Source organism: Sceloporus occidentalis, unplaced genomic scaffold, assembly GCF_023333645.1.
Source record: "Sceloporus occidentalis isolate IW3139 unplaced genomic scaffold, rSceOcc1.0.p SCAF_6, whole genome shotgun sequence".
Lineage (NCBI taxonomy): Eukaryota > Metazoa > Chordata > Lepidosauria > Squamata > Phrynosomatidae > Sceloporus > Sceloporus occidentalis.
The window spans coordinates 33723059-33792806 of NW_028316986.1; the positions used below are offsets into that span (position 1 = coordinate 33723059).

General features: G+C 41.0%; 1 protein-coding gene and 1 long non-coding RNA gene across 3 annotated transcripts; one reads left to right on the forward strand and one right to left on the reverse strand.

Moving 5' to 3' along the window:
* Positions 1-9396: 9396 nt before the first annotated feature.
* LOC149310595 (uncharacterized) lies at positions 9397-17724 on the reverse strand. The gene is made up of 3 exons (XR_016281688.1): positions 17630-17724; positions 17320-17386; positions 9397-9538 (listed from the first exon to the last, which is right to left on the reverse strand). It is a non-coding gene; the product is annotated as an uncharacterized LOC149310595 (long non-coding RNA).
* Positions 13563-58770, forward strand: ATF3 (activating transcription factor 3). 2 transcript variants are annotated; one of them, XM_089529270.1, is made up of 4 exons: positions 13563-13637; positions 48309-48552; positions 51237-51344; positions 52609-58770. In XM_089529270.1, exons 1-4 carry the CDS (start codon positions 13603-13605, stop codon positions 52804-52806), a joined length of 585 nt encoding a protein of 194 aa, XP_089385396.1. In that variant the 5' UTR covers positions 13563-13602; the 3' UTR covers positions 52807-58770. The 2 variants fall into 2 exon arrangements, with proteins under 2 accessions (XP_089385396.1, XP_089385395.1); XM_089529269.1 differs by lacking the exon at positions 13563-13637 and adding an exon at positions 38432-38662.
* The last annotated feature ends 10978 nt before the right edge of the window (positions 58771-69748 follow it).

Sequence of the window (69748 nt, forward strand, 5' to 3'; positions counted from 1 at the left end):
TTTTTTGTTTAAATGTAGCTAAAAAAGAAAATGGCCTATAATTCTGGAGAGAAATCTCAAAACATTCCAAGAAGCCAGCACTTAACAACCTTTGCTAGTAAAATGGGGCTCCCACATTCGCTGGGGTTAGGGGCACAAGACCCCCATGAATGTGGAACTATATTTCTATTAACTGTCTTCTATGAGTCCATATTGGGAGCTGAGCATATGCCTTGATTTTTGCGTAAAGTGAATGTGGTACATGTATATTGAATCAGCTGGGTTATGCCCTGCCAAATGTACACAGAGAATATAGTCGTCACCATTACTCAGCTTTCAAATTAAAAAAACAATTTGCTAGAAATCTCTAGGTCCTCCAATGCAACTCCATGGTCAACATCTGCCAGAAGTTGACCATAGAATCACACTGGAGGACCTGTCCTCCGGAGCAAATATGTGATCAATTTCCAGCAGAGTTGCATTGGAGGACCTAGAGATTCCTAGAACAGGTCAATCAAATCCACAAATAATCAAATCCTCAAAGGTCAAACCACAAATGTGGAGAGCTGACTGTAACTGCCAGTATCTCATCTACTTTTAGAATCATAGAGTTGGAAGGGACCTCAAGGGTCATAAAGTCCAACCCTCTGCCATGCAGGTTATTTTTCAAATCATAGATCAAGGCCAGGGAATCTGTAGTTCTCCAGGTATTGTTGGACTTTTGCACCTCCTTCAGTCCTAGCCAGCTTGGCCAAGGGTCAAGCCTGATGCGAACTGGGAGTTCAGCAAGTGCTATGGGGCTTCAGGTTGTTCACATTTGGCATAAATGTAGGAGATCACCATTTAGTTAGCTCATGAATTCATCCTGCCAAGGACAGAACTATATTAAAATCACACAATGTGTGCTTTTTTACAGGAAAAAGAAAGCATCTTCTGTGGCTATTTTTTGAAAGTGTGTTCTCAGAAAAGGTTCTGTGTTAATGCTTGTAAGCTCTTTATTACAGTTCTGGTTTTGATAACTAAGAAGAAGCAGAACACAAATCACTAAATGCCACTTTCGGACAAAAGCTGAGTCACTGCTTCTTTTCACTATCTCACAGATGGCTCTTTGTGTTTTGCTACCTATCAGAAGCAGGAACCATCAGTAGTCAGCAAGTCAACAGTCATGCTCAAAAGACAGACCATTAAATGACCTAAACATCTGTCTTATAATAAAGTCACATGGATTTGTGGTCATGATTGGAGGCAAAGTTCTAAGTGGAAAAAACACTGTTTCTCTCTCTACCAATCATCTTGAGATGAAGGCAGTCTTTGTTCTTTACTGTAAATAGATGCAGTTCCATAAAATAAAAAAGAAAATAGTAACTAAGGAAAGAAGGTTTGCTGAAAGCTGAGTAATGGTGACAACTATGCTCTCTGTGTACATTTGGCAGGGCATAACCCAGCTGATGCAATAGAGTATACATATACCACATTTACTTAACTGAAAAATCAGGGCATATGCTCAGCTCCCAAGATGGACCCATAGAAGACATTAAGTTAATAGAAATATAGTTTCCTACAGTCTCCTACCCCTCAACCCAATTGCCACCAGTTTCTCCCAAAAGCTTCTCCAGAGGCCTCAGGAGGTCTTTTTAAGAGAGATTTCTGCCTGATTTTAAGGTTATTCTTCCATAACCAACACACAAACGGACACAAACAACTCTCTGCTTTCCTTTCCCGATGTTATATAATTTTCTGAGGAAGCAACCTTGAATACACGGTGACTGGAAGTTATGGTTGGGTGTAGAAAGCAGTGATTCAAAAATCCAATGTAAACCAGCAGATTTTGCAAGCCACAGTTTAGAGAAGCCAGACAACCTCCAGTCCTTGAACTATGGCTCCATCATCCCCAACCGACACAACAATTCGCTGTGCTGGCAGGGCTAATGGGGGTTGTAATCAAAAACATATTTTGATGACAAAACCTGCCTTGAATCCCACTGTGGGAGAAAGGTGGGCTATAAATCCTTGAAAGAAAATAAAAATATAAAGTTCACATGGCTGAATAAAACTCCGCAGGACTCCTTCAAGTTACTTTTAATGCTGACCGTGGAATTATTATTTACTATTATTTCATTTATTTATATCACACCTTCCTCCCAGTACAGGGACTCAAGGCGGCTCTTCCATCTTCCACTGTAGCAGATTATCCCCTTCCACAAGCTATGCTTTTTCTGCTTTAAAAATCATCACACTATTGCAAATGGTGTGGTAATTAGATCCCAGCTCACTTATCGATCCTGGATGCTTATCCATACTGCCTTGTGACTGTACTCTGAATGATGAAGTCCTATCATGACATGGCCAGCAATAATGTGACAGTATATCCTCCCCTTTTGGTAGTAAATGTCTGTCCTCACCCTGCCTTTGATTAAATTGATTAAGTTGGGGAGGAGTCAATTTTATCAGCTCTGTATCAGTTTCATCAGTATCTTTATCAGTGGCTTTTTTAACCTGGTAGTATTATGAAGAGCCACACTACTGATGCCTCTTTGAAAGAAAAATATCATACTGGTAACACTGAGCCAGCGTGGTGTAGTGGTTTGAGCATTGGACTAGGACTCTAGAGCCCAGGGTTTGAATCCTGGCTCAGCCATGTAAACCAACTGGGTGACCTGGGCAAGTCAGACTCTCTCAGCCTCAGAGGAAGGCAAAGGCAAACCTCCTCTGATCAAATCTTGCAAGAAAACCCCATTATAGGGGCCTTATGGTTCCCTATAAGTTGGAAATGACTTGAAAGCACACAACAAGAAAGCTAACATCCTTTTCTTTTCAGATGGCAGTGTTGAAGGAAATAGCGACCATGCAGAGTCATGAGAAAGATGTGGTAAGAAACCATATTTCTTAAGAGTCCGCAAGGGAAAACTCCTGTACAAGAGGAAGTTCAAATGTAACAAGACAATTGCCAGAGGATAAAATACTGTACCTAAATTTACAGGTACAATAAAATGCAAAAAGACTTGAAATGTGATTTACTTCTTTCCTTCCTGTTATGTACCTTCAAGTCAACTATGACTTACTGCTACTGTATCCTAGGGTATTCTTGACAAATTTATTCAGAGGGGGTTTGCCATTGCCTTCTTGGGGCTGGGAGACTGTGACTTGCCTAAAGTGACCGAGGGGATTTCCATGGCTGAGTAGGTATTCAAACCCTGATCTTCTAGTCCAGCCCTCAGTTTATATCTGGCATTGTTTGACAGGCTTTACAGTTAACAGCTGTTTTTAAAAACTTTTTTATACCAGGAGTAGAAATTGTGTAACGATCTGCATGTTGAAATGCAACTCCCACAATTCCTCAACACTGGCACTGCTGGTTAGGGCTGCTGGGAGTTGCAGTTCAGTAACATCTGGGGGATCACAATTTCCATCTCTGATGTAGAAAGAAAAGCTGGATGTAACCTAAAGATGTGGCATTTGCTGTCCCTCTCAAGATTTTTTAAACCACTGTTCTTCCTGTAGTGGTAAAATTTGCCCTGGATGGCTAAACACAGTATTTTACATAGCAAATAACAAAAAACAGAAATAGGCATGTGGTTCCTGAGTAAAAACCGTTCATTTTCCTACAATTTACATACAATTCAGGAAATCTCAAAAAAGAAGAGGCCATTAATTCATAAAAAAAGAAAAAGTTCTTTTTACATACCAGAAGCATGCCTTCTGTTTGTTTACATAAAAGCAGTATGTAATTACAGTATCTTTACTTAGAAATTGCATCACAGTTGGTGGAGATATGATTTTATGAAGGCATCACAACACATCTGATTTTTAAAGAAAGCTTTTCCAACAGCAGCTCTAGTAGTTTCATTTCAGCAATAAAATTCAAGGGATTATTTAAGGATTGCTTCATACTATAACTGAATTTCCCCCCCTAGGATGATTCCTGCCATTGGGATGGTTGTAGTGCCATCCTTGGCCTTAAATCATATGGGGAGCTCCTGCAAGAACCAAGTTATTGATCAAAATTAATACTTGATCATTGAGCATGTGGAATTTCAATCCTCTAATCCAGTGGTCCCCAAACTGTACCCTTTAATTGTTTTTGGACTTCAGCTCCCAAAAGCCTCAACCATGTTGGCCAATAGTCTGGGATTCTGGGAGCTGAAGTCCAAAACCCCTTAAAGGGCATAGTTTGGGGACCACAGCTCTAATCTTTGAAAATAAGAAATGACAGACTCATGTGAAAAGCCTCAGAGCACTCTTATCAATTCTGACTTTTGCCAGATAATTGAGAAACCAGACTAAAATTAGAAGTGTCATGGGTGCTCCAAATGTTCAGCTCTATTTATGTAACCAGGAACAGGAAAAAGGCAATTACACCAATAGAACTGTTAGGCAATTCAAGAATACTAAATGTGGACAGAGGTCTGTCCTTGTCCTCTTCCTCACCCATATTCAGGCCAGGCACATTAAGGAAATGAAGGGAAAGTACAGTAACATTTTTCCTTCAGGAAAAATCAAGCCTTATTTTAATTCTTGAAAACAGAAGAGAGTGAATCCAGTAAGTCAAAAAGTTTAATTCAAGGGACTATTTAAGGACTGCTACATACTAGCATTGAATTTTTTCCTGCTAGGATGGCTCCTGCCATTGGGATTTATACGGAACATATCTAATTGACAGAAATAATGGGCAAAAAACAAAACAAAAACATTGAGCATCTTACCTGGAGTTAGGTGAGAAAGAGCAGGATCAACTGGAGAGTTCACACCATAAAAGAAGGGGACTTCTGTTCTTTAGGCTACTTGAACTTGAATGACCATCCCTGCTGAGAGCCACTGTGAAGTACTTACTGTTCATGGAAAATATTTGTTATCCTTTGCCTAAATCAAAATAACTGAATCCACATATATATATTTGTATAGTATGGCAGTATAAATATATATATAGTTGTGGATTCAGTTATTTTGATTTAGGCAAAGGATAACAAATATGCTATGCTTGTGATATACAGTTAATACTCCCGATTTCAAAACATGTCCACAAACAACAGGCTATCAGAGGGCAATACATGAAGCAAAATTTAACTATTGACAGCTAACAGGGAAACTGGGAAAAGTAGAAGTGCAAAGGGCTTTTCTATTACAATGTTTGTACCCATCTTTTCAGAACAGTTGGAAATACAATGTTTGTATCTATACTGGTCCATAGTGAGAATGAAAAAAAGAAATTGGGGTTGCAAATGGTTTACACAGCTAATTATCAGTCTTCTACTGAAGGATGCAGTTGGCATTAGCAGAGAATAGGCTACTAGAATAAAAACTTTCCTCTTTACATACTGAGATAACCTTTTTGTCTTCCATATAAGCAACAAAAATGGATCTCTACTCTTAGAAGCACTTATGCACACATTTCATATTATATGCTCTGCCCACTCCCTAAGGAAAGTGGTTTGTGAATTTCTCCTAATTCACTTATTTCATAATCAAATTGTCAATATAGCTGGCAGGAGCAGTCCCTGGACCCAGTGATGGTCCAAAACCGTTGACTGCTGGTCCCTGAAGTTTCCAAGAAACAGCTGTAGTGAATGGACACAAATATGGTGCTGATCTGTGGCACACTGGGAAAATGGCTGGTCCCTCGCATCAGGCAGCCTGAGGAGCACTAAGCAAGAGATGCCAGGTTCACTTGCCTCAGATTCCAGGCCCTTTTCTAGGGTCAGTTTTTTCTCCTTTTACGTTGGCCACTCTTCCACTTGGCCAGACAACTCATTATATCCCTATGCCCCGTATTTCTAAAGCATAATGTAATAAACATATTTAAAACAAACAAACGTAAGCCTTTGTTTTTAGACAAGAAAAACCAGCAGTAGATTGTGTCAAGGCAACATTTTAAAAATGAACTCACTTCATAAAAGTACCTTGAAAAATTCAAACATTGAAATAATCTGAACACAACTATATGCCTCCTGAAAACACACACACTTCTATGAACTATCTCTAGGCATACACACAGAACAACATTTGACCATCCGCATCCATAGCAACTCCCCCAAGATTAGTGGCCAGTCAGTACTTTTAAAGAGGCATGGCTTCTGCCTCTGAAAGCAAACAAGGCTCTTCTACCTTTATTTAGGTTTCTTGTTGTGTGAGTTCAAGCTGTTTCAATTTATGGTGACCCTAACATGAACCTATCAAGTTGAACATGAGTCAACAATGCGATGCAGCAGCTAAAAAGGCCAATGCGATTTTAGGCTGCATCAATAGAAGTATAGTGTCTAGATCAAGGGAAGTAATAGTGCCACTGTATTCTGCTTTGGTCAGGCCCCACCTGGAATATTGTGTCCAGTTCTGGGCACCACAATTCAAAAAGGACATTGAGAAACTGGAACGTGTCCAGAGGAGGGCGACTAAAATGGTGAAAGGTCTGGAAACCTTGCCCTATGAGGAACGACTTAGGGATCTGGGGATGTTTAGCCTGGAGAAAAGAAGGTTAAGAGGTGACATGATAGCCCTGTCTAAATATTTGAAAGGAAGTCATGTTGAGGAGGGAGCAAGCTTGTTTTCTGCTGCTCCAGAGAACAGGACCCAGAACAATGGATGCAAGCTCCAGGAAAAGAGATTCCACCTGAACATTAGGAGGAACTTCCTGACAGTAAGGGCTGTTCGACAGTGGAACACACTCCTTCCTCGGAGTGTAGTGGAGTCTCCTTCCTTGGAGGTCAGAGGCCGGATGGCCATCTGATGGGGATGCTCTGATCTGGATTTCCTGCATGGCAGAATGGGGTTGGACTGGATGGCCGTGTGGTCTCTTCCAACTCTATGATTCTATGGTTTTTTCTTGGCATGTTTCTTCAGAGGCGGTTTGAAATTGCCATCCACAGTCAGCCAGTGAGTTTCCATGGCTGAGAGGGATTCGAACCCTGGGCTCCAGAGTTATTGTTTTTAATATTGTAACAATTTAATTCTACTTCAATGTACCACTTTTGTACGTTTTTAATTGCCAAACCCCTGCCAGCTCTTCTGATTTCACTTTAGGGAGACATATTGAGAGTTCTCTCAGAGAGCTCTAGTGCCTCCCCAAACTACAAATCCCAGGATTCCATAAGAAGCAGTTAAACTGGAGCCAAATAAAAGCCACCCTTTTCTTTTCAGCCGCCTTACGAAGCTTACTTCCGTTGCTAGGCAACCCTTTCCCTCGCCTCCCCCCTCGGTAAACACAACTGGGTTGCTAGGCAACCGCGCGCGCCACGCTCCGAATGTCGGTCAGGGTCCAGGACCAACTGCCACCCGCATGACATCATGCCCCCTCCTTGGCCAGCCTATAAATAGAGTGGGATTAGAGTGCGCGTGCGTGGAGGGTTTCCGCGGTCAGCGGTGAGTCATAGAAAACAGGCTTTGGTCGCCCCGCCCCTTTATGAGTCATCCTTCAAGGCTTCACCCGCCGAAACCCCCCGAAGCCGGAAGAAATGAGGCGCTCTTGTGGCTTTCCGTACCGCCCGCATAGAAAGTACTCGGCCCGACCGACCGCATCGAGGCGAAGTTTCAAATCCTCCTTTTCCACGATGCTGTTCTTAAATTTCCCCCTTTGTTTCGAGTCGCCGCCCACCCGCTCTCAAGGACTGCAGGGCGCTGGGCTGAGGACACCGGCTTCCCGGCATACCGATGACGTCACGCGCCTGCGTGGAGGAGGGGCGGGGAAAAGCGTGTAACGGTCACCGGCGTCTCGAGCGCTGTCTTAAAGGGACAGTGGCCCTTTTTACCCACCGACCGTGAATTCTAAGCACAGAAGGGTAGCTACTAGGAGCCCTGGGAACTAAAGCGACTAACAAGGCTGCATTTTGTAGCAGTAATGCAGTTTGACGCCATTTTAAGTGTCATGGCTCCGTCCTACAGAGCCCTGGGATTTATAGTTTTGGTGAGACACCAGCATTCCTTTGACAGTGAAGGCTGTATTTGTGAAACTACACATCCCAGCATTCCATAGGCGCATATATATATATATATATATATGAGAGTGTTTTTTTTTTGTGTGTGTGTGTGTGTATATATATATATATATATAGTGAAACCACATCCCAGCAATAGTGAAACTACACATTCCAGCATATTGTGAAACTACAGATCCCAGCATTCCATAGGCTGTTATATCCCTTAAAATGCTGCAGCTCCCTCCTGGGAATTATAGCACTTCAAGGGCTATACCAGCTTATGGAATGGAATCCTGGGATTTGTAGTTTTGAGGTCTTTAGCCTCCTTTGCCCAAGAGTGCCGGCGGCTCACACAACTACAGATCACAGGATTTTGAAGGGTGGGGCTATTGCAGTTTAAAGTGGTGTACAAAATGCACCCTTATTAGTCTCTTTAATTCATAGGGCTCCTCACTATCTGCCTGGTTCTGTGCTTAAAATTCATTAAAATTCTCTCTGTTTATAGGACCATGGCAATTTAAAGTGGTGTCAATCTGCATTATTTCTACCATGTAGATGCACCCAGGGTTAGTCATTCAAGCCCATGTACAAGTAAGAAGGGTGAGCAGTATCTAAAAAGAGCTACAGGAGTCAACAGACTAAGCACTGTGTCATGTGGCAAATGCAGTCTTCATTGTGTAACACCCCACACTCTGCAAATATGCACCACTAACCTTTCGATATTGAATCTTATTTGCCCTTATTTCTCATCTCGTTTATTGTGTATTTATTGTTTTAAGAGTTCTGTTTAGGATTCTTCGCACTTCTTGGGATTTCACCATCCTGTTAGTTGATTGCTTATGAAGCTCTGTATGTTGACAGTGCTGTATACAAGACAATAAAAAAGATGAAAGCTGAATCATCATTTTTTCCTTTCCGTGTATCATTTTGGGCATGTTCACATCATGTATTAATTAATGCTATGATCATTTATGATAGGATAGCCCTGTTTAACTATTCGAAGGGATGTCATTGAAGATGGAGCAAGCTTGTTTTCTGCTACTCCAGAGAACAGGACCCAGAGCAATGGATTCAAACTACAGGAAAAGAGATTCCACCTCAACATTAGGAAGAACCTCCTGACAGTAAGAGCTGTTCAACAGAGGAACACACTCCCTCAAAGAGTGGTTGAGTCTCCTTCTTTGGAGGTCTTTAAACAGAGGCTGGATGGCCACCTGACAGGGATTCTTTAATTGTGAGTTTTGTGAGACATTTAGCCTTCTCTATTAAAGAGCTCTGGTGCCACAACAAACTACAATCCCCAGGACTCCCTAGCACTGAGCCAGGGCAGTTAAAGTAGTCTCAAACGATTATTTCTGCAGTGTCCTAAAACTCTACTCTGATGAAGAATTCTGCGGAACGTGGAAATTTGTATATTTTGGATGCCTTACTAAACCCTAGTAAGCATTTTGTTGCTTCTGTTTGTGGCCTTAAAACAGAAGTGGTTCAAATGTTACCTTTCTGTGGTTGTTGGACTACAGCTTCCATTTTAGCTGGACACTGACAAGGTTCATGTGGGTTGGTGGCCAACACCATCTGGAGCACCACGTTTCCTCTTCCTCTGCTTAAAAGGTGTATACTTTGCTTCTCAGTCTTCTGGTTATTTGTGCACACTGCAAAGTAGATGTGTATGTGTTGGAGAGGGAAATGATAGTCCACCACTGATGAAGCAGAGAACAGCTATCCCATAACTCAAAAACTCCATTTGTTGTTGGGATAATATATTTAAAAAATCCTATTTGTCACATGGAGTTATGTGTGTAACCACACCAAAGCTTTTTTGCATATTATGATTTGATGTCAACTCTCTACACACTGTTCTGTGTAATGAAGAATCAATGAGTCACCTGTATCTATGCTATGACTTACACTTCCCAGACATTTCCATGAGCTCAGTTCTCCTCAAAAACAAAACACTCACATGTTTTGTTTACAGCTTTGAAAAGTAGAGCTTTTGCCACCATCCTGGAAGCAGCGGGATAGTAGGGACTCAATTTGGGATTGCAAAAATGCCTGTTGGGGGATAGTATCACAAGTGGGCCATGTGTTGCATATTGCCCACCTCTTGGTCACAGTGTTGGATTAAGACTGCGAAGACATTGAGTCAAATCCCCATCCAGCTATGATGTTTGACATGTTATCTTGAGCCAGTTCCTCCTTAACTCACAGCCTATTTTACGTCACAGATTTGTTAGACGGAAGAAGGTCAAGGGAAAGTACCACTTATCTTTCCATCAGTTTCTTGTAAGAAAGCCAAGATGGCAATATCTTTAATAACCAAACAAACTTTTCGTTTACTATATTCAAGTAGAAATCCTACAAGGAACTATGGATCAACATAAAAGAGTGTTTTTTGTTTTGTTTATTTGCAACTATTAAAAAAGACCAACCTATTCACAGTGTGGCATCCTTTGCCACATGCCATTGTACAGGCCACTAACTTAAAGAGCTTTTTTAAAGGGTCAGAAAATGAAGTCAGGAAAAATCTATAGACAGCTACTAATCATGTTAAAGTAACTGCTATGTTATTTTGTCATTTATAATAAAATATGATACAACGATATAATGGAGATATAATAAAATATGATACAATGATATAATGCAGATGCAAAAAGAAGCTCCTAAGGGGTGTCATAAGTGCCGGGATGCGGAGTTATGACAGCCGTTCCACGCAGTGCTGTTTGGTGGCCGGGTGGCATGGTAATGGCTCACCACGCATACAGGTCGGCACAAAGTGCTGGGTTGTACAGCGCCTATGTTTCTGGACTGCACCTCTCAGAATGCCCTACCAAGCATGGTGAGTCACCATCTTTACCTGGAAAAATTTGGAAGTTCAAGAAAAGCAACATTTACAAGCTCTGAAGAAAACTTCCTAGAAAAGAAAAAAGCTGCCTTGCACTACAATCAGAGCTTCAGGGCTGGGCAACTTCCATTGGTCTAAGACCAATTTTCTGTCCCATTTGTTTTTGGGTCAATAAGGGACTATATAGATCATAACAATGGCATGGGACAATAAAACCAGAAGTGGCTGGAAGTCAATTCTGGTTTTGTAAAACAGACACTTTTGGTGTTAAGTACAGTAATATAAGAAAGGGATGCCACCTGTTTAAAAGTTTAACATGCTCCTGAAAGCTTCTGCGAATAACAGGTTCATCTGTTTTAGGCATTTGTATTCTGTAATTTTAATTTTTTTGATAAGATTAATAGCTGCCCTGAGCATTAATGAAGAACTCGGTATAAAACAACAGCAGCAACTGTTACTACTGCTGCTACTTCTCCTACTATTAGATTATTCCATATAGTAGTAATAGAAGTACTATTACTACTATCAAGAATGGGATAAAGATATAATAAATTATTCAATCCTGACTTCAATAATATATTCCATCGTTATACCATTCTTTCTTCAAGGGGTTCTGAGGATCATACCTGGTTCTTTCTTCCTTTATAATCACAACCATGTAAGGCAGATGTGTGATACTGATTTGTTTTGTAACAAATAGGACTTTACAACGTAAGTCCTGTTCTTGCAGCAATTGTATTAGTTTTTAAAAAATGTAAATGCACTGGATTCAGCACAACTATTATCACACTTCTTTGGAATCACTTGACTGGGGTTGCTCTTGCCATTGCACTCCTTACTGACAATCCCTTAACCCCCATCTCCCTGCCCTATGCCCTACCCAGCACGGTTTTCATTTACTGTATATACTCATGTATAAGTCTAGAAATTTTAGTCAAAAAATTGTCCCCAAAAACCTGAGTCACTTATCCGTGGGTCAATATAGGTACTGTAAGTACCGTACGTTAACACTTATTTTAAAAAAGGGAACCATCCCCTGACCCCAAACTTACCCACGACTTATACATTAGGTCGACTTATTGTTGAGTATATGTGGTATTTTATTTTATTTTTTATTTTAACTTTTTCATGCAATTCTGGAGTTCTGCTATTGCAAATGCAGTTAAAAAAGAAAGAAACAGATTAAAAATAGCAACAATCAGCCTTCTTGGAATAGCAAGGGGGAGGGAGGATATCATGTGACTGCCAATATCACAATTGCCCCAGGAATATGTTTCTTACCTGAGACTAGTGTGATTGAGATGTCATTGATAGGGTTCCCCCATCAGTAAAAAGCCTTAGCACAGCAGCTATGGGCTGGACGTGTTGTCGTGCAATTAGTATTGCCAAAGCCTCTTTCTTCTGGGTCTAATCATGGTTTAAAAGCTGTGTGTAGTAATCTCCATAAAGTGTTCTGGCTATGACGATCTGACCCCCCATCTCACTGTTTTCAGCCCAACACTCTTATTGTACCACTTTGACTCTTACAACCCACATTTATAAATAACTATGGGGGCTACAGATGGGCGGCTCCATGCTGTCCATTTTTGCCCCTCGTGAGTGCTGCGCCAGCTGCACAGCGCAGCACTGACGCGCTCCCTAAAAAGGAGCTGCTCTAGGCGGCTTCTTTTTAAGGGCGTCATAATGACGCTTGTTCACCATGACAATGCCACTTCCGGCATGCACTATTTGGGCGCTCGGATACCCGTGTGTCATTGTTGTGCACCCCATGTGGATGGAGGTGCAGCAAGATGGCACAAGGGCGCCGAAAGTAGGGCTGGGCGCGTATGGACACTTAGCCCTACGGAGCCTTAAAATCGCCCCCAGGCTGGCACAAAACACCAGTCTGTACTGGGCCTGAGTCCCAAAACAGAAGGTCCAAAAGGACCGTGGCAGGACTGCACTGGTGACTGCAAACATCTGGCCCCAATCCAGCCCGCTGATGCGATTCTGAACTGGGCCGCCAAAAAGGAGCAGATTTTCCAGTCCTTTTTGACCCGGTTCTTTTGGGAAGACGAGGCGTCGGCACAGTTTCCTGGCATGTTCAGGACATGTGTTATTTAAACGCTACACCTTGAATGCGGCTGGAAACCACATAATTTGGTTCCTCTGTTTTGGGACTATGATATTGTAATCAGTATATAAAGCGTCTGAGGAAATGGACTTAAATCTATGAAAGCTCATGCTGCTAACTTCTTTCTTTCAATTAGTCTCACAGGTGCTACAAAATCTTTTAACATATTATGTGATTATAATTTATATTATAATTTATAAGTTATAATATTATTATAACTAATTGTATGATTGGATATTCAAATCCCTTTTCTTTTTTAAAACAAGCCATTTAAAAAGGTTCAAAATGCCTTTGAGTTAGGAGGATCCACGTGTAGTAAATTTCCACACAATAAAAAGCAGAAAGTAACTCAAGTAGGTATAGAAGGATCACAAAAAATATTTATAACCCTGTCAGTCTAACTGGTTTCAAACTGCAAATGTTGTCCCTCGTAAGTTATCTTTGGATCCAGAGGAATCAGTATGAAATACAGCCCTTCATTCACTTTAAGGTCGAGATGATGCTATTATTTCATATTTAGATCATGGCTAGTGAAGAATTATAGGGCGCATATTAGTCACCTCTGATATGACTTCGTATTCCCACCTAATTTAGTAACAGCAGTTGGTTTCTTGCTCTGGGGGGCAATGGAGAATGAGGTTATTAACAGAGGTTCTGGGGTAAGTGAACAGATGAGGAGGTCTTGAACTGAGAGGAGAAGTCAGAAGTAAAAGGAATGATGCTTTCAAAGAGAAGGAGATTTATTTCAGGTCAGGTCTTGAATGCAGATGGATGGCTCATCTCACTACTTGATCAGGTAGACTGCATACAATGATGTAAACTGTGTTTTTGTCTGTTACAATGAATGTCAATTACAGTATTTAAAAACTGAAGATAAATTTTGTTAATGGCTAAAACAAAGAGACACTCTCCCCCTTTTCCAGAAAGATGCAACCAACGCAAGTAAAAAATTATATTAAAGTATCACCATCATGTGAATATAAGTAGTATTAATCAGTCTATCCTCTCAGTTTTGGGGATATTTTACAATTTTCACCAGGACTTGTCACCAGTTTGATTATCTACATTTAGGATTGGATAGGCATCTATTTTAGTATAATTATTAGAGGTTTCTTGATTATTTTAAAAATTGTTTCATAGTGTTTTGCATCATGCTGTAAAATTTCATTGAGGATTTTATGCTTTTCAGGGGTGCTTTCAAAACTAGTGATGGGAGGGCTAGCATGCTGCTATAGGCTGCTGAATATAAGCATGGAAATCTTTTACAAAAAAAATGCAAGAGCATCAGCGGAAGCAGTTGGTTCAGAGTTGAGATTTCTAATATGTCACTGAGGAAATCCGTGAAAAGTTTAATACACGATGTCAAACTGATTTCTGTAGCAGAAAGTTGAGCACCTTTTTCCTTCTATCTCAGAAAAACAGAGGCTTAAAAATGCTTCACTTTGGCAGGATTGTGCTTCATGACTATAAGTCTTTAACTTATCATAGTTCTTCTAGTTGTCTTTGCTTAACAGAAGAGAACAGTTATCCCTCTTGAATTTGTCACTGGGGAAGAATTTCCCCTCATCTGTTTGCATATATGTGCCTTCAGGTCAGCTACTGACTTGTGGGGACCCCATGGATTTACTAGGGTTTTCTTAGGCAAGGAATACTCAGCAATGGTTTTGCCAGTTCCTTCCTCTGAAATATAACAGCACCTGGTTTTTGCTGGCAGTCTCATGTCCAAATACTAACTGGGACTGACCCTTTGCCTTTAGGGTATTTAAAGCACTTTCCCCTCATTTTGTTGCTGTATGCTTACAAGATGTTTCCGATTTATGGCAACCCTAGGGTGGACCTATCATGGGGCTTTCTTGGCAAGTTTTGTTCAGAGGGGTTTGCCTTTGCTTTCCTCTGAGACTGAGAGCGTGTGACTTGGCCAAGGTCACCCAGTGGCAGTGCCATCACTAGGTTTGGCGTCACCCAATGCGGTAAATAATGGTACCCACCCCACATAGACCTCCTCCCATTACCTAAGTAAAGAATCCTTAGTAAGGGTTTTTGTACTAACGTAACTCATAAATCATAATTCCTGTGTATCAATGAATGTAACAGCAATATTTGTGACGTAAACAACTAGCAAAATTAAAATTATACCTTTACATTGAAATATTATATACACAGCATAAATGTATTTTCATGTCTATAGTTGTGTGTGGTCAAAGTGAAAATTTGGTAAGATGTTATGTTTTTAAATAAAATTTTAAAATAATATTTTGTTAAAAAATTAAATTTAAAAAAATCGATACCTCTCCTTTCTCCTCTCACTGAGACTCACCCCACTGATACCATCTCTTCCATTGAGCTCCAGCATTTTAAAGGGACACAGGCAAACGTCACAGCCTGTTTCTGCCAAAAAGCAGATATTTAGGGAGCAGGCGTGTCATTCCCCTCTTTGTGTGTCATCTGGTGTGCCCTGTCCCCCTTGTCCCCAAGACACTCTTGCCCAGTGGGTTTCCATGGCTCAGTGGCAATCTGAACCCTTGTTTCCAGAGTCATAATCAAATGCTTAAACCACTACAATACACTTGTTATCTTTCTAGTGAGTTAAAAATCTTGATTTTAGCCCTTCTGTCTTCACTGAGAGGTGACCTATGTGCTTTACAGGCCTGACTGGCACTGATGTTGTCTTCATTTTTGTGCCATGTTAAAACAAGACTTTTCATGAAAGCTTTTGAGGCCAGATGTTCCTATTCATTTTCTACAGGATTGTGGTTTTAATTGTTAGAACTTGTTTTTAATCATTATATTGTTTAATATGTCTAGATTACAATCGGTAGGGGTTGTTTGTTATTTTTAACAGTTTTACATGTTAAATTATTTAAAACTGTTTGAACCGATCTCATTTAGGCTGAGAGATATAAATATTTTCATAAAATAACTACATGAATAAAAACAAAAATAAAATAAAAGTATTCCCCTCCAGCAGAGTCCTGATAAAAATCTTTGTACTGCTATTGAAGTTTCCAATGAAAGCTTCCTCCCAAATACCAATGGGAGACTTTTAAAGGGGAAAGTATAAACCTTCCTTGCCCTGAAGGCCTAGTCCTAGCTGGGGATCCACAGACTTACTATATACATTTAGAAATCAGGCCTGTTATTTTCATTCACACAATTAATTTCAGGTTTAACTATGCCCTAATATTTAGCTCTACTTCACAGCCATTTTCTCTCACAGGCAGGTGCTCATAACACAGAGGAAAGACAATTGTTTTAAGGGAAATTCACAAAGAAACAACAGCAACAATATATCACAAGCTCTGTGTCCTTGTTGAAAAATGTTGGATATGTATTAAGCTAACCCTTTATTGTTGTTACATGCCTTCAAGTTGGCTCTGACTTGCACAGATGCTATCCTAGTGTTTTCTGGTTAAGATTTATGCAGAAGAGATTTGCCATTGCCTTTCTCCCTAAGGCTGAGAGAGAGTGCAGCTTGTCCAAGGTAACACTGTGGGTTTCTATGGCAGAGCAGGGATTTGAACTCTGGTTTCTGGGAGTCCTAGTCTAACACTCCTACCATTATACCTCCCTCTTCCAAAAAAAGTGGCCTGCTGTGATGTAATGTTTGTATGTGTGTCTCCTGAATAATTGACCAAAGGAACTATTTACCTTGAAGCAACTGATATTGCATCAAGTGAGTGACTAAATGGCTCAAGACAAGGTCAGTATATTGAAGCAACTTAACAGCATGCTTCAAATAACATGTTTTAGTGCTCACTACTTCCCCAAACAGTCATACTCCATGTGAGGAATGAGGAGGGTGGAAGCAATGCCTCTATAATGCCTGTAATAAATGTTCAAGTTGAGCAGGGAGAAAACAAGTAGGTTTTCTAAACAAATGTCTGAAAGAAATGACAGTGTAGCACATGGGTGGAAATTGTCCTGCTTTCCTTCTATTGTTTCACTGCAGCTTCCAGCATTTGTCACCATTGCCTGGAATAATACAAGCAGCTGGGAAATACAGTCCAACAACATCTGGAGTGTCACACAGTTTCCACTGCTGGTCTAACACCCCTGAACATCCACAATTTTCTAATATCAGTGGTTCCCAAACTTTGGTCCTCCAGATGTTTTGGGACTTCATCTCTAAGAATTCCTGACTGTTGGCCAAGATGGCTGGGGCTTCTGGGAGCCGAAGTCCAAAACAGGTAGAGGGATAACGTTTGGGAATCACTGCTCTAACATAGTCCTTCATGGGCTATCTGATGGGGACTAGCAATTATATTTTTCCACTGTGCAAGGAATCAACACCATATATGTGTTCATTGGTTCCAACTGTTTCATTCTTTCCTGGAAACTCAACAGTGACCAGTAGTCAATGGTTTGGGGAAATGGCCCATTGCGATCTTGGGAACCAATCCCATTAAGTAGCATTGCTGGCTCCTGTTTTAAAGCACAAACTCCTTTATCTATTTTGTGAAAAATTTGTTCTGTCTTACCAGAAAGGTTGATGCGGCTACAAATACTTTCCCAAGAGTCCTGCGGTTTGTTAAAACGAGACTCCACCTAAAAAGAGACAGATCTTGTTGCCATAAAATAACAGTAAATAATAATAATAATAATAATAACAATAATGCAATAAAATAATAACTACAGTAAGAAAAAGAAGTTGTTGCTGTTTAAATTCATACATTATATACAAGAGATAATTGACGTCAACAGCAGATTATGAGGCAAAAGGATATACTGTACCCAAAATTAGTCCAGAGTTAAAGCTAAACTACCCATTGGAATTTTTCTTCTTTTTACCTCAGTGGAAGGAATTTTTAAATGTTCTTCATCTATATGTAATGGTCCTGATTCTGACAGGGCCTGTCCATTAACTTTGAAGGGAAAAAAAGTCTCAGCTGCACTCCCCATATTTAATTCAAATGCATTATTAACCCTTAGAAATACTTATATTCACTGAGATGAAGGAATGTAAGCATATTTAACTCCCTGCTGACTTCTGCCAAGATGACCGGGCTAAGTAGAGAAGACACCAAACTGTTCCTATTTTTCAGCTGTACTTTCTCTCATCGAAGTAGACACCTAGCTTACTTTCCAAACAAGAATGCCTGTGAACTTGAACAGTTACATCCAACCTTCCTTCGGAGTGACGGCTAGTAATTTAACATCACTCCCACTACCCAGCAATTTTCCTGCTTACCTCTTACCCCCCCCCACCCAACTCCTCCTGTGTACAGTACACTGTATTCAGAAGCTGACACGAAAGCGAAGCCTGATATACAGAGCTTTCTGTTTCCCTGTGACTCACTTGACATTAACATAATTATGTTACAGGAGTCAAAGTGATTTTCAATCTATGAGTAATGCACAAACGAGAGTGTATGTGTGCGAGAGAGGAGGCATATCAGCTAGCTGAAGTAAGCAGCAGCAGCTGCTGATAGCAGCTGAAGAATGGAGGTCTTGATGTAAAACTATCTAGGTTGGAAACTTACATAAAGAACTGAAACCTCGAGTGCCGTCAGAAGAACAGGAAAGCAGAGGCACTTGGGGTCGCCACAGTTGTCCCATCTGGCATAGCCAGAGGCATCATTATTTATTAATTTTTCAATTCCCTTCTTCAAAGAGATCTCAGAGCGAGTCACAACTTCTACAAAAGTTTTCTTTCTCTTTATCATACACATAACACATACAAGTGACTTTACAGAGTATAAAGGCAAGAGTTCCTGCCCGCAGGAACTTACACAAAGTTCCACAAAGGAGAAACGAAGAGGAAGAAGGGGAAGTGGGACTAATGGAGAATAGGGAAAGAATATGCAATTGTTTCGATTACTCGTGGGAACAAGGAAGATCCCTTATTATTCTTCATTTTTCAGTTCTTAGGTGGGACCAAGGGAGAATACAGTTGGTCTTCCGTATCCACAAATTCTTTATCCACGGATTCAACAATCCCTGGCTTGACAAGATTAAATACACACACACACACACACACACACACACTGTATATGTGTGTACACACACACTGTGTGTGTGTGTGTGTGTGTGTGTGTGTGTGTATTCCAAAAAGCAAGCCTTGATTTTGCTATTTTGTATAAGGGACATCATTTACTATGCCATCATATTTAATTTTGACTTGAGTATCCATGGATTTGGATATCCACGGGGAATCAAATCCCAGCGGATAGCAAAGGCCTAGTGTAATAACTTCCATAACAATGCTTCCTCCATTCATCTCTTCCTCACTTCTCTTCTCACACCCCTAGCTACTTTTAGAGTACAAAAGAACAGGTCTCTGCCTTCAGAAACACACAATCTAAACTCTAGTACAGCAGAGAAAGAAGGGGAAATGGAAGCTGGGTGAATAAGAATGTGCTTATCTCAATAATTTCTGCTTCGTCTTGGTTATAGGCAGTGGCGTTACTAGGGTTGGTATCACCCAGTGCGGTAACCCTCATGGTGTCCCCCCCCCCCAGTGTCTTCCTCCCATGCAACACCATACAGAATCCTTAGTAATGTTTTTTGTGTTAATGTTACTCATAAACTAAAACTCCTGTATATCACTGAATGTTATGGTAACTGTTGTGACATAAACAATGAGCAAAATTAAAAGTATACCTTTAAATTACAATATCATACACACAGCCTAAATGTATTTACATGAACATAGCTACATGTGGTTAAAGTTAAAATTTGGTAAGATGTGATGTTTTTAAAGAAAACTTTAAAGGAATATTTTTTTAAAAACCTTAACATTTAATAAAAAATAAAAAAAAAATTCTGAAGCCCCTCTTTTCTCCTCCCACTGAGCCTCACCCACTCACCCCATCTTTTCCGTGTTTTAAAGGGACGCAGGTGAACACAACCGTCCATTTCTACCAAAAGGCAGATGTTTGGGGAGCAGCAGTGGCACCTGGTGCACCTTGCACCCCTTCCAGCCCCTAGTGATGCTTCTAGTTAGAGGCTTAGTTAAACAGGTCCTAAGATGTGAACTAATTAGACTAACATATGTATCTTCATGTAAATAAAGGAAGAAAGTAATGCCAAGCATAGTACCAATGTTGGGGATGGGATGGGATGGGATAAAGTCTGGAGTTGTTTGAGGGAGTACAGGCCCTTGGAAAGTAAAAGGGAGGGTGGAGAAATCAAAGATTACGGGTGGATATGAAAATTTGGATATAAAAGTAAAGATATAAGGAAGAGCAAGGCTATGGAAGGCTTTGAAGGTAAAAAAATAAGGAACATGCGCTAAGTTTAGGAGCAGATAGGAAGACAGCATATAGCTGTTGTTACTGTTACAAGTGGAATAGCCTCAGATTTTGGACCTTTTTTAAAAAACATGATTTGGAGATCATGGTCAAACCAGTTTTATAGTTTTTCTAAAGCTTCGAGCAGCAGCAACCATAGAGGCTGGAGGAAATAAGCTTCATTCAGAATTGTGTAAAGATGACAATCATGTAATCAAAAAAGTACCAGTATTTGAATATATTTTTAAAAGACGGAAAGTGAAGCAGTCAAAGGTCATATGATAAAGTGGTTCCAAAATTTTGGGCACAATGTCCAAACGGAAGTGTGGGGGAAAATGTGGACTAAAGATATACGTGTAAGATGATGTACAGATGGTATCTAAATTCAAATAAGCTGTTAAAAACGTTTCAGATCAATGTTGGGGTTGTTAAGATAAGGAGGGTACTTTTTCATACTTGGTGTGTACTTATGTAAGAAAGCAAAGAGTAAATATGGATTACTTCTTATATACAGCGGTCCCCTGGTATTCATTGGGGTTTGGTTCCAGATCCCTCTATGGATACCAAAATCTGTGGATATTCAAATCCCATTATATACCTCATTATAAACATACCTCTTCCGGCAAGCATACCCTCCCGATCAGTCTACCTCAGGCTGTGATAAATTTTTATATTGTACTAATTGTTTTTAGATGGGATATGGTTTTATATTGTGATTTTAAATAATTGTTATTAGTATTATTGTGTTTGTATAATTTTGTTGTAATCCCGCCTCGATCCGTCGGGAGAGGCAGGACAATATAAATAAAACCTATTATTATTATTATTATTATTATTATTATTATTATATACAATGTCATAGTACAATGGTGTCCCTTATATAAAATGGTAAACAGCATGGTTTGCTTTTTGGAATTTTTTCCCCAAGCTATAAATAGATGAATCTTTGTATGCAGAATCCATGGATGTGGGGGGCTGGCTTTATATGATAACAGTGACAAGAATATTTTATGTGAAGGCATGGAAACGAATCAAAGCACAGACAACAGAAAAATGGTTGGTTAAGTTTACTGAGGCTGCATCTGCACTGCAGAAATAATACAATTTGACACCACTTCAACTGCCATGGCTCAATGCTGTGAGATCCTAGGATTTGTGGTTTGTTGTGGCTACAGAACTCTCTGACAGAGAAGGCTAAATGTCTCACAAAACTATAAATCTCAGAATTCCATAACATTGAGCCATGGCAATTAAAGCGGTGTCAAATGGCATTAATTCTGTAGTGAGGATTCAGCCTGAGTTAGCCAAAACTGCCAAATTAATGTGGGTTTTAAAGGATAATTTTTTTAAAAGACTGGAAACCATTTACAACCAGGCCTTTGTATCCATAGGTTATGGATCCATGGATTCAACCAACCATGACTTGACTATATATATATATATATATACACACCCAAAAAGCAAACCTTGCTGTTTATTTTATATAAGGGACTCCATTTTACTATGCCAGTATATATAATGGAACTTGAACATCCACAGATTTTGGTTTCCACAGGGGGCCCCCTGGAACCAAACCCCAGTGAATACTAAGAGCCCACTATAGAGACTTTTTGAGCAATAAGAATTCTAATTATGTAATAATTGTGGTTATGATTATTAATAACCTTACTAAATTTATTTAGAGGGATCTGTAATGGTAGAACATTTTACCCCTAACCCCCCCCCCCCCCAGTTTTTGTCTTTCATTACAGTTTGAAATGAGGGATCAGACGCCTTTTGTGTTTTAATTTTATTTAGTTGGTATTCAGAGTAATAATTAGTCTGTGTTTATTGTTTCAGTTTAATGTTTTAGTATAGTGTTTAGCATGGTGTTTTAATCCTAAAATAGTTTTAATATTATTTACACACACACACACACACGTATATGTATATATATTTATCTTTGTTCTATTCTTTTTTCTCCTGTCTGAATGTTTTTATGCTGATTGCGAAATTGATTGTTTGCACCAAAACCTCTCTCTCTCTCTCTCTCTCTCTCTGTGTGTGTGTGTGTGTATATATATATATATATATATATATATGTAGAGAGAGAGAGAGAGAGTCTTTACAAGATATTTAATATTAAACACCCCATGGTTTAGTATATAGGCATAAAATCACAGATTGGATCCAGTGGGCATATTCATAAACTTAATCCTCTGTTCATCCAGTTTCAACTTCCATTTAAGCATTAAAAAAGGCATGACATCCGCTTGCAAATAATGTTAAAAGAACTTGTTACCATTCTTTCCTGTTATTCTCTAATGAATTTGGAAAAGGTAGCTGCATTTTTTAAATTTGCATAGAATTTGTACAACATACCTTTGTTTTGTCCCTCTTGATTTAATTGCTCATGTAGAATAAAAACACAATATAAATGTAATTAAACGAAGCTGGAGATAAGAAAGGTTAAAAAGTTCCCTGTAAATTACTGAAGCCAGACAAAATGACTGATAATTATTATAATTAATGGGAACAGCAAACAAATATATAACAGTGTGGTAGGATGGGAACCAGCTTGCTTTTGAAATAAATAGGGGTCAAAGTGATGTGAATTCTTGCTCGCACAATGGGAATAAGTCCCATTAGGCACAGTAGGAGTTCTATCCAATAAACATGGGTATGGTTCCATTGCTAGACAAGTCAACAGAGTCATGCATGACAAGTGGGATTTTTTACACGGTTTTCCTTTTTTTTAAAAAAAGATACTCTCAGTGCCACTGAGGCAGCACTTTTCTTTTTTACTTTCATTTTTAAAAGGCACTTTTCTCCACATTCTTTTGGGCACATAGAAAAAAGTGCATGGTTCTTTGATTCCTGATAGTAAGTGAAGGTGGGAAATGTGTGGTTCTCTACAAGGCTTGGATGTAACCAGCTACAAATAATAGATTACATCTAATTAATTCCTTCCCACCAAAATAAATGTACTTTATAACCACACTGAGAGCCAGTGTGGTGTAGTGGTTTGAATGTTGGAAAGCTATTCCAGAGACCAGGGTTTCATTCCCCACTCAGCCATGGAAACCCATGGATGACCTTGGGAAAGTCACACACTCTCACCCCCAGAAAAACCCCTGATGGATTTCTATTAGGTTCACTATATACTGGAAGCAACTTAAAGGCACACAACAACAACAACAATATAATCACATTACATTATGAATGTCATTTGATGAGGAATATTATCACCCCTTCCGTGATGTAATGGCAACTTTAAAGTTATTGTTATAATGTTGGGAGCGTGGCCTTACTAAAATAGTGAGGGAGGACTATCACATGATCCAAATGTTGACTCATGCTTTCCCTCACATTTCGTTGTCGGTGTCAAGAAGACAATGAGATGTATGGGAAGAGAGTATATTTTCTATCATAGGTCCATGGCTTGTAACATGTGACTGAGTTTTCTTAAAAGGAAAAGAAAAAACCCCCAACAACCCACAAGTAAAAAACTGGTGGGTAAAGATTAATTTTTATTTAAAATCTTAACCATAACAATTACTATGTACTTCTGGACCTTGGAACTACATGTGTAACAAAAGCTTACAATCTCTGGCTCTCCAGATGTTGATGGTCTAATCCAGGGGTGCCCAATTTAGAAGGCGGTAGGGGCCAAAATTAAGGTCTGCTAGGTTGTTCGGGCCGCCAATAGGTTTAGGACAGGGAAATGTAGGACATTTAGTTGACATGTAGGTCATTCAAGAAAAATGGAGGACGTGACCAAATAGAAGCTGGAAGCATATAAATGTAAATCCATACTTCTTAGCCATGCTGAAAATGGAAGGCATTTTGGAATCCCTCCTCCTGGACAGGAAGGCTGAGATGGGAGACATGTCCAGGAAAAGGAGGGAAAGTCTGGTCATCCCTTCCCTCCCTCCCTCCCTCCTTCCTCCCTCCCTCCCTCCCTCCCTCCTTTCTTTCTTTCTTTCTTTCTTTCTTTCTTTCTTTCTTTCTTTCCTCCCTTCTTTCTTTTCCCGCTTTTTTCTTTCCTCCCTTCCTCCTTTCTTCCTTTCCCTCCCTCCCTCCTTTATTTCCTTGCTTCTCTTTCCTCCCTACCCCCTTTCTTCCTTTCCCTGCCTCCTCCCTCCCTCCCTCCCTCCCTCTCTTCTTTCTTTTTTCTTTCTTTTCTTCCTTTTACCCTCTCCCCTTCTTTATTTCCTTCTTCACTTCTTCACTTCCTTGATTCTTCCTTCCTTCCTTCCTTCCTTCCTTCCTTCCTTCCTTCTAGAGAAGGAGAAGGAGGAGGGGGATGGGGGAAGAGATAAAGACGCCTGCGCACCACATTGTCCTCCTCCTCCTCCTCTGCCAAGTCATTTGCCTTTGAGCAGCCTGGGGGTTTTGCCAGGGGGGCAGCCTTGCTGACTCGGCAGAAGAGGAGGAGGACAACTCACTGGGCAGTGGTCCTTGTCTCTTTCCCCCATTGCTGGGCGGGCAGCCTTGTGAGATGGAAGGAGGAGGGGGGAGGATGGGGGTAAGAGACAAGACAACCCATCCACCGCATTGTCCTCTTCTGCCAAGTCGTTCATCTTTGAGCGACAAGGCTGCCTGCCCAGTAGAAAACCCAGGCCACTCGAATGACACGGCAGAGGACAACCCTTCCCCCCTCCTCCTCTGTCGAGTCGCTCACTTTGAGCGGCCTGGGGGCTTTGCCAGGCAGGCAGCCTTGCAAGGACGAGGATCCCGAATCCCAGGCTGCTCGCCAAAAGTGTGGTGGCCTCCTCCTCCTCCTCCTCCTCCTCCTCCTCCTCCACTCCCATCCACACCCCAGTGAAGACCCTGGGCCCCTTATCTTAATGAGCCAAACCCCTGCCCTCTCTCGCTCTTTTGCTCTCTCACTCCCTGCTGTCTCTCTGCCCTCAGACCCGGCTCTACTCTGCCACTTGCCCTACAAAAAGCTCCTCCCTCTGGGCCTCACTCCCTCTGGGGTGAGAGGAGCTGTAAGCCTGCCCCCAGCAAAAGCTCTCCAGGGAAGTCTGGGGGAAAAGTCCATTGCTCCCATCTTCCAAAGCCCTGTGCGATCAGGGAGGACTCTGGGAGCCGGGACATCCTCCTCCTCCTGATTATTTGGCCCCGGGCCTCCAGAAATCCTTTGGCGGGCCGCATGTGGCCCCCGGGCCGCAAGTTGTGCACCCCTGGTCTAATCAATAAGCTGAATCCTGTATGGCCAATGGTGAGGGATCATGGGAATTACAATCTAAGAAGATCTGTAGGTTTACAGGTTCCCCAACTCTGCTTTAAAGGAAATAAGAAAGAGACATTTTTAAAAAAGTGTTTCAGGGCCAAAAATCTTTTTATACACATTCTTGGCATGAGTAATATTCTGTCCTAGAGTAACTGGATCATGAAGCAAAAGTGTGTATGTGCTTGGGGAGGAGGGTGGAATCAGAAGGAGAAGCGAACAAAGCTCACAGTGTCTCCAAGATTCCCAAGGATAATAACTGACCTCCCATCGTCTCCCTCTTGGGATAATGCAAGGCTGAGCTACGAAGGGGGAAGCCCTTCCCTTAGCAACATCAGTTCTGTCTTGTTAGACCATAGCCAGGGGGAGTAGACTGAAAATTCATTTTATTTATTACATTTATATCCCATCTTTCCTCCAGTGACCTTTCCCCTTCCCTACTTCATCTTTACAACAACCTTGTAAGGGCATCAGGCTGAGAGACTGTGACTGGCCAAAGGGCAGCCCGTGAGCTCTAGATCTCCCTAGTCCCAGTCCAACACCCGGACTCAAGGGTTCCCAACCTGTGCTCCGAGGAGCCCTTAGGGCACCGTGTGCATCCCATGGCCATTCCACCAAAATGAAAGAAATAAAAATTGAAGGAAATTAAAGAATAAGAATATATTATTATTATTATTATTATTATTATTATTATTATTGTCTTATGTACTGCCTTTCTCCCAATATAGGGACTCCTAAATATACAGTGGACTCTTTTTATACGCTGGGGTTTGGTTCCAAGATCCTCCATGGATAACAAAATCTGTGAATGCTCAAGTCCCCTTAAATATAATGACATAGCAAAATGGTGTCCCGCCTTATAAAAAATGGAAAATCAAAGTTTGATATTTGAAATTTATACTTTTTTTGAACATTTTCAAACTGTGGATGCTTGAATCCGTGTATAAAAAATCCATGTATAAGGGCCAACTGTACTCCTAAACACCATTAACTTGTAAGACATGGGAGTTTAGTACACGAGAGGCAAAGTGCCCAAATCCCGTGCATAAATGGGGTTTAAATCCCAGGAAAATCCTGCAAAAGCAGGATTGTTTTCAGACATGTCACACGAATTAAGCATTAATGCAACATTAACCTGTACAAAGAAGTGGTAAAATTGTGCTGCTTTTTGCACAGGTTAATGTTGTGTTAATGCTTAATTCGAGCAATGTTGTCTGAAAACAATCCCGCTCTTGTGGGATTTTCCTGGGTTTAAACCCCATTTATGAACAGGATTTGGCCGCTTCCCTCCCGTCTTATAAATTCCATAGGGTAGGCCTCTTAGCAACTCTGCCATAAAAATAAGGGCTCCATGAGTCAAATAGGTTGGGAACCCCTACCAAATACTAACCCTACCAATCTATTTCTCCTCATTGGAAATGCATGTTCATTGAAAGAAGCAGCCCTCTTTCTTTAAAAAATATCATGAAAACTCAGTGTTTATGCTTTAAAAATGATATCCAGCTCTCTTTGTTTCATTTTTCTCTTTCATTCATCTACATGTCTGAACATGTTGAAAGGCAAACAAACTTAGGAAATGGAAAGTTAAGCTCAGCCCTTTCCTACTTGCAAGCATACAGCTGGGGAAAAGGACTGTTCTTCTAAATGAAACTACGGGGCAGCCTGAACTGGCTTGTGCTTGTTGGGTTGCGGTTGTTACATCTGGGGGAAACACCTCATTGAGAAGTGATTCCAGAGTTTTATTCCCATGGCTGAGATGTTGCAAACCTATAGATACTTTTAGCTATACATATATAGCTTACTTCTCTATACTTATTAGAGCTATCATCTGCCTTAACTCACCATCTGCCCTTTAACTAACTAGTTGTTGTACCAATATATCTAATTTAAATAATTCTATATATTACTAAAATGCAGCAGAGTTTTTTAAATACTCAGCAGAGGAGATGATATTGCACAATTTAATTAGCAAAAGATAACCAGTCAACGAAAGAAAATGTGCTTTTTAATAACTTGCCTTTTATACTGCATTACAATAACACACCAGAATCAAAACAGCTCAAAACATAATTTACTCTTAGTGTATCTCTAACTGCATATTCAAATGCAGTCTCCCCTAGTAGTCTATTAATGCCATGAAACACAACTGTATTTACTACTACTACTACTACTACTAATTTATATTCCGCTTAATCGCAGGGAATCCAAGCGGATTACAGCATTAAAGCATTAAAGTCCCCCCAAGAGCCAAGTTCTTCTCTATTAACTTTAAACATACAGATTTATGAAAATTTATCTGAGACTAAGCCCCACTGAACATAGCTTTAAGGCTGACTGCTGGTTACACTGTTGGTAACCAATCTATAACAAAGGAAGTCCACAATTCTATACTGATTTACCTGGGGAAATTTAGGGGAAATAGGATCTATCTATCTATCTATCTATCTATCTATCTATCTATCTATCGTCTGCAGCATAACTGAATTTAATTGGGTTTACTCCCAGGTAAGTTAGATCTGGTAAACTGAATGCTACAGAAGTTGTCACATCATGGATACTTAATCGGAAATAAATTCCTTTGAATCTATTGTATGGGCATTGCTTCTGCATACCCTCAGATTGTCCTGATTTGACAGGGAGAGACCCATCAATCCTGTAGTCCCAATTTTGTCAGTTGCTTTGAACATCTCCCAGGAATATGCAGCCCTTTAGACATTATTGGACTGCAAGTCCCTGCTTCTTTAGTCAGTATAACCCATGGTGAGGGATCAAGGGCGCTGCAGTTCAACTACATCCGGAGGGACACAAATTCTTCAAACCTGATCTGACACTGATCATTCAACCTTTTTGTAATGGATAGATAGCATTTTAAATGTTTGCCAAGCAGTTCAAAAAGAATTTGAAGTAGTATGCCAATATGACTGTCTCTTATTATGTGACCTCTTTTCTTAACAAATAAAGGTTTGATCCTCTTATAAAATAATACTGTACTATGGATGTCTATTCAAGTTAGTAATTTCCATCTATGTCAAATGAGACTTACTTCCTGGTCAATATTGGTAGCATTGTTGTCCTCCCACACTTTTACTCCCTTGTGTGTGCATGGACACACATATAGAGGCAAACACAGCTTTGCCCAACTTAGTGACATCGAAATATGTTGAACTATAGTCCCCATTATGCGCACTCAGGCTTTGCTGTCTGAGGATGATGGGAGTGGCAGTCCAATGCAACTGGAGGGCTCACAGATTAGAAAAGCCTAATACAGTCCCTTCTTTCATACCACACCCTGAAACTCCCTAGGATTGCATTTGAGCATTTTTTCTGATTGTTGACCAGATAAATGGATAATTCACAACAGCTTGGAAGCTATAATCACAGCCCATTAGACTAATGCTACTGCTTTGTGTATGTACAAAGTCCATGTGATAAAGTCTCTGGAAAGTTTCAGAAGAGTTAGCCTATTCAAACTGCTGTATTCTCTTGAAACCCAGAAAACCTCTTCAGCGAACTCAGAGCCATAATAGGACATTTCCCAGCTTTCTCCCTTTTATTTTCTTGTAATCATTTTTGGTTAAGAATGATCTTATGTGTTTTCACCCAGAAATAACTCACCCAGAAATAAGTCATTCAATGGCTGTTTTATTCCCAGGGGAAGTGCACATGGAACTGCATTCTGGCACACAAAACCATAGCCTCCAACCTTCACAAATGAAAACCAGGACTCATGTGGTCAGGTAACACTGGAGAGTGGCCAGGATGGTTATTAATGAGGAAAAGCGCACAAGCTTGGAGAGGCTGCAGCAGTTTGCTTTTTTGTGAGGTTACTGGGAAGGGCAAGATTCTGCCAGCTTCTGTCCCTCCCCCAAATTAATTGAATGCAAACTACTTTAATACTTTGAATTTAGTTTGCAGCAAATGAAGTAAGTTGAGGGGAAAGTGGGAAGGGGTAAAGTGGGAAAAGAAGGGAGACACTGGGTATCGGGATGTTTAAAAGCAGCTGAAAAGTGGGACAACCAAGAATTAAAAAGGAATGTCCCTGTCAAACTGGGACAGTTGGAGAGTATGCAAAACATGACCAAATAAAAAAAGGAAAGGAATACACAATCTTTTTTTCCTCTCTAACCCTTGACTCCTTTCCTGATCATTACATACAGCCCAATTTTCTTTCTATGAGAGAGTCCCTTTTATTATGGAGTTTCTTTCTCTTGGAGAAATGGGATGATTTTGACTGAGAGCACATTAATTGCTTCCTTGATAGTGGAGGTGACATTTGATAAAAATTGGATAAGGATGTACCTGTACTTAGAAACTTTATGCTGAGACAGACCATTGGTCTCTCTTCAGCCAATATGGGTAACTTTGGAGGGACAGTATCCCTAAGCTACTGGGAGCCACATCCTACATAATTACTGCACCATCAGCATACCCCCCCCCCCCCACTGTCCCCATTTGGCAGGGACAGACACAGTTAATTGTTTGTTGTCCCACTTTCTCAGCTGCTTTTAATATATCCTGGTTTCTAGCTCTTCCTTCTGCTTCCCCCCCCCTTCAGTTTATTTGCAGCCATTGCCACAAACTGGCTTCAAAGAACAAAAGTTGTTTGCACTCAATTAACTCAGCAGGAGGGAAAGGAGAAGTAGTGGAGTATTGTATTTTCTAAATCAATACATAAATGCCTAGATTTCTCTGTTTAAAATAGTTTAGTATGTTCCTCCACATTAATAACTTTTGTCTCTTGCTGTCTGGCCATACCCATTTAACCATACCCTGATATGGTTTGACCACATGTGCCCTGGTTTTCAGCTATTAAATGTAGGCATCAGATTTGCTGATGCAGTAGTATTGGTTGCACTCCTCTGCGCAGTCATTCTTTAAAACAAGATAGATGGGGAATATGCACCTTGCTTGGAAGCCAAATTGCCTTTCCAGGAGATGTCAAGTGTTCAAAAGTGGTTGTGCTTTTTCCGCTACCATGTCTAATTTGGCAGTAACCAAAGTGGGGGTGGAGGTAAAGGCTTCAGAATTAATTTTAGACAATGTGAGTTGTGGTCCGGCACAGCTGCAGGACATCAGATGGGGAAACGCTACACAATATTGGGCTGTATTCAGTGTAAGGAAGTTTCAGGTATTAGCAGGAAAATGTAAACATTCCCTCTATCTTCATTTCAGGGAAGGAAGGAAGGAAGGAAGGAAGGAAGGAAGGGTAGATCTAATAACATTTTCTCTAAGATTTAGAGAAAGGATAATTTTTGGCACACCAACTACTCTTGACATAGTATACCACAAAATTATCAATTTGTTCTCGTGTGTGTTATAATTGGGGTGCTTCCAGACAAGATTTCTATTCTGTAATTGCTCTGCCTCATTTATAGAATTTTACTGGAAATCCATAAGAGAACTTGGAAAAGTTACTTTTTCCAAGCCTTACTGACAGAATTTTCTGGACAGGGTGGTTCAGGGACTGTGGGAGCTGCAGTTCAAAAAAGTAGTTTTCCCAAGATATGGTCTCCATGTCGTTGTCCTTAATTCTCTCCTGCTTTCCTGTTATTTTTAAAGTTTTTTTCCTTGCCAGAAAAAAGGAAAAAAAGAAGAAGAAACATTTAGGAGGAAAAGCCAGTATTAAGACCCTCCATTATTCCATAATGTTCACTTTATATCTACCTAAAATTAGTATTTCTGGATTAATTTGATTTAAGATTTTATTTCTGACTACCTTATAAACTTTGAAAGAGAACTTGATTCTGTATTATGTTCAACAAACATATTTGAGTTTTGTTTCTCTTTTCTTATTAGTCATATAGGAAGTAACATTTAAATTTACGAAGACATAATGTGGTTTTTGTGTAATACTGGTGTTTCATAACAATGTAACTGCAGATCATTGTAGTGTTATATAAGGTTTACAATGCAATTTTCTGCATGCAAGTTACCATCTCTTTAGTCATATTCTCTAGTAAACATATTTAGGGGTATAAATTTTAGAGATCTTTCTGTAATCCTTTCAACAATCTTTTAAAAAGCAACCCTATTATCTTGAAAAAAGAAAATCCAGATTAGATATTTTTTTTCTCTTCAGTGTTTCCCATACACTTCTATTTCATTTCTCTGTATTTCTGTATTTCAATTGCATAACCATCCCAGTTATTTTCAATAATATATTCCAAAAACTTAAACTAAGGATATATTTCCAGTACTTAAGAAACTATGGCTAGACTCTTTGTAGTACCCCCCCCCCCTTGCCATCCATCACATTGCTATTGCTGTAGTTGAGTGACTTCAATTGAAATGTTCAACTAAAAGCTTAATGCGTATCTCTGGAAGGATACATTTTCATCCTTTGCATTTACTTCTGGACAGGTCATCTATTTGTTATGTTTTAATTTGATTTAATCTAGAGCAGGGATGGCCAATTTTCTGCCTTCTCTTGAGTCAAATGTCTTTCCCTATAGAAACTAGCCTAAGACTGGAATAATCTGATCTGCACATGGGGTCAGGAACGGATCTACTAAAGGAATGGCATTGTGGCCCTCTAAGGATTTCCAGCAGCACTTTTCTGGAAATCCAGTTCTTATCAGTCATTTCTACTGATAATACTGACTATAGCTAAAGGGAGCTGCAGTATAGCTCTCTCTGGAAAGCCACATCATTCCCACCTCTGCTCTGCTATAATATACCTGGCATCACCTGTCATTAAGAATTTCACAGGGTATGGAGAACTTTTGTTCACAGGGGAATTTCATGATATGACTGTTGATGCTGTTGTCAACTGCTTTCACGTCGATCTTGACTCATGACAATCCTGCTGATGAGATAACTCCAAGACCTCCTGTCCTCCACTTGCTCTGCCCAGTTCCTGCAAACTCATACTGGTGATCTCTTTAATAGAGTCCATCCATCTAGCATGTGGCCTTCCTCTCTTTCTATTTCCCTCAACCTTTCCTAGCATTATTGTTTTTTCCAACGATTCATGCCTTCTCATGATGTGTCCAAAGTACGCCAGCCTAAGTTTTGTCATCTTGGCTTCCAGGGAGATTTCTGGCTTGATCTGCTCTAGGACCCATTTGTTTGTCTTTTTGGCTGCCCATGGACATGACTTTATATCTGGTCAAATTTCTTTTAGAGATCAAATGGCAAACACCCTTTCTCTGTAGTAGTATTGGCCCAATGGAAAAAGAAGAAAGCAAATCAAAGCCCCGTACATTCCGCCTCGCACCCTCAGGACATCTGGGCAGCAGCTACTGAAGGTGCCTGGGGCTAGATTGTCCTCCACCACAAGGAGGACATTTTCCACTGCTGCCCCAGCCCTTTGGAATACGCTGCCCACTGAGCTCCGCTCGACTACCACCCTGGCCCAATTCAGGAAGGATTTGAAGACCTTCCTGTTCCAACAGGCATTCCCCGATTAAAAATCCTGTGGGCCTCCCTCCTCTTTCGTGGCCAAGAGGAAGGGCTTTGGGGCTTTTTTGCCTGTATTTTTTATTATTGTTTATATGTGATGTATTTTGGATTTTATTGTATGTATTGTTGTTTGAAATTTTATACTGTAAGCCGCCCTGATCGAAGGAAGGTGCGGGATATAAATAAAAACTTTATTTATTATTATTTATTATTTATTTATCATTATTTAGGAATCCATATTCTTTGGGGACGATTACAGCTATAGCTCAGTTGTGTGGGTCATGCTTTGTACTCAAAAGCATACTGTCCAATTCACTTTTGGGGCTTGGACTGTCCCAATTAATCCTCTGTCCTCCCACTTTTCAGATGCTTTTAAAATGTCCCAGACCAGGCTGAATACCTCACCAAACTACAAATTCCAAGGTTTCTCCAGACTGAGCCATGACAGTTATAGCGAGGTCAAACTGCTTTATTTCTCCAGGGAGAATAAATCCTATATCTCTCAGAATCTCCCAGTCCAGAAAGTAACTTTTCTAGGTTCTGGATCTAGTCCAGTGCTATACTGACTAGCAGCAGATATAAAAAGTCTTTCTCAGTCAGTGAGACTAGTTTCTCTCTTTTATTCACTTGAGACAAATCTAACCAGCTCTTGGAATAGTGGCCTGAGAAATACATGGCAGTCATGCTTGTTTTGTTTAATTACTTTTGTCTAAGCACAACTCTCCATCCCCAATACATTTGCTAAGTCCCTCCATGCCACTGAATCTATGATGGTTCAGATAAAGGACGAGACTCCCTTTTGCAGGGTCACCTTAAATACATTTATTCAAATTTCAGTCCCATTTAATTTAGTGGGAATTATTTCTTGGAAAGAATACTTAGCATTATATACTGCAGCTGGGGCAGTATATTTATTTGCATGTCAGTTCTGTGAAAATCGATGAGATGCACTTGCAAATAAATCAAGCTTAGGATGATGATTCTTTTCAGTGGAATAAACAGGTGATGATTCATGTTTCGGATTTTGATCCTAGTCAAGAAGAAATATGGTATCTTTGAATAGCTAACTCTGTTAAGTTAAATGAGTGTGCAGACCGTTTAACTTTCCAGAACTCTTCAGTCACACAAAATAGAAACTTGTTTTCAAGTGCTTCTAATGCAAACACTGGTTATAGATAATATATTTCTTTTACAAATTACATAAGTATTTAACAAAAGTAGTGTGTATTTTTTATAACTTCACAGACAGACAATAAGTAGAAAACTACTGGCTAAAAGAATTAAAAGTGATAGAAGTATAACAACAACCAAAAATAAACCCATACATTTATCTTCCCATTCTGCCTGATGGTGAAAGCTCTCACAACAACAATACAGAATTTGGTGAATAAGATGCCAATGATACTGTTTAATAGAGTTTTCTAATACAGACTTGGCAAGAAATAGTTGTACCAAACTGCTCTTAAATTTCAGTATTCTTGGCTGAAGGAACTTCCAACGCCTTCAAGACTAAAGATGGCACAATTTTATTACTACTACTACCAGTAATAGAATAGCTGCCTTGAGTCCCTATACTGGGAGAAAGGCAAGAGATGAATAAAATAAAATAATAATTGATAAGTGTTATTACAGGGAGCAAAGAACAAGCAATATCAGATTGGCTAAACTTGAGAGGATTCTCTTGTGTCTTTCTATCCCTACCAGAACCCGTTTTATCTAACATATGGTTAACATTGTGGGTACATTTCTGCCATCTCCATGATATTTAATTTTTTTAAAATGGAAACTGCAAACTGAATGTTAATATCATTTATGAAGGTGGCTTAAGATGTGAAGAGTTGGACTACCAGTTATCAAGACAATCCTGTAAATGTTTGGGGGAGTTTGCCCTCTGTGTATGATATGGAAGCTCTTTGGGACCTCTGTCTTCTGTGTTGTGAATGTTGTTTGGAGCATGAAAAGCATCAAGAGGCTCTTCTTGGGAGCGATGGGGAAGGAAAAGGAGAGAAAGAGGAGGCTAACACCTGGGAACATCTGGAGGGGCCACTCCCTCCCTGAGCTCTAGCTTTAATCTATCTATCTATCTATCTATCTATCTATCTTTCTATCTCTTGCCTATTGTAGCAATTTGAGATAGATAGATAGATAGATAGATAGATAGATAGATGGAGTGTATGTGTGTGTATGCATGTATATGCGTGTGTGCATATATGTATGTGTGTATCTATACGTGTGTGTGTGTGTGTGTGTGCAAGCAGAGCCTAGGCTGTGGCTGCAGCTCTGGGCCCAAGCGAAGTCCATGGCCATGGTTGTACTCCAGGGGTCCTCGGGTGGACCCTGGTCCCTTCCCAGCCGCTCTCTTCGGCAGCTTCCTTTGCAAGCGGTCTTAGGAAAGCCCAGAGCGGGGCCGAGGAGTCTTTCGTTTGCAAGGCCTTTCTTTCTCTCCTGGCTGAAGGATGGGCAGCAACGGGCTCTAAAAGGCCCTTCCTTGCCTTACAAAAGGCTGGCAAGCTGGAAGGGAGAGAGAGGCTTCAGCTGCTGATTCCCAGGAGTTTCTGACTGGCAAGTTATTTTTGAGCCCAGAAAGTGATTTGGGGGGACTACAACTCCCAGCGTCCGCAGCCTCTAAGCCCAGGCGCAAAATGCTCGGAGGATGCCGAGAGTCGTGTCCCAGAGAAGTAACTTCTCCAAACGACTTCTGACGCAAGAAAAGCTGGGGAAGGTTTTCCTTAAGCGAGACAAAAGGAAGTAGTCCCAAACCCACTGCAGAAATGACCCAGTTTGAGACCGCTTTAACTGCCCTGGCTCAAGGGCCCAGGAGTCCTCCTTTCCCAGGACCTGTCCTCCCTTTCAAGCTCCTGTCCGGGAGGAATCCCAAAACGTCCTCCTTTCCCAGCAGGACTGAGGGCGACAATCCACAGGGCGCAGTTAGAGCTGCTCTGGCTGCCTCCTCTGGAATCCTGGGATTTGTAGCTTAGAGGGGGCATTTAGAAGACTCACCCATAGAGCTCTTAGGCCTCACCAAACTACAAATCCCAGAATTCCACAGGAGGCATCCACAGCAGTCAAAGAGGAAGAACAGTGCTATAACAGCATAGTGTGATATTGGTCTGAGAAAAATGAATTGCTCTTCTTCCTATGAGGGTTTCTAGCTTTGATTTCAGCACGTCCTACATTTTTTCTCTTGAATGTCCTCCATCTTGACCAGGACTTAGCAGCAAGAGTTTGTCTTTCTATGAATGTTCCTAGCTTTGATTTTGTCATGTCCTACATTATTTCCCCCTCCAATGCAGTGCCTTGTCCTCCCCCTTAAAATGCCCGAGGGAAACTGGCATGATGCTTTTTGGGGGGCACCAGGGAAGGTGTCTGCCCCCTTCCTTCTTTGGGACGTGGCATCACTAGAAGGAGGACCCTGCTCTGGCGAAGAAGGAGGGGGAGGCAGACACCCTCCCTGGCCCTTCCAAAAAAGTCCCCCCAAAAGGCACAGCAGCCCTGGCAGCTCAGTGTTCAAATACCAGTACAGCAGCCGCCACAAGGTTGTGAGTTCGAATCCAGGGGCTTCCAAGGTCGACTCAGCCTTCCATCCTTTGGGAGGTTGGTAAAACGAGTTCCCAGCTTGTTGGGGACAATTAGCTGACACATTTTAAACAGCTTAGAGAGTTGAAAGATATAGCCCTGTTAGTCTGTAGAATTAATACATATAGAGATTTTGTAGCACCTTTGAGATTAACTGGGGGAAAAAGGGAGTTTGTAGCATGATCTTTCATAGACTTCAGATGCTTGCGGTGGAGAGGAAGCCAGTGGCAGACAGGAGCACAGGAGTGTCACTGAGGAAAGCTGAAAAGGCATGTTGGCTCCTGCAGACCCAGTCAGCATGAGGAGGACCCATGAGCCCTACATGAGATGTAGTTTGCAAAGGGCTCCATACATGCAGGTCCTTAGGAGCGATGTCCCGTTATTGCGCTTGTGGAGAAGGAAGATACCTGTCTGTTATCTAGGCAAGTTTCTTGAAGAGGTTGACAGGATTTCCACTTCATGCGGCTAAATTTGTTGCTTTCCAGTTTAAAGATATAGTGCTGAGCTCACCATTAAGCGATATAGAAATGTAAAATGCTATTGCTGTGCCAGTTCCCCCCCCCCGATTTTTATTTTATTTATTACACAGTTGTTATCTAACATTATTTTAATTCGCTGTCCACTGTATTTTGTTATTTGAATGTTAAACATGTATAAATATGCATCATATTTAATTATTTTTGTAGAATGTACACCGCAGGCAGGTTTACTTTATTTTAATTAACTGTATATATAGTGCTGTGTAAATTTAAAGCACATAATAATAATAATAATAATAATAATAATAATAATAATAATAGGATTTATTTATATGCCTCCCAATCACTGGGAATCCGGGCGGCTTACAACAGAGGGGATAATAGACGGTTCCCTGCCCTCAGGCTTACAATCTAAAAAGACACGACACAAAAAGAGAAGGGAATGGTGAGGTCCAGCAGTTCTTCTCTCCCTCTGAGGCCTGGACCAAGGCAGATGGACCAGAGGGAGGGCTCTGCTTCTTCAGGCTAGCCCTGGTGGAACTGGGCCAGCCTATTCTCTCCCTCATAGGCCGAAAGATGAGTTTATTATGAAATAAAGCTTAATAATAATAATGATGATAATAATAAATGATGCACAGATATAGGATGGGGGACATCTGGCTGAATGAAACTATGTGGGAGTCCAAGTAGACCAGAAGTTGAACATGACTCAACAGTGTGATGTGGCAGCTTAAAAGGCCAATGTGATTCTAGGCTGCATCAATAGAAGTATAATGTCTATTAGATCAAGGGAAGTGCCACTATATGCTGCTTTGGTCAGGCCCCACCTCGAATATTGTGTCAAGTTCTGGGCACCACAATTTAAAAAGGATGTTGAGAGGTATAGTGTCTAGATCAAGGGAAGATATAGTGCCCCACTATTCTGTGAATGGTGAAGGGTCTGGAAACCATGTCCTATGAGGAACAACTGAGGGAGCTGGGGATGTTTAGCCTGGAGAAGAGAAGGTTAAGAGGAGATATGATAGCCCTGTTTAAATACTTGAAGGGATGTCATGTTGAGGAGGGAGCAAGCTTGTTTTCTGTTGCTCCAGAAAACAGGACCCAGAGCAATGGATGCAAGCTGCAGGAAAAGAGATTCCACCTCAACATTAGGAGGAACCTCCTGACAGTAAGGGCTGTTTGACAGTGGAACACACTCCTTCCTTGGAGAATGGTGGAGTCTCCTTCCTTGGAGGCCTTTAAGCAGAGGCTGGATGGCCATCTGTCGGGGATGCTTTGATTGAAAGTTCCTGCATGGCGGAATGGGGTTGGACTGGATGGCCCTTGCGGTCTCTTCCAACTCTGCGATTCTATGGAATAATACATACATATACATATATATATATATATATATATAAAAGGGACCCCTGTTAGCATCCCTCCCTGCCTCCTCCTCCTCCTCCTCCTTCTGCTGCTGCTGCTGCTCCGGATGCCAGGGCCGTGGAGTCATGGTCTGGCTTGGGCAGCCTTGGCTCACCCAGGGAGCGCCCGCCTGGCTCCCCGCCCAGAGCTCTCTGCTTCTGGAAGGCCTTGCATCACCCCTCCAGGCCCCGCCCCCTCCCTCCCAAGCCACGCCCCCTCCCCCTTTTCTTTTTTTGCAAGGGCTATTAATAGCATGACATCAGCGCCGGCCCCGCGCTCTGCCTCTCGATATAAAGGCGGTGATGCAAGCGCCCCGGAGCCACAGAGCAGCAGCAGCAGCAGCAGCAGCAGAAGAAGGAGAGCAGGCGCCCCGCCAGCAGCAGGGAAGAAGGAAGCAGCTCTCTCCGCCGCGTCCCGGAGAGCTAGCTCCCCTGCCTTTGGGCACTCCTCGCCTTCGGAGTCTGCAAGCCCTGGGAAAAGGAAAGGAGGAAAGAAGGTCTGGAGGAGAAGACAAGGACAGGTAAGGAAGGAAGAGAGGAAGAAGAGAAGAGGAGGAGAGAGAAAAGAAGGAGGGAAGAGGGACAGGTAAAGGAGGAAGAGAAGAGAAAGTAGCAGGGAAGAGAGGAGGAAGAGGGAAGAGGGACAGGTGAGGGAAGGAGGAAGGCGAGGAAGAGCAAGGTAAGGGAGGAAGAGAACGAGGAGGAAGGAGAGGAGGAAGAAGAGGGAAGCGACACAGGTGAGGGAGGAAGAGGAGGGAAACAGGAAAGTTAAAGGAAGGAGGAAGAGAAGGAGGAGGAGGAGGAGGGAAGAAGGACAGGTAAAAGAGGGAGAGGAGGGAAAGGAGGAGGAGGAGGAGGGAAACAGGACAGGTAAAGAAGAAGGATGAAGAGGAGGAGGAGGAGGAAAAGGAGGAGGGAAACGGATCCGGGAAGGGAGGAAGAGGAGGAGGAGGGAAGAAAGAGAGGAAGGAGAGGAGGAAGAAAAGGACGAGGGAAGCGGGACAGTCAAGCAAGAAGAGGAGGCAGAGGAGGGAGGAGAGGAGGAAGAAGAAAAAAAGGAGGAAGAGGAAGGAAATGGAACAGGTGGAGGAGGAAGAGGAGGAGCAGGGCAGAAAGCGGGACAGAGAAGGGGCCCCGGGGCGGCCCTGATTGATTAATTGATTGGTTGATTGATTGATAGGATTGCTATGCCGCCTTCCCCCCCGAACGGAGGGGGCCCAGGGGCTGGGATCCCGAGGGGGCCTCCGGGGGCTCCTTCTCCATCTCTATCTCTTCAGGTCTTTCTTTCCTTCTTCCTTCCTTCCTTTTGAAAAGCACTTTGAGGGAGTTGGGGAAGAAGGGGAGGCAGCTTTTCGAAGGAGAGGAACTGGCCAGCCTTTCCTCCTCCTCCTCCTCCTCCTGCGGGGTTTGGGGCCCAAAGAAGCCCGGCATCGAACCGAAAGGAAAAGTCCATTCATAGGACTCGATCCCCGAGCGGCGTCGGAGGGGAAGAAGGAGAAGGAGAAGGAGAAGGAGAAGGAGAAGGAGAAGGAGAAGAAGGGGCGCCGCCGCTCCAGGAAGAGAGGGAGGGAGAGAGGGAGGGGTCCCTGGCTGCGCCTCCTGCCTTCTTCACACCTTTACCTTGGTTTTTGGGAAGGAGGGTGTTTTTGGGTGATTTCTCTCCCCCAGAAAAGAAAAAGGAGACATAGTTCTGTCCAGTGGTTTCAGCGATATGCGACTCTGGAGACCAGGGTTCGAATATATATTGTAAATGTGTGTGTCTGTGTGTGTGTGTATGTATACACACACACACACACACACACGTATGTAGTTACATATATATTGTAAGTGTGTGTGTATATATTTGAGTGCTCACATTTCGAGGGGAAATCAAACCTCCTTTGTTTTAGTACATAAAACAATTGAAAACAGTGAAATGAACACAGTCTATCCTGACATACGTTACAAACGGTGAGCAGAGGTCCTCTTTTTCCAGGACCTGTCCTCCATTTCAGACTTCTTCTATCCAGGAGGAATTTCAAAACGTCCTCACTTTTTGAGCCTGACAAAGAGGCATGAATGTACGTTAGTGTTTTTATTCTTATTCTTATTAATTACATTGATTTGTATAGCGCCATAGGCTTTACATGGCGCTTTACAAAGGAGAGAAAACAACAATCCAAAACAGTTGTTGTTGTGTGCCTTCAAGTAGTTTGTGACTCATGGCATCTGTGAGGCTACCCTATTGTGGGGTTTTCTTGGCAAGTTTCCTCAGAGGAGGGTTGCCATTGCTTATCCGAGGCTGAGAGAGTGTGACTGCCCTAGAGTCGCTCCTTTATCACAACCTTTTCCTTCCCATTCAACAGTATGAGGACCAGTGAGAGAACCATTTTGTTCCTTTTATTGTTAAACGTTTGCATTTGGAATCCTAATTTCCTGAAACTCCCCAGAGAAACTACCTATTAAAGCTTAACTTTTCTCTGTCTAGCCGGAGATAAGGGAAGGCAGCCAGTTTAGAAATGAAAAAACCTTATAATGCAGAGTGGGATTATCGATAGGACTGTCATTTGAAGTTTGGGTGTTTGGGATGTATGGCACTATTACTATTACGCCTCCTTTCTCCCCCCAAACTGGGATTTTTGTGGCCTTTGGGGCACTTACGAGATAAGACTCGCCAAAACAGATATTATTGTTGACAATGAATAGCTTGTTTGAAATGAAAGAAGCATCCTCTGAAGAAAGAGGAATGTTTCTCTCTTAAAGGTTTATTTGTATTAAGGTGAGTCATGAGCCTGGGTAAATCCAGGGTTTGCACCGTTCTTGTCATGGTGATCGGGAGTTTATCCCATGAGTATCTCAGAAAAACCATGTGATTACGCAAAATGATTCCACACGGACCCACCATTAAAGTGGTCACAAAGAAGCATTAATGCTCATCTTTTTACTTTTGAGATTTCAGCGACAGTGCATTTCTGATATCACTTTATGTGCGCAATTGTGTGTGATAATCATTTGCACAATTACTTGCCATTTTCGCGTTATTTGCAGGATGCTTTGAATGCACTTTAATCTCTCTTTATTGCCAAAATTAGTCCCCGTGTGATAAACTCCTTGGATGTTAAACATCATTCATATTGCATCCACACTGGAGTAATAACCCGGTTTGATACCACTTCAACTGCCATGGCTCAATGCTATGGCATTCTGGGAATGGTAGTTTGTTGAGGCACCAGAGCACAAAACCGATGCAGGGAGCTGATGCCAACATCTTATCACCTTTCTCCATAGTATCAACAGCTGGCAATTTTGAAAGCAGGAGATAAACGCACCCAAATCATAATGTCCAAAATCATGAAAGGTCACTTTCAATTCTGAGTGGTTACGAACTTGAATCGCTTTTCAAGCTGGGCAGAGTAAACTACTGTTGGTTTGACAGGTCTTTTTGCATCAGCAGGAAGGGGGGGGATGACAACTAAAAAGGAAAGTTATGTTCATTGTACCAAAATGACTTTTAGTTTTGGACCAAAAAAGGAGGAAAAAAAAGGATGAAAGGCGCATGAAGGGTCTGGTCAGGGTGACCTGGTCTATTTTTAAGGCAAAGGTGATGTTCTTAGTGCCAACTGAGTTAGCTGGAAGTGAGCCAGGTTCTTAAAGAATATTGTCTATGATGGACCCCCAAGGGAGTCTTTCCAGAATAACTGCTTTTATGGTTTATAATCAGAAATATAATCTCTGGATATTAAAATATAGAATCCTAGATTCCTAATGAAAACCCATTGTGGTGTAATGCTCTGTGCACTGGACTATGAGTCCAAGGTTTCAATCCTGGCTTGGCCATGTAAACCCACTGGGTGACTTTGGGCAAGTCACGCTCTCTCAGCCTCAGAGGATGGCCATGGCAAACCCCCTCTGAAGAAACATGCCAAGAAAACCCCATGATAGGGTTGCCATAAGTCGGAAGCGACATAAAGGCACACAAGAAAGAATTGTAGAGCTGGAAGAGAGGCCACAGGGGCCAGTCAGTCCACCTCCTGCCATGCAGGAATACACCTTCAAAGCACCCCCAGCAGATGGCCATCCATCCTCTGCTTAAAAACCTCCTAAGAAGGAGGAGACTTGGTCACTCTCTGAGGAAGCATATTCCACACACAGGACAGCAACAAAATGTTGTAGTGTCGAGAGCTCCTTTTCAGACTCTGTGCTTTCTCCATTCCTTTCTCCTTTGACTTTGTTCTTCTCGCCTCTTCCACCTCTTTCCAACAGTCAGCATTCCTCTGAGCCTCCCTGATCTTCATTGGACTCCTCAAATTCCACCCTACTCCCAAGTCTACTGTTATATCCCTCCTGTGTGTAAATGGTGCTGGTTTGGTTATATGTGGATCCATGTGCAGAGAATGAATTTGCTTTTCCTTAGATTAGTAGAGGGCAATTCTGACACACAAATCCAGACATCTGTATAATCTTCAAAGCTAAGCAGGGTCAGACTAGTTAGTACTTGGAAGGCAGACCACCAGGGAATAAGAGAAGCTGTAGGCTGTATTTAGAGGAAGGCCATGGCAAACATCTGAATAAATCTTGCCAAGAAAACCCTAGGATAAAGTTGCCATAAGTCAGTGTTGACTTGAGGACACATAAACAACAAAATAGCTGCTGTTTATTTTGTCTACAATTGCTTGCCTGTGTTCTTCAGTCATATTTGAGGGGGCATGCTTCCGAGGAAACTCAGTAAAATACCCTTGTTTTGCAATGTGTGGGAAAATTGGCATAGTGTGAAAGAGCTCAGCATGTTTTAGATTCTCTACTGTTGCTTGGAATAAATCTTCAAGCCACAGATAGTCCCACAGTAAGGATCAACATGTAAAATACACAGAGTGTAGTATGTGAGTCATCCTATACAAGAGAGCAAATGTTTAAGGATCTAGTGTCACTTTCCTAATATTTCTGATTGAAAAGCCTCAGGCATCTGGGCTGTCAAACAAATGAAAAACCCTCCACATTTGCAGCTTTGACTGTACAGTTGGCCCTCTACATTTGCGACTTTGACTTTTTGTGGATTTGATTATTGATAGTTTTGATTAATATGTTTTCTCTAGGAATCTCTAAGTCCTCCAGCACAAGTCTGCTGGAAGTTGACCATAGAGTTTTGCTGGAGAAACCTAGAAGTGCCTTGTGAAAAAAACTTCCCTAGGTATTCGTAGGTCTCCAATATTGATCAACTTCGGGCAGATGTTGACCGTAGAGTTGCTCTGGAGAAGATTTGTAGAAGTAAAAAGAGTAGCATTTTTATTTGCATTTTTCCCACATTCATGGGGCCCCTTTACCCCTAACTCCAGCAAATGTGGAGGGACCATTGTATATACAAACCAACAACTATCCAACTAATCATCCACTAACTACAGCAACTCAAACAGAACATATGCCACAACCATGTTTATATACTGGTACTTTTTCCCCATGACATGATCATCTCACATAGGTGTCTATATTAGTCCTCTTGCGTCAGTCACTTGCATTATGTCCGCCGTGTCATCCTGGGTGTATCCTATATGGTGTGATTGATGACACTCCACGTCAATCACTGTGCTGCAACATTTCACTTGCGTTGCGTCATCCCGCATCCATATTCTGTACAGTGAAATTCAATTTCATTTTTACATATATTGACAAAATCCCATCACCCGTAGCCAGCATATCCATTGGAAGTTGTAGTGCAATATATCTGAAGGATACCAAGTTATGAAAAGCAGAAGCAGAGAGTACTGGCCTAGATGGTTCTCTGCTTTCTTTTAAAATCTGCATTAAGGGCTCATTATTTAAATTGTAAATGAATGAATAATATCAGTATTGACGAAGAGAGGGAGATGATTGTAATAATAGCAATGATGACGATTTACAGTAATGTACTTATATTGTATAATATCCCTTTGCATGCACACATGGCTCAAATTTTTTAGTGTTTTTGTTTTGCATTGGTAACCTGTTTTATTGATTATGGGGACTAGGAGGGGGCATATACCAGTCGCCCTTTTTTTGTCCCTGTCTAAAAGTGGGGAAGGTTGACAAATAAAAAATGTGAGTTTTTAGTATTTGAACAGAACAGGGTATATTAGGTCTTGCATTTTTAAGTTTTTAGAAATTTGGTATTTGATATTGACTGTGGAGTATTTCTGTTTGGCTCCATGTGGTATTATGGCTGTAGGTCATTCTTCAATGATTACAGGATGATTGCATGTGGTTGCAATCATCTTGCATCAGGCATAGGATTTCATTTTGATGTCCCTGGTTTATTACATGATATCCCACACTTTTCTGCTTAATTGATTTTGATGGGTGGTCAAAGTACTCTTCATTCTGTGAGCCTGAGCCTGGCCCCATCTGGTTTCAACAGAGTTTCAGAAAGTTACTTTTTGGATTACAACCCTCAAAATCCTTCAGCTGGTTGGGAGATTTAGAGGTTTATAAAGATCTACAGCTTCTTTTGGTTCTGAATTTCAGTGCCTGGATTTTATCATTCTTTAAACTGAGTCAATACCAGTGATATTTTGTGGATTTTGGAGTATATCTTTATTGGCCAACCATAATGCAGAAAATACATCAAGCAAGAAGAGTAGTGATGGTTGAGTCACAGGCGTACATTTTGGCCCTGTTTGTATGGGCCAAATAAAACGTTTTCCTCTTGTCCTCTTGTCAGGGAGTCTGGATGACACAGGGCCCAATCCCCAGTTCTGATGTGAATAGTCTGGATGACATCTGGCCAGTTCAGCACCAAACCCAGGGTATAACACCCTTAACATGGATTTAAAAAGCCATCACTGTTTGTTCTGAATCTTCCTGGATCATCTGGAGCCCCCTGTTGTGATTCCAGATAGCTGTTCTTACATGTGTCCTGCTGTGTCGATGCTTGTAGCTGTGGAAGCAGCAAGTCACTCGCTCTGAGGTCAGAATGGGGTGCCCAGACACGTAATTGACACTAGGTGCCTTGTTTTGACCTTAGAGTGAGCAACATGTCATGGTAGTGGCTATGCTAGGTGGAGCAGTGGGACACTCATACAGACAGCTGCCCAAGTCACAACAAAGGGTCCCAGGTAGTTGGGGGAAGTTGGGGCAGTTCCGGGACATAATATTCTGGGCTGCTCCCAAAGTATTCTGGCTAGTGCAGACACCACCCCTGCCTCAGACCTTGTTTCTGTTGTCAGTTTAGATGGTCTGGAGGGATGGCAATGCAGGCAGAGGCCAACCTCTCTTGGTCATGTGGGGACCAGGGACAAAGGGCAGTAAAACACAGGCAATGAAATTTCAACTCTATTAACAAGCGTGCTAATGGTATATCCCTAAACCAGATAGATGATGGTAAATGACGTGGAAAGAATGGCAGGGACTGATGCATGACAACCTTTCTTTTATTTTTGACTCACTGGAGTATCACTGGGGAAGTCAACCTCTCTCAACCTAGTCCATTGCATAGGGATGTTCTGAGGGTAAAATGTTGTTCTCAGCTTCTTGCAAGAGAAAGGCTCAGGTAGCAGCAAGATATACCATCTAGTCACATTGGTGTAGGGTGCAAGTTGCTTAAAGTTATGTCCTTGGAAGTGCTTTGCCTAGTCTGAGATGCATGTTGAGTAGTTGTGGTTGTTCAGTAGTTGAAGGAATGTCACTTGACTCATTCCTCTGAGTGAGATACACAGCCAGGAATGTGTATCAATAATGATGCAATTCTTGGGACAGACGATACCTTGAAGTTGTGTTATTTTATTGACAGATTTTTCAGCTGTGTCTCTGCCAGAGAACTGGAGTATTGGAGTATTTCCCAAACCCTTAGCATTATCTGCTGATGCCAACAGTAGGACTCAAAGAACTGGCATGAGATGCTCACAGACTATGTTTATAATCAGGGATTATGTATATGTCCCATGTATGTATAGTTACAATAACTTGGAAATGTTACTTTTCGGAGTACAACTTCCAGAATTCCTCTGAATGGCTGGCAGAATCTGGTAGTTGTAGTCCAAAAAAGAAAAGAAAAAGAAAAAGAAAAGGAATTTGATAATCCAGCATCCCATCCATCCCAATTTTCCAGATTTTGACTATTTTAGGTTTATTTTGTTGAACTGAGTGGTGCATCTTCCACCTCTACAAAGGCTTAAAGGATATCAGCAATTTGAGCAGTGACTCATTATATTAAGGGGTTTTCTGAGCAAAATTACAGGAGTTTCTCAAGATCTATGGAAATAACCAATTCCAGTAAATCCTGTCTCTGTGGATCAAGGGGTCAAGGGTACTTTTTATTCTTATTGTCTCAGTTCAGCTTTGCTGGTCACAAAATTCTAACCTGTGGCAATCAGTGGACTAAAATCCTCTGTGAGGTTTAGGAGCTGTTCAAAATGTTGAATGTATGTTGGAGATAGGGTTCAGCATGTTGGATAACTCATTAAAAATTCAGACTAAAACTTGGCATGGGAAACACCTGCTGCCTTGATTCTTACTTGGAAAATATATTTCTCTGCAGGAATCAATATAAAAAATCCTAGCCACCTTGAATCCCCTTTTGGGAAAAAGTCAGGATATAAATCCTATAAATAAATAAAATAAATAAATATGCAGATTGCCAGATACTTTCATTTTGTTGTCACAAATGGCCATATGTTTCCAATGAACAATTTATAATGTGTCCACACACATGTGCAAATATGACAGGTTTATATGCAGGTATGTTTAGTCATTGGTAGAGGAGCTTTATATGTGACACATTTGTCACATGTATTTTTGATGATATGAAATAATAAAGCATCTTAAAATCTTTATTTTCTTTCCCAACTTTGAATTTGTCTTTGCTCTCACAATGTGTAAAAGGGTGTAACTTATCCTAGTGCATGCAATCATAATTAACTCTTGTCTAACTCTAACACTCACCTGAAGCTGTAATTACAAAATACTTTGTTGTAGATCAGATCTAGCATGACAGCATCATTTACGCACATAGATGCCCAAAGGCAATAGTTGTCTTATCTCTGTGAAGCTAACTGTGAGAGATTTTGCTGTAATGTGGTTTTGCAAACATTTACTGCTTCCTCTAATAAAGTGGAGCATCTCAAGGAAGCAAATGTTGTGTTCATTTGAATATAATCTCTAATCTCCCCCAAAGGGAATGAAAAAGCAGGCTGGTTTTAATGCGACAATAAGAGGAAGACTACATATGTTGTGTGGCTGGAAAAAGGGCTAGTTTTCGCCAAAAATTCTGATGGTGGGACACATATGCAGCTGTGCTTGTTTGTCAGCCTATTTCCAGAAGATACAGCTTTAGGGCTGCTGATACAATATATCTGATACTGACAAGCTACATTTTGTACTGCGCTATTTTGTTATGGTTTGTGTGTGTTTGTGGGTGTGAGTAAATTAATCAGAACAGGTGATCCAGTTCAGGATTGGTTTTCCTTTCCTTTTCTCTCTCTCTTTCTCTCTTTTGGTGGGATTATTACACAAAATCCCATGTAGCCTTGTGCCACTTCTTTCAGGACAGCGATTCTTGTATTTCCTATTGGATAACAAACTGGTCAACCAGAAATACTGGCATACTACATTATCACATGATATAAAATACTAGAATTGCTTTCTGTTGATCTTAGTTGCATTTAATAGTACTCTCCTCTTCTCTCTGTGTGTATGAATGTGGCTGTGTGGCCACAGCCATTCTAGCAACATATTACCATGTGCATTCAACACAGTGGTGTCATTGGAAGGATGCAGGGGGTATGGAGTGACACCCCAGAAGAAGGGTGAGACCTGGTTGGGCCTTCCTCCCGCTTTGGTGCAGGAGAGGCAAGTGTGCACCCTACCCAGTGATGGAAAAGAGGGGGGCAAAACATGGATCCTTACTGTCTTCTCTAATGCCAGGCTTCCCAGGGAGAAAGCCCTGTGACAGAGCAGCAGGAGGGGTGAACGCAGGCTTTCTGTCCCCTTGCACTGACTCGCCCAACCATGGTGATGCAGTGGCTGGGGAGAGAGGGGAGGCAACAGAGTCCATAGGCAGCCCTCTGTACCAGGTGACACCTGAATTAGTGATGAACTGCCAAAAAGATCCCACCTCTGTCTTAACTTTTCTGAATCAGGCCATAATTGAGAATGAATGGTACCTTGATAGATCTGGTTAAATTTCAGAAAGACTAATTGTGGATCTTGTTCTCCTTTCAGCAAAATGATGCTCCAACACCCAGGTCAGGTGTCTGCTTCAGAAGTCAGTGCTTCTGCAATTGTTCCATGCTTCTCTTCTGCAGTCTCACTGGGTTTTGAAGACTTCACAAATTTAACTCCATTGGTGAAAGAAGAGTTAAGGTTTGCCATCCAGAATAAGTGCCTGTCCCACAGGATGCCTTCCACCTTGGACACAGTTATGGTTTCTGATCGATCTGGTGAAATGTCCATATTGAAAGCAGAGGTACTCCATTTTTGAATTGATTTGATTTTACATTTGTTGAATAATGACATTTAGGGGTAAGCAACCTGTTGCCCTTTAGATGTTTTGGTTTGCTACTTCCGTAAACCCCAGCTTGGGTAGCTATATGACTAATTATCATGGAATATAGAAAGTGTGGTACAGAGGTTTCAGTGCTGAACTAGGATTATGACACGTAAAGGTTCAAATCCCTGTTCACTTGCTTGGCCTATCAGGAAGACAATGGCAAATTTATTCCTATAAATAAATCTTGCCAAGAAAACTCTATAGCATTACCATAAACTGGAGCTGACGTGAAGGAACTAACAATAGACAGGGGGAAAGTATCTGAAGAACACACAATAACTACTGTATTTGATAAATGGTCCTGTCACAAAATATGTTAAGATATATTGTAGATCAGTGATTCCCAAACTTTGATCTTCCAGGTATTTTGGACTTCACCTCCCAGAAGTCCTAGCCAACTTGGCCAGCAGTCAGGAATTCTGGAGGCTGAAGTCCAAAACATCAGGAGGACCAAAATTTGGGAACCACTGCTGTAGATAGATGTGTACTAGTATATTTTCCAATAGCGATCAACCGGCTTTGTGTATTTGAATGAAAGTGATTTTATGGAAGATTGTAGCTGCATTAATACAAACTTGTGTAATCATGTTATGCACAACATGCAGTGCTCTTGGAAGGGATCATAGGTTAGTGGCCAAGCACATGGGGATGCAAGTAGATATTGCCAGTTCAATATCTAACCTCTCCAACAGAGCTTGGAGAAATTGCATATTCAGCAGTGGGTAATTCAAAACAGTAACTTTCCTAAATCATGAAGGAAATGCTAGGGATAGAACTGGAAACCTTTGCTCCAGTTACTATGCTGGCTAGGAGATTCAGGGAGCTGTCATCCAAAAGAGTAACTTTTCCAACTTCTGGTCCAGTTTAAAATGGTATTGGATAACAGGTGATAGAAAGGATTTTTGCCTAAGGCCTTTTATCTCTGTCAGTTAAAAGCAAATAATACTAAATCGGATGGATAATAGTCTAATTTGATATAAAGAAGCTTCTTGTGTTCTTTCTTCATAATCCCAGTTATGCGGGGAGGAATATGGGGAGGAAGAGAAAATATGGGATTTGGGTTCTTGGTGGTAAGGAAAAGGCACCCTATGCAGTCAGAAGCATTTAAAAAATGATTCCAAGCTGTAAGGATGTGTCCTATCATTGGGAAGGGGTTCTGGAGGTAAATTCTGTATTGGGTTAATTTCAGATTGGTGGGGGGGGGGGGAATGAGAAGCTAACACTTTGTCTAGATATGGATAATAAGGAAATTGCTTTTGTTCCTTCTTCCCCAGTTCATATATATATTTAAATTTAATTAATGTTGTTGAGTTTTAGCACAAATTAGAGGTAGACTGAACCTTCAAGAACTTGAAAGCTTGAGTGGTACAGAGTTTAGAGTGCTGAAGGTCCCTCCTCACACTGAGTCACAAACCTCACTGAGTGATCTCTAGCCCTGACCTATCCTGCAGGGTTGTGAGGCCAGGGAGAAGCACACATGTTGCCATGAGCTCTTTGAAGTAAAGGCAGAATATACATGTAATTAAGTAATTAAAATAATAATTATTAACCTGTTAGCTACTGTTCCTCAGATTTGCAAAAACCTGCTTAAGTGATTCCCCAGAAACTTCTCAGCCAAGCATCTTCCAAAGCCAGTTCTGCTTAGCTTTATCAGGAGTACCTTGCAATATGATTCTACATCTGATGGTCTCTGACTTTCCCCAGCCTTATGCTCTGCCAATGCTTCCTTTGGAGAGATTACAGTTGGTCCACCACATTTGTGGCTTTGACTTTTGCAAATTTGATTATTTGCAGAATTAATTTTTAAAAAAATAAACTTTATTGTTAAAAAAGCAATCCAACACAATTATTAACATACCATGTGGTGATTGCCCCCCCCCCCCATATATATTATGACTCTGCCACTTTTATTGGGTTTAATTGTTATGTCATTTTAAATTCTATATTGTTCAATTGTCTTTTAAGGGGGGATATTTTGTATATATGGTTGTATTTTAACTCTTGTAAGCCGCTTTGATTGTTTTAAACAAAAAGTGGGATATAAATGAAACTTCTATTTTATTTAAAACTTTTATTTATACACACCATTACATTCAAACCATACCTTCTTATATACATATACTTAAGAGTGAGGAAGTAACCAACTAATCCAATAGAAAAGGACCAACCTTTATTTTTTCCTAATTCTTTTTTCCTTTTATATTTTATATGTATTTCAGGATATCAGGATGAATGGGGAAAAAAGATTATTTGCAGAATTGATAGTATCTGTCTAAAAATCTCTAGGTCGTCATTAGTTCTTGTATGTGTAGGTGACAGAGCTAAAGTCTCTGTATTTTGGTTGTTGTTTTTATGTGCCTTCAAGTCATTTCCAATTTATAGCAACCCTAAGATGGAGGTTTTTTTGGCAAGATTTGTTCAAAGGAGGTTTGTCATTGCCTTCCCTTGAAGCTAAGAGAGCGTGTCTTGCCCAAAGTCACCTAGTGGGTTTCATGGCTGAGCAGGAAATTGAACCCTGGTCTACAGAGTTGTAGCCTAACACTCAAACCACTACACTACACTGGCTCTCATGATCCGTAATATCTTTTGGGTTTTTCTAGTGTGCACCTGAAGAAGATGAAAGGAAAAGGAGAAGGAGGGAAAGAAACAAGATTGCAGCAGCCAAGTGTCGAAACAAAAAGAAGGAAAAAACAGAGTGTCTCCAGAAAGTAAGTTCATGGCCTCTTTTCACTGCTATCTGGTCACAGAAGTCAAATTAATAGATTAGGTGTGGGGAAAGTGCTGCCCATAGACTGTGTATGCCCCACCAAGCCTACCAAGACACCCCTGAAACTCTTGGAACCCACTAATTAAATTTCTTGGGCAAAAAGTATCTGAAAATCCCCCCTGGGGGGACCAGAGATCCTCCAGATGTGGTGGAAATGCCCCTCATACCTCCTAGAGGACTTTTGGGAGCATTTTTCAAACATTTTAGATTTCCTGGGTGGTCTTGTGGGCCCACCATTCCTTTACCAAGTCATTCAATTAAAACTGCTTGGAGAAACAGGCTCTAAATTTTTCTGAGTTGTACTGTTCTGAATTGTAGTGGCATTCCCAAGGGAGAGAGTGGATGCCTTCCTCCAAATCTGTAAAAAATGTCATATTGGCATATGTCATTAACAGGAAGCTGACCTGGGTTGTACACAGGATTATTGTCATGATTGTATAACCTTGATCAAAATTGTCACCAGGATTTCCATAATACATTTCCTGAGAAACAAAGATGTGGATTTTTTCTCCAAGCAAAATATCAAGATTCCTCCCCTGTTTAAAAGATCACTTTTATTATCATTTGAGATTAAAATACAGTTAGCCCTCCACATTTGCAGCTTTGAGTTTTACCCATTTGATTATTCACTGATTTGATGAACGTGTTCTTTCTAGGAATCTCTAGATCCTCCAGCATGACTCTGCCAGAAGTTGGCCATAGTTACACTGAAGGACCTAGAGATCCCTAGAGAAAACACTTCTCTAGGCATTTGAAGGTCCTACAGTACATTTCTATGGTAAACCTCTGCCAGATGTTAGCTACAGAGTTATGATGGGGGACCTAGCGATTCCTAAAGAGGTGCTTTCTCAGGTTAAAAAAAGAGAGTAAGTTTTATTGTTATTTTTTCCCTCACTTTCGCAGTGTCCTGTGTCCCTAACCCAGCTAACGTGGAGGGCCTACTTTATTTCTATTATTTGACACAAAATGTTTCATATGCTTTTATAATAATTTGAGATATACAATACAGCCACACATAAGTAAATCTATTTTAAATATTATGTGAACATTAGGAACATTATAAAAGGGTGATGATACTGAATTTATCCAGAAAAAAGGAACAAGGTAAAGGGTTATCAAATCAAACACCCGCTAAGCGAGTAGCTACACATTCTCGCTTTTGTCATTTACTTTCTTTTGTATTTACTTTCTTCTTCTGTGACTAGGAATCAGAAAAACTGGAAACCATCAATGCAGAACTGAAGGCTCAGATTGAAGAGCTGAAGAATGAGAAGCAGCACTTGATCTACATGCTCAATCTCCATAGGCCCACATGTATTGTCCGGGCTCAGAATGGTAGGACACCAGAGGATGAGAGAAACCTCTTCATTCAGCAAATCAAAGAAGGAACCTTGCAAGGCTAAGCAGCAATGATCAGAAAAGGCTAAGTGCCCCTAGGGCAGGCCATTAAACACCAACAAATCCAACACAGCACCTATGCTGAAAGCCATAGAGAAGCCTTCTTGGCATTTGTGGCCTCCTGTTAGTCAAGTAAAGGCCAAGGAGGTGACATATTGCTAAGAGGAAAAGACTGTGTTAGCTTTACTGCAGTTCTCCCTGTTGAAAGGACTCAACTGGGTGGAAGAGAGGCTGCTGCCTTCGCTTCAGGTTTAAGTATCTGCCATAGTTGCTATTACTAGAAGCCATACTCACAACAACAGCTACAGACTTGTTAACTCTTGCTGGCATGCAGTACTTGCACTTGAGTGATTTCTAGTAGAACACTAGGACTCAGAGGGAGGCACGCATCAGGTGGGCAATCAGGCTGAATGGGCACCACTCCAGCCGGGCAGGAAGTGTAGACACCGAGGAGTTGTTCTGTGTTTGCTCCCTTCATTTTGTACTTTCAAAAGAAAAACTTTTGCAACTTCCAGAATGATGCTTTCAATTCCAAAAGGCACTGAAATATAATGGGGAATTATGGTGTTTCTACAGCCTAGTGCAATGTTTTAAGTTGAGTATTGTACTCTTGTTTCTTATTGTTGCTGATTTTCACAGAAGCCTTTCTGTGGGTTTTTTAATGACTCGTGGTAGAGGCAAATTATGCGATGATACAGCAGGCACTGGTTTCTTGCAGAATTGCTTATCGAATGAAGTCTGAATTTACTGATCTGGAACATTACCCCTTCCCTCTGGCTCCTTTTAAGAAGTAGGGGGGAATTCCCCCTTGAGAACACAATTCATGAGTCATACTTACAATATTCAAAAGACACTTAACAGTATAACAGATACATGATGATAAAGATCAACTTGAGTATCGAGGCTCTCTTTGATTCATGGTTTGCCATATTCTTGATACTTAACTTGCAAATATTTTTCTTGGCACCATTTTTTCAACCAAGAAAATGTGGTAGTTATTACTTTGCCTGTTGCTAATCAATATCTATGTGTTGGCATATATACTTATATGCTGAATTACTCAGTCAATAGCTTTATTATTATGCTAGGAACAATGAAGGCAAACCAGCTGGGCTGTAGAACTAAGGTCAGGGCTACAAGGGACAATTTCTCACATCATTGTGCAGAAAGTCTTTGTGGCATAGTGGATAAAGTGTTAAGGTATGTCAAATCTAGCTTCAAATCTGCATTAATCCATGAAATGTTGCTGGTTGATCTTTGGTCGGTCCCTCTGTTTCAATCTGTGTTGCTCTGCATTAACAGTAGAACTTGCACCTACATAGAGATACAGGAGTTTCATTTAAAGTTGGCATTGGCATTCCCTACAGTTAAATAATGACTACCTTTTTCAAAGAATAGCAGTGACTGCATTCTGTTAAACTGGCAATGATAACCTTCACACTAAAATTCCATTAAAGTACTGTTCATTTAGTTGGCTCATAAAACCACAGAGGGGAAAGACATTGCTATGGATAAATTGTCTCATTCCCTTTTCCAAATTCCTGTGCCTAAAGTTTCTTGGACTAGTGCATCAGTCAGTCTGCAAACAGTCCAAAAAGGGAATTGGCCCTGTTACATACGTTCACTTCTGATCTTGTTAATGCATATGCATCCTGGTTTCTTTACCCTACAAATATGGCATAGGTATTTTGGGGGCAGAACTCTTACACATGATTTACCAAACTTTAACTTTCCACATGTGTTGAGTTTTCTTGTGTTCTCACAAGCAGTTGATGGGCTTAGCTAGATGAGTATATCTGTAGGATTACTTGTTGCTTTACTAGTCTATGTTCCTGTTGGTAAATGCCACATTTCATTCTGTCATTGTTTGTTCCTTACAAATGGATGTTAGCTGTAATCAATTTTAAACCTTACAGTAGATGTTTAATACCTCTGGCCTGGTCAGTTGCTTCTTTGATCAGCTTATTGTGATTGCTTCTGACATTTCTGTGAAACTCTGGGGTTGCACAGTCATGACACGTTTTCAGGAGAAGAAAAGAATGTCCAAAGAACAGCCTAGGTCCTGGAATACACAAAGCTGCTTTTTATAGTGTTAACAGCACTGCTCATCTAGTTTGGGAATCTAATTGGTAGCAGTTTTTCAAGGACTCAGGTAGCAAATGTTCCCAGCTGTGCTGTTTTACATTCTTGCTTTAAGTTAAGAAACAATGGGTTGAATATGAGACTTTCTGTATTCAACACATGTGTTCTGTGATTGATTTATGGTACTTCCCAGAGCATTGAAAAGTTCTTTTTCTTTTTTCTTTCTTTTTGGACTACAACTCCCAAAAAACCCCAGCCAGGATGGCCACATACCATGCTGGCTAGGAAGTCCTAGACGCTGTAGTACAAACAAGATTTTTTTTTAAAGTTGTGATCCTTCCTCTGTTCCTGATACCAGCCCCTCTTAAGTTGGTGCTCTGCAAATGTGTTAACCTACTACTGCCATCAAGCTAACTACCGAGCATGAAGACAGCAAGTTATATAAGGCTGCCCTGTAGATTTCTTTGCATAGATTATACTTTTTTTGGAGGGCAGAGAGAGGGTTGGTACCAAATCAAATAGTACAGTGTAGGATGAAAAACACACCACCATGGCCTCCTATGTCTGAGTGATGATTTAGTATCCTATATGTATTGACATGCTGTTAATTCCAAAAATGTAGATCAGGATTTTTTTTAGTGGGTGGAGTAATTCAAGATGTTATACCTCTTCTTACTCAGCAGGGCTATTGGGTGCTTCCCATGCTTCAGACAATTAAGCCATTACTTTTAATACAGTATGTCATAAGTTTTCCAAGGAGAGCTACCAGTGTGATCTAGTGGTTTGAGCATTGGATTACAACTCTAGAGACAAGGGTTTGAATCTCTGCTTGGCCATGGAAACCTACCTTGGGGAAGTCATACTAACTCAGTTTCAGAGGGAAAGCAAAGGCAAACACCCTCTGAACAAATCTTGCCAAGAAACCCCTATGATAGCTGTAGGGTTGTCATGGGTTTGGAAATGACTTGAAGGTATACAACACCAAGTCCTAAGGAGTCCAAAGGTTAAAGACAACAAAGGACATTAATGAGAGGTGTGCATGTGTTTTGCTGAATATTATAGTCATAAAGGGCAGCACTTCAGTGAATGTCCACTAATTGAGAAGAAAAGAAACAATGCTTAGTTTGTGTGACTGGCCATATATAAAGACTCACTTTTCCTAGAAAAAGGAGGTTAAACAAAATCTGGCAGATTCCAACATTGTTATGTTTTGAAGAACTGAAATTTTGGCTCATAAAATCACAGAGGGGAAAAGCATTGCTATCGAGAAATTGTCTCAATTTTAGAGATTGGAAGCTTTAAGAATATTTTGCTTTTAAAAGGCTGTTTTCAAACTCTAGTAGTGTGGTAATGGCAAGCATCTTTAAAAACCAAATCCTGTCACATCCCTATCTGAAATGAACTCCATCTAGAATTCAAATACTGATTTTTGAAACCTGAAGTAGAAGCTTTAGAACATCAATTTCTGTATATCAGATTTCTTTATGCAAAACTGAGTGTAAGGAAACTGCCCCTGCTTTTGCATAGGTCTTTTCTGTTTTGTTATGAAAGGGGTTTTTTTTAGCCTGTGTGGTCTATCTGTTTAAACTTATTGGCACAATCAGTGGTGTGGGCAGAGAAATATGCAGAAACCAATGGCTGTTCCAGCTATTTTGCAGTGTTAAAACAAGCCCAACCACACACACACATACACATGATACCTCAGAAAAGTAGCATCTGAAACTTGGACTCTCAAATCTGACTATTACGAGCCTGCTGCCTGTTTTATCTTGCTTTGATTTTTACATTCTGCAACAGAACTGCTTGCCAACTTGGATATATTCTAATGTCCAATGCTGTGTTTCAAATGTATAGTTTGTGTAACAAAAAAGGAATGTAATGGGCCAAATTGTGTCTTGCTACAGAGTTATTTTTCTTCCTGCAAAGTAAATCCACTTTACTGTTGGGGAGTTTTTCCTCATGTCATGTTAAAACTACATTTTAGTGGCCTCTGTATTAACTGTGCAATGAATAGGGGGTGTGGTGGGATGAGTGAAGGGATAACTTGCCATATAACTATGTGTAATTTGCTAAACAGAAATATATGTAATTGGGTTTCTGTAATGATGCTGCAAATTTTAGTGACTACTCTGGTTGGATCCAAAGAACTGTCAGTGAAAGGCAAGTAGCAAGCTAACTAGATCAGTTCTGTTACCGGGGAACCTACTTTATAGAGGTGAGTCCTGTGTTTGAAGGCTTGTTCAGTCCAAATAGAAATGACAAAGAACCCTAAGAACATGGTTCTTAAAGATGCCCATGAATGGACAGCAGACTGCGCAAGAGAAATGGGTCACCTGATCCAACTTTTGCCCACTTAAGGGAAATATTGCTTTTCGCTTCTAAGTTACTCTTTCCAAATATGCTGCATTGTCAGTAATTTAGCATATGCAAATGTTATGTTAATCATTTCCTCCTTTTGTCTTGCTGTTGTTTTGCATTGTGGCTGATGCATCCCCTCTCCATCTATTGCCATCTTCATTTTTTGTGTAAGACCTCCTATGAATGCAAGAGCAGCATCTTTGGATTGGATTTTCCTTAGCTGATGGGATGTACTAGTGAGCTATGAGACATACCTTTCATGAGCAGAGGATAGCCTCCCCTGTGAGGAAGAAGGGCTTCTTGGGATCCAACCATGAGTCTGGTGGCATAAGGGGTGGCCAACACTAGCTAAAGATGATACCAACAGATGGCATCTGCTGTGTCAAAGTCTCCCACTTTGTTCATGTGTATTTCATATGTTTCCAAGAGCAACCTGATCCCCAATAAACATGAAAAATGGGCTCTGAGTTATACTGTTGTATGTATGAGATTATCATACAGGCAGTCTTTGTTCAGTCTCATAACAGAATTAATGTTTCTCCTTGAGAGATGTTTTTTAAAAAAATATTACTGTTGTGTATCTTGTTTTTTTTTAAGTGACGCTGGCGTCATAGGTGTGGCTGTTGCCGCTTTGAGTTAAAGCACACATACTGTTAACTAGCATGCCAAAAATTTACTACGGCACCACTAATTTTGTCAAAGTTAATCTTTGTCTAGCTGTGGCCACTGCTTCCTCTGTGTGTGTGTGCACGCATGTGTTTTGAGTGTGTGTGTGTCTGTCTGCATAGGTAATGTGAGTTGGTATGAGAGTACAGTGGTACCTCGGGATACGAATTACCCAGGTTACGAAATTTTCAGGATACGAAAAAAATTAATTTAAAAAAACTGTTTCGGGTTAAGAAAGTTTTTTCGGGTTACGAAAAAACTTTTGGTGCTTTTCGGCGCGATTTCGCACCAAAAAGCGGCTTTTCCCCATTAGCGCCTATGGGGATTCGGCTTGCGAAAGCCTTTCGGGTTACGAAATTGACAGCGGAACGAATTAATTTCGTAACCCGAGGCACCACTGTATATATATTTAGATTGCTTGGAGAGTAGCAATCGCAAAGCAAAACTAGACATTAAGTCATTCTAGTTTTTGCTTTAGTTTACAGCAGCAGTTCCTAAATTTGGGTCCCCAGGTGGTTTTGGATGACAACTTCCATCCTTCTCATCTAGTGAAGCAAATGGTTGGGGATGATGGAGGCTGGACTCCCAACTAGAGGACTCTTGGGCTGTGACAGACTTTGTGGCAGGGAGAGATCCTATGGACAGATTTTTCCTGTCTGTATAGAAGGGAGGTGTTACTCCCCCTCCTGCTTCATGGGACAGAGCAAGGGACAGCTTGAAGCTCTCTGAAAGACCCATTGAATGGACAAACTGCATGGATTGGTGTATCTGGTTTCATTCTGAATGTTTAATAATGTAGTTGGAACAATTTGTTTTCTATTCTTAAGTTTTATGTTTTGATACTTTAATAATAAAAAAGGACTAATACCTGTTTTCTCCTGTATTATTTAATTGATCTTGTCTGGAAAACTGATGTTCACTCAAAACCTGTAGGTGATGTTTTTTAAAAAATTGTCCTAACTTCAGTAGAATGCCTATTGCCCACATTCACTGCATGACCTTGTCCTGTCCCTACCCCATGCCAATACTTCCTGTGCTGTGCTACAAGCATCATCTGTAGTTTTGCCAGGTTTTCAAATTAGCAATAAGGGACAGTTGAAATTCATGACATGCACAGTTGACAATCAGAAAGTAGCTATTAACAAGTCGGTGTCCTACTTAAACGAAAATGTTTATTCCAGAAATGTAATCTTGTATAAATTACATGGCACACACATTTTTGTATGTGTGAAGGGCTCACTATAAAAAATATGAGATTTTTTGGCATCTTGTTCAGTCTATATAAAAGGAAGAGCTTTCCACCCTTTAAAAAGGGAACATTTCTCATAATAAAGGACACCTACCAGCCCAACAAGGGACAAGCTTTCCAGCCCTCATTTGAGATGAGGTGCTGGAGAAGAGTCTCGTGGATGGCTACAAAAACAGACAAATGGGTGCAAAAGCAAATTGGACCTAAACCTTCCCTAGAAGCCAAGATGATGAAATTGAGGCTGCCATAATCCTGCCACATCATGAGAAGAAATGAGTCACTAGAAAGATAGAGGATAGTAGAAAGAGGAAAACCACACACCAGATGGATAGACTCAGGGGCTGTGCACACTGGCATAAAGCCAGTCTGGGGGCAGAGTCGGGGCATGGCATCCACATGACATATTCCCAACTCTGCTCCCAGGGCGGCATGATGCCACAGGCTGCTCCACATGATGCGTGGCATTGTGGCACTCCTCTGGTGCTGCGTCCACACAATGCAGCACCAAAGGAGCACCTTAAAACCGCAACGCTGTGGCTATCAAGCCCTTTCCAGGGCACAAAAAGCCAGATCGGGGCCGTGATATGATGGTCTGACAATGGAAACAATTACCTATTTCACAATGGGCAGCATAGTGCTATGGGTTCCACTGCAAGACATTCTGACATGCATTGTTGCAATTAAGTAAAAGTTGAATATCATGTCTGGAATGTAGCAATGTCATCCTAACATGTGTCACAACTACTGATGTAGGATCTCAATCTATATTTCAACACCCAACTTTCACATACACGGCCTGCTGGCAGGGAAATATACAATGTGAGAGCACAGACGCTTGAGGTAAGTTTCACCATATGTTACAAGGGAAGAACTGACGTGGCAAAGTCATTTGTGCAGCAGTTCTGGCATAATCAAAGAAATAAATGGAGAAACATCCTGCTTAGCATTTGTACTGGCATTAACAGAAATGTTATTGCTTCAGCCATATATTTGCAGCTTCCTGAACCCTCCCTACTAAAGTACAGGTCTTTTTAGTACTTGCAGAGAAATTCTGTCCATGTTACTTCAGAGTCCCAGTTCCTCTCCCATACTCCCATGTGCTTGTGATATGGCAAACTTGACATAAGACTGATTTCACTGAGATAGCTGTCTGTCTGGCAATCTGGAACTGATTTATGATGCTGAAAGAGAGAGAATAAGCAAATGGTTCTATATTCTTGGATTGCAGAAACTGTCCCCTTAAGTAATCATCATATAAATTATAAACTAAATTTGATATTTGCAAAAACAAACAAACAAAGGCAAGGGGAACAAAGCAACATCATTGGCTCACGGGATCCAGTTATGACTCTGGCTGGTAAATGCTTTTACCACAGAAGTTTTTAAAAAGCAGAAAATGCATGACTCACAATTTTGACTGCTTATATACATACTTACCTGGGAGTATGTCCTATTAAATGTAATGGGATTTACTTCACAATAGACACGTGTAGGGTTACACTGCAAAGATACATGAGAATCATCTTGCTAGACTACACAGGACTATTTCTCCAATGGTAAAGTGGCCTAAATATAATAAAGCTACCAGAATCCCTTCTGATCTTGGAATTTTGTTAGGATGGGAGACCACCAATGAAAATCAGGTGATGTAGGTTACGTTTCAAAGGAAAGAACTAGCAAAACATCTCTGAATATTCCTTGTCTATGAAACTCTATAAATTCATGAGGTTGCCTGCCTAAGTTGATAGGAGACTTGAAGACACATAAACACACACACAAACAAGCTGAATAGTCTGAGAGCACCTGTTTTGTTTTTCTCCCCAGCTTGTAGCTGAGGCTTGCAACAGCTTCTTTTTGGACTAAATCACCCCAAATCCTTCAGTCAGCCTGATTTCTGGGGGATACTGGGAATAGCTTTCCTGAGCTCTGGTCCTAATATTCAGAAAAAGATTTTGTTTGACTAAATGGGTGCACCAAAAACAACAACAATACAAAAACACAGAGCATGAAGAAATCTGGAATTAAAGGCAGAACCTGCAACCAATGTTGCAGTGTGAGGCATTCCTGCTTCTTGGTCAGCCATGGCTTCTTCCAGCTTACTCCCTTCTGTTCTCCCTTCCTTTAGTTTTCAATCCTACTTTCCCCCCAACAATAATCAGGATTCTAGAGCAATGGAATATGTTCAGTCTGCACTGAATTATTTTAGGGAATCTCTATCCTCAACCCAAGGAATTTTCATCAAGATTTTTTGGTATGCCTCCCACACCTTGGCCACCTGTGGTGCCATTATGGCAACATAAGGACCACAGCCCATATTCTACATTGCATATTTAGTTACATCATTACATAACATCTCCTGGCCCATCCCATGCCAAACCTACTTTACTAGGCAGCAGCTGCAGCAAGAGATAGAGGTTTGGTCAGCTGAAGCTGTCATCCAAAAAATAACTTTTCCAGCTTCTGTGTGTGTTTTATGCATGAGTATGTGCCTGTAGGAGAAAAAGGTTTGGGCAGAGCTTGGAAAAGTTGTTTGTTGGACTATAACTCTGTCTAGCTAGTCTTCCTGATCTTTAAGGGACAGGACCTTCTTCTCTCTGTCCCACCACCATGATGGGTACAGTTGCTAAGGACAAGGATAGTATCTTCTTGATGGCTGCCCCTACTACACAGTGGACCTTTCTCCTACAGAAGGCTAGCTTGGCCCTTTCTGTGATCTCTTTTCATCAACAGTCAAAGACTATGCCATTTAAATAGTCCCTTGGTCTTTAACAGAATGTGGCAGAAGGGCCTTTTAATGCTGTAGCTTTATCTTATGTTGTACATGTATTTCAAACTCCCGCTTTTCCCTCAGTGTGGGACTCAAGGTGGCTTATAAGATTAAAACAAATATAATTAAAATAATATATTTAATTTAATCAAAACGTCTGTAAAATTGAATGTGACCATTGGGTTGAAAGGTATTTAAGACAACTGATACCAACCATTCCCAACCTGGTGTCCTCTAGGTCTGCTGGATTATAACTCCCAGAATCCCCAGCCAGCAATGGCTAAATTGGTTTGAGATAGTATAAATTGCAGCCCAGCATATCTGGTTGGTGAAAGTAAGTGGGGCTTACTCCTGTACTTTGGATTTATTTATGCGAACAAGCTCATATTAGTGTAGCTGATCTATAGAAATGATCCTTCAGTACTAAAAAAACCCCATAGTTTTGGCTACTGTCAAGAGAAGGGAAGTCGGGGGGGGGGGGGAATCAAAGGTCTCTGAGAACAAATGTTTGACTTCAAAGGGCTCAGTTAATGTTATTAGGTCATCTTAGTAATACAACCAAAAGTTGTCATGGTAATATGCTATACAGGAAAATAGATTAAGTTCAGTTTATGGGGGGATGGAGAAAAGGCAATTCAGCTTCTGTGACTCATGGTAATATTTTTTTTTCACACTTGTGGAATAAAATGGGAGACTCATCGTCCCGTGATCCGAATGATGTCAGGTTAGCTGCAAGTTCAATATCTGTAAACTGAAGTGCCGAATTTTAATTCATAATTCCCAAGAGACAAAATGTTCTTTTTGCAATTAATGCAGAATTATTGCCAGAGGCATAAAAATACCAACTCATGAAACTTTTAAGAGGTACAGCTGCTAAACCTGCACCAAGTATTCATTCAAAAAGTGAAGTCATGCCAAAAGAATGGGCCCAGTGCTGGAAGCTGTTGGTTTCAAAAGGAAAATAGGAAAAAAAAATAGAGAAGAAACCTAGCTTCTAGTTCTTTAATTTAGGATAAAGCTGGAATCCTATGTTTTTTCTTCAGGAACTATAGAATGTTTGGCATTCTTCCCTATGGAAGGGACTAAGGCCTAATCTGCACTGCAGAATTAATGCAGTTTGACACCATTTTAACTGCCACGGCTCAATGATAGGGAATTCTGGAATCTGTAGTTTTGTGATCTTTTTAGCCTTCTCTGTCACAGTGCTCTGGTGCAACAGCAAACTACAAATTCTAGGATTCCATAGCATTCAGTCATAACACTTTAAGTGTCAAGTTGCATTATTTCTGCAGTGCGATCAGACCTAAGAGAGAAAGAGAAGCCTGATCTCACAGGGATTACCTTGTTAAATCTGGCTAGTAGTAACGGTGTGTGTGTGTGTGTGTGTGGGGGGGGTATTTATTTATTTCACTTGAATTTCAAAGTATTTATCAAAATGTGCAATTTTTTCAAATTTCTTTCCATCAGGACTGGAGGTCTATGAAGCAGGAGAAAGCAAAGCAGGGGAAGATATGACCTCAAGCAGAACTGAGGGAAGTTACTTTTTCAGACTACAACTCCCAGAATCCCCAGCCAGTTTCCATGCTGATTGTAAGATTCTAGGAGCTGTACTCCAAAAAAGTAGTATTTCCAAACTTTGGACACCAGGATTGAGCAAGTTGATCAGTTTCATTTTCTTCTGCAGACATGCTGTTTAAATCTCAAGTTCTTTCACATATGTCCACATCTGGGTAAGAACTTAAAAATGGATTTAAATGAAAATTTCAGATCCTGAAAATTGAATCAATGAATCAGTCACTTTCCTTTTCTCCCACATTCAGCATTGTTAAAATGCCAAGTTCCTCACTTCCCAAATATGAAGTAATCGGTGTATTTGGGTAACACTCTTCTAGAAATGAACAGCAGACATTTTTGAAGCCTAGGCAGGGGCAAAAAGCCAGAACTTTGGGGAAATTATTTTTTGGATTGCAGTTCCCAGAATTCCCCCAGCCATTATAACTAATGGCCATGTTGGTTGGCAGATTCTGAAAGTTGTGCCCTATTTTTTCCACCTGTCCAGCAAAAATAAATTATTCTGTGAGCAAGTTGGGAGTGGATTGAGGAGATGTGAATGATCTGGATCTGCAACATTTGCATTTCTCTAACATACACTGAGAACTAAGGAGAGCATATCCCAGTCCTTGAGTTCATTATTTCTCTCCTGTTGCTACCAGTAGAAATTTTAAAAGTAAACAAAACTTTCTATCCTGTTGGCACAAGTTTGGAAGGATTTTGGATAAGGCAGTTTGTCCATCTTTGGATATTGCTATTCCGCCAATGAGTTGGATGTAATTATTTGTTTATATATTAACACATGCCTTTATGGCATGCCCTTCACAGATTTTCCAGAACAAAAACAAGAATCTGCCCACCAGGAGCTTACAATGACACTTGAGGAAAACAAAGTTGAGGGGAAAGAGACTTCCCAAATGATAGAGGTGAGCAAAGGTAGACTTACAGTTGGCTAAAGTTACTCAGAGCTACTGCAGTGTAGTGGAGTGCAGTGAGTGTTGGAGTATGACTTTGGAGACTAGGGTTCAAATCCCAGCTCAGTCATGTAAACCTACTGTATTGGGTGATCTTGGACAAGTCACACTCTCTTGGCCTCAGAGGATGGCATTGGCAAAGCCACTCTGAGAAACTTGCCAGGAAAACCTTATAAGAGGGTCGTCTTAGGGTTCCCATAAGTCAGAAATGACCTAAAGGCACACAGTAACAACAATGAAGTTACTTAGGAAGCTTCTGCACAAGCCCCATTCTCACAGTCATGCAACTAAAAATAAAATGAGAATATACCACTTTCAAGGCAGCCATCACTACACTTCTTATTTGCATGATTGGGCATCACACTCTGTTCCTGACTCTCTCTTAAGCTTCCTTCCTTGCCTTATGCCCTACTGAGCATGCTTTTAGGTTGGTTTTTTTAATCCTTCCACACACACACCCCCAACAGTTTCAGAGCTCTGCTACCAGGATTGAAGTCAAAAGGAAGAAAGAAAACAAATAGGAAATATATATATATATATATACACACACGTAATCAGGAATAATGAGGGGAGGGGCAGGGGGAGGAAGGGACACTGATCCCACGTGAGTCACAATCACACAATTTTTCCGGGAGCAGCAGTTGCACATGGGGACTTGTGCACATACAGGCCATTGATGAGTTTCCCTCGTCAATTAAAAGGGACAGGTCAGGGACAGCACAGCTACGGGTTAGAGGCTACGTCATGTGATGAGTATGTCCAATGCTGCTTCTTTCCTCATCTAATTGTGGTTTAAACACCATGGCCTTGGCCCAGTCACTCTTACACAATGACCTACTCCACAGCTTGGTTGTGAGAATAAAAATGTGGGAGTGGGAAGCCATGTACATCAAACTGGGCTCGCTGGAGGAAATGCAGAATGCAAATATAATTGATAAATGAAAATAAAGAACAGAGAGAAAACAGAATAAGTTGTTTAAGAAAATGGCAGCAATCTAGACAGCTGAGATGTCAGAAAGAGAGAAAATGAGGGATGAAGGGATCACACTAGCACAAACACACATGGAAACACTCATAAACATCTTAGACAAGGGATGGGCAACTGTTACATTCCAATTGTGTTTGGGACTGCAACTCCCATAATCTCCAGTCAGTTATAGTAAGGGGAAACTGGGAATTGCAATCTCAACAGTATCTGAATGGACACATTTGTCCACATCCATCCAAGGCACTCAAGGAGGGGCAGCTGAAGTAGGATATTATGAATCTCCCTTTCTGCAGAGGCTGAGATCTACTGTGCCAGGCCTCTAAAATTCTACAAAAGAAAACTTGTTGTGAGTCTTAAAATCATTTTCAATTTATGTCAGCCCTAAGGCTAACCTGTCAAGGGATTTTCTGAGGCTGTGTGTGTATGATGTGCCCAAGGTCACTCAGTGAGTTTCTATGGCCAAGTGTGGAACTGAACAATGGTCTCGAGAGTCATAGCCCAATGCTCAAACCACTACACCACATGTGACAAAATATTTTGTAGACTAACAGAGCTTTCTGGATTCTGTATTACCAGAGTTCCCCAGCCTTCTTAGCCATTGTCCCCAAAGTAACTATGGACTTCCATCCCTGTACCCTTTACATGTACAAAAATAGGGTGTTCCCACAAAACATCAGTGGAGTGCTGAGATATCTTCCTTGGACCCTCCATCTCCAAAACTTGCTTCTTCCCCAAATCTCTCTACCAAAAAGCTGAAAAGTATGTCATCCTTGGAACTGGCTTGCCTGTTTCCCTCCCATCAGTGTCAATGGGAGATACTTTTTATTATAGACAGGTGGTGTTACATGGGTTTACGGAGGGAGGGGGGAGGGATGAGAGTATTGCCTCCAAATAAGAATTCTATCCCCTCAATGAAATTTCCCTTCTGTCCCCAAATTTCCAGCATTTTAGTCACCAAAAGAACAAAACAAACAAACAAAAAAAAACTTCAGTTGGCCTTTAGAAATACAGTTTTGGAAAGTGGAATGCAAACACAGCAACTGTATAACATTATTATTATTATTATTATTATTATTATTATTATGCTTTATTTATATAGCGCTGTAAATTTATACAGTGCTGTACATACAATCTTTTTAATAAGACGGTTCCCTGCCCTCAGGCTTACAATCTAAAAAGACACAACACAAAAGGAGAAGGGAATGGTAGTGAAGAAGGGGATCAGGTCCAGCAGTTCTTGTCTCCCTCTGAGGCCTGAACCATGGCAGATGGACTGGAGGGAGGGCTCTACTTCTTCTTGAGTGTAGGCCCGATGGAGCTGGGGCTGTCTTTTCTCTCCCTCCAGGATGGATGGAGTCAGATGCCATAGAGGGAGGGCTCTTCTGCTTGAGTGTAGGGTTCTGAGTATGTACTCATGCATAACTGTTCCGTATTCACATTTGCTACTTAATCATGATTGTGACATTATTGCCATGATCCTAACACAAACATATACATACACACAACCTATTTTACTGGATATCACCTGTATGGGGAAAAGGAGATCCATTCTTCTGGTGAGGAAAGCATGAGTGAAGGACATTTCCACCAGATTTGTACCAGGAGAGGTTACTTAGTCAAATATACTTAATGAAGTAACTAATAGACAATAGTGGTTGTAATTTTTTTATTAAAAAAATTAAAAACAGTCTGTCTGCACCAGCACCTTCAAATTGCTGTACAAATCAGATCACTTTAACTCCTAATCTTTATGACCATGTGCTCAGTGCTGGCTAAAGAGTGGGAGAAAGGCAAGATATAAATCTTGGAAATAAATAAAATAAAATAAAATAAAGAGTATTTCATTATATTTTGATATGGAACTGGCATATGTTCACCGAGTTCACTCTGGGTAGGGTGAATGTTTCTTTCATTTGTCTGCAGTTTCTGTATCACCTCATAGCTTACTTCACAATGGTTTACAAGATCAAAGGAGTATAATACAGAAATAACTGGAGTAAGAAGTAAAACACAGAACAACAATAGAAGAGCAACTAACAACCAATTTTTTATAAACAGATTTCCAATTCAAAATTTCAGGGAATTCAGACAGTGCCTCTCAAATGTTTTGGGAGCTAAGAAGGTCTTTGTTGTTGTGTTCCTTGAAGTAATTTCTGACTTTTGGCGAGCCTAAGGTGAACCTATTATGGGATTTTCTTAGCAAGATTTGTCCAGAGGGAGTTTTCCACACCACTGCCTTTTTCTGAGGCTGAAAGTGTAACTTGCCCAAGGTCACCCAGTGAGTTTCATGGCCAGGAGGGAAATCGAAGGATGCTCTCCTGGACTATCTCAAACCACTATGCCATGCTGGCTCTCTGTCTTCTTCTTAAAACCCCTTATTTTCAACATGGGAAACTGACAATTGGATGGGTATTCTCTGTGTGCAAATATGAACACACATGCACCAAAACTTTGCTGCTTCAATGGAGATTACATTTTTTTTTTTTTACAAAAGAGCTTTTTGTACTTCAGTCCCAAGGCATTTTATTTATTCATTGCTCTCCCTTCTGTTCACAGTTCGGCAGGTGGTTTGGTACACAAATGCCACTAGAGGACAGTGCAAATCAAAATATGTTCTCTTTTTCCCTGTTGCCACCTGAAAGCTAATTTTTTCACCTGCTGTGAACCAAAGAGCAGTAGTAACCTTCCATCTAAGTCCAGAAAATAAGTCTTTTAAATAGTTTTGATGGTTTTCTCCTTTCAGCAGCCAGTAGTTTCCTTGGTTAGTTTACACACAATGTCATCAAGTTACACCTGAAAGCAAGAAAGACATTTTCCAACCCTAGTAGAAGACACTTTACACTTTTACTGGGGTGTTCTCATAACCAAAGAGCTCTCCCCAACTGATAGCCTTTCAAATGTGTTGGAGGATTATCCACCTGTCCTATCACAACCACCAAACATGAGGACCACCATCTGTCTCACACCCACATAATCCGTCCCAACACTGTAAATATAAGGACCTTCTGGATGCTCTCATGTTCCTGTGTAAGACTTTTTATGTTCAGTCCCACCACTAGACACCAACACTTTTGAACCACTTCTGCCACCACAGAAGTTTGAATTCATCCCCACCAATAACATTATAGTAGTGTTCTCAGCAGCATGAACATATAATGCAAATTTAATTTATTGCATAGTTCAACCTACCATTAAAATTTACTTATTTAACACATCTAAATCCTGACTGACCCTAACTAAGGGCTTTATCACACCAGTTTGTTGTCTTGCAGTAACTGTGTTTAAGCAAATGGAAACATTGGCATGGAAACAATCACTATCACATCTTCACTGCAATAGCGTTATGATGCCACTTTGGTGATGCACATTCACACAATCAGTTTTCTACACTGCCTGACACTGGTGTCCTCCCTTCATAGCATGCACATCATCATCATCATCATCATCATCATCATCATCATCATCATCATCATCATCATTTTGCCACAACTGTGTAATTGTAAAGTTTCGACACTTCTCACTGCTTCCATTTGTGATCTCTCTCCAATGACCCAATGGCAATCACATAAGTGCTCAAAGTGGTTTGTGTAATCAGTGGGTTCACATTGGTTATTTTTACTCCATTCCCAGTAATTTAAAAAAAAACGTTTTGTTGTAATTGTGGCTTGCTGGTAACCCACTAAGGCAGGGTAATTGCACAGTTATGGCAAAACAATACACACATGCACACACGATAGATAGATAGATAGATGATAGATAGATAGATAGATAGATAGATAGATAGATAGATAGATAGATAGATATCAGAGAACAGAGTAAAAGCAATATTATTCCTGTGCACTAATGGTGTCACTAGTTAGGTTGTCACCTATACAGAGGGCTGTTGGGGGGAGGGTAGTGGCCTGTTCTGCTCTGCCCCCCCCCCCCCACTAACCTGAAACTTTGACCCCCTTCCCCGGCCACCCACAGCCCGGCCAGACCCTGAAAGGGTTGCTGGATGGAGGTGGATTTCCTTGCCCTGCTTCCCTCACCAGCCACTGCACTGCCCTGGCTAGGCAAGTGAGGCAGGAGGGGACAAAAGGGGTGCGTTCATTCCTTGACTCACCATCATGTTTCCTCCCCAAGGAGAAAGCCTGTTGACAGAGCAGCCAGGAAGGGCATGCATTCACCCCTCCTGCACCAAAGACTGAAGAGAGCCCAATCAGGTGTCAAACCTCTTCCAGGGTGTCACCCAGTGTGGTCTGAACCATCGCACTCTCGCAGTGATGCCTCTGCTGTGCACCATGATGTCATCTTTGTCCAGATACCAGAA

What these genes read in the sequence shown, in the direction of transcription:
- ATF3 (XM_089529269.1), top strand. Translation starts at nt 38,445, where the DNA reads ATGCAAGCGCCCCGGAGCCACAGAGCAGCAGCAGCAGCAGCAGCAGCA. An exon ending in GGAGGAGAAGACAAGGACAG is followed by an intron (nt 38,663 to 48,308) that starts GTAAGGAAGGAA and finishes TTCTCCTTTCAG; the next exon opens with CAAAATGATGCTCCAACACC. An exon ending in AAACAGAGTGTCTCCAGAAA is followed by an intron (nt 51,345 to 52,608) that starts GTAAGTTCATGG and finishes TTCTGTGACTAG; the next exon opens with GAATCAGAAAAACTGGAAAC.